This window comes from Amia ocellicauda (assembly GCF_036373705.1).
Source record: "Amia ocellicauda isolate fAmiCal2 chromosome 11 unlocalized genomic scaffold, fAmiCal2.hap1 SUPER_11_unloc_1, whole genome shotgun sequence".
NCBI lineage: Eukaryota > Metazoa > Chordata > Actinopteri > Amiiformes > Amiidae > Amia > Amia ocellicauda.
In genome coordinates this window covers 167,983-240,071 of record NW_027102659.1, presented here as the reverse complement: position 1 = coordinate 240,071, position 72,089 = coordinate 167,983, and the positions used below count along the sequence as shown (strand labels likewise).

Sequence of the window (72,089 nt, the reverse complement as noted above, 5' to 3'; positions counted from 1 at the left end):
GGTGATGCTCACTGGCTTGTTCAAACAGCTGCTGCTCGTCTTGTGCCACCATCAGACAATCACAGAGCTATTGTGCCTTCTACACCTTACGGTAGCTTTACTTTAACAATAATAATGACGGCGACCTCGACGACAAAAAGAAAAACAAGAACAACAACAACAACAAGAACAATAACATCATCATCAGATTTTTATTAAAAGTGGCTACACCAGCGTTTACAATTTCAACCTGTCGACGGACGGACGCTCTGAGTGCACCGATTTCGGGATACTTCGGAAACTCTTTCAAAGGCAGGACGCCCTGCGATCAGACAGTGCGTGCACTTAGCCCAACAAGGTGATGCTGAATGGCTTGTTCAAACGGCTGGTGGTCTTCCTTCACCACCAGACTATCAGAGCTATTGTGCCTTCTACACCTTACGGTAGCAACAAATCTAACTACTGCTTTACTTTAACAATGATAATGACGGCGACCACGACGACAACAAGAACAACAACAACAACAACAACAACAACAACATCATCATCATCATCATCATCAGATTTTAATTAAAAGTGGCTACACCAGCGTTTACAATTTCATCCTGTCGACGGACGGACGCTCTGAGTGCACCGATTTCGGGATACTTCGGAAACTCTTTCAAAGGCAGGACGCCCTGCGATCAGACAGTGCCTGCACTTAGCCCAACAAGGTGATGCTGAATGGCTTGTTCAAACGGCTGGTGGTCTTCCGTCACCACCAGACTATCAGAGCTATTTTGCGCCTTCAACTACATAAGAGTAACAGCAATGTCGCCGATCCTGCTACGGTCGTATTGTAACAGCAACAACATGTATCGATTTTAAAAGTGTCAGTTCCAGCGCCTCGCAAAGCTACCCTTCTTACATCGTTTGTTCTCAAGGTCAGGATTTCTTGCCACTCCGAGGAAGAGAAAACGACAGCCACCCTTGGGGCAGAGAGATGGGGGACGGGTTGTTTCCGCCCGGTTTCGAACCGGGGACCTTTCGCGTGTGAGGCAAACGTGATAGCCACTACACTACGGAAACCGACCCGTCCTGGTGTTTCAAATAACTCCTATCGAAGCCGGCTGGTAAAACGCACACAGGCGTTTCCCGTGGGCCAGCCTGTGAGATAAAGGTTTCTATTTTCACTGACCTATTTTGCATTGCTCAAGGGCACATCAGGACACTTTGGAAACTCTTTCAAAGGAAGAACGCCCTGAGCTATGACAAGACTTACACTTACCCCAACAAGGTGATGCTCAATGGCTTGTTCAAACAGCTGCTGCTTGTCTTGTGCCACCATCAGACAATCACAGAGCTATTGTGCCTTCTACACCTTACGGTAGCTTTACTTTAACAATAATAATGACGGCGACCACGACGACAACAAGAACAACAACAACAACAACAATAACATCATCATCAGATTTTAATTAAAAGTGACTACACCAGCATTTACAATTTCAACCTGTCGATTGACGGACGCTCTGAGTGCACCAATTTCGGGCACTCCAATGAAGAAAAGCCACCTACCGCCTCCGGGGAACCACGAGGGCAAGCAGGACGAAAAGGGCCGGCCCACAGCAGGCTGTTTCCGCCCGGTTTCAAACCGGGGACCTTTCGTGCGTTAGGCGAACATGATAACCGCTACACTTCGGAAACTGACACCGTCACCTCTTGCTTAGAACGGTTACCGTTGGAGACTGCTGGTAAAACCGACCCGTCCTGGCGTTTCGAATGGCTCCCATCGAAGCCGGCTGGTAAAACGCGCACAGGGGTTTCCCGTGGGCCAGCCTGTGAGATAAAGGTTTCTATTTTCACTGACCTATTTTGCATTGCTCAAGGGCACATCAGGACACTTTGGAAACTCTTTCAAAGGAAGAACGCCCTGAGCTATGACAAGACTTACACTTACCCCAACAAGGTGATGCTCAATGGCTTGTTCAAACAGCTGCTGCTCGTCTTGTGCCACCATCAGACAATCACTGAGCTATTGTACCTTCTACACCTGACGGTAGCAACAAATCTAACTACTGCTTTACTTTAACAATAATAATGACGGCGACCACGACGACAACAAGAAAAACAAGAACAACAACAACAACAAGAACAAGAACAACAACATCATCATCATATTTTAATTAAAAGTGGCTACACCAGCGTTTACAATTTCAACCTGTCGACGGACGGACGCTCTGAGTGCACCGATTTCGGGACACTTAGGAAACTCTATCAAAGGCAGGTCGCCCTGCGCTCTGACAGTGCCTGCACTTAGCCCAACAAGGTGATGCTGAATGGCTTGTTCAAACGGCTGGAGGTCCTCCGTCACCACCAGACTATCAGAGCTATACTGCGCCTTCGACTACATAAGAGTAACAGCAATGTCGCTGATCCTGCTACGGTCGTATTGTAACAGCTACAACATGTATCGATTTTAAAAGTGTGAGTTCCAGCGCCTCGCAAAGCTACCCTTCTGCGACCGTTTGTTCTCAAGGTCAGGATTTCTTGCCACTCCGAGGAAGAGAAAACGACGGCCGGCCTTGGGGCAGAGAGATGGCGACGGGTAACATGGCACTGGCACGAGTGCACCGCAGGTTGATTCCGCCCGGTTTCGAACCGGGGACTTTTCGCGTGTGAGGCAAACGTGATAGCCACTACACTACGGAAAACGACCCGTCCTGGCGTTTCGAATGGCTCCCATCGAAGCAGGCTGATAAAACACGCACAGGCGTTTCCCGTGGGCCAGCCTGTGAGATAAAGGTTTCTATTTTCACTGACCTATTTTGCATTGCTAAAGGGCACATCAGGACACTTTGGAAACTCTTTCAAAGGCAGGACGCCCTGCGCTCTGACAGTGCCTGCACTTAGCCCAACAAGGTGATGCTGAATGGCTTGTTCAAACGTCTGGTGGTCTTCCTTCACCACCAGACTATCAGAGCTATTGTGCCTTCTACACCTTACGGTAGCAACAAATCTAACTACTGCTTTACTTTAACAATAATAATGACGGCGACTACGACGACAACAAGAACAACAAGAACAACAACAACAACATCATCATCATCATCATCAGATTTTAATTAAAAGTGGCTACACCAGCGTTTACAATTTCAACCTGTCGACGGACGGACGCTCTGAGAGCACCGATTTCGGGCACTCCAATGAAGAAAAGCCACCCACCGCCTGCAGGGAACCACGAGGGCAAGCAGGACGAAAAGGGCCGGCCCAAAGCAGGCTGTTTCCGCCCGGTTTCGAACCGGGGACCTTTCGCGCGTTAGGCAAATGTGATAACCGCTACACTACAGAAACTGACAACGCCGCCTCTTGCTTCAAACGGTTACCGTTGGAACCTGCTGGTAAAACGGGCTCAGGCGTTTCAGGTCGGCTAGACTGTGAGATGGCGTCTGAAGTGCCGCGAAAGGATGCCATTTTCACAGACCTGTTTGGCATTGCTAAAGGGCACATCAGGACACTTCGGAAACTCTTTCGAAGGCAGGACGCCCTGCGCTCTGACAGTGCCTGCACTTAACCCAACAAGGTGATGCTGAATGGCTTGTTCAAACGGCTGGTGGTCTTCCGTCACCACCAGACTATGAGAGCTATACTGCGCCTTCAACTACATAAGAGTAGATAGTAGGGTTTTTTGGGCGCGGCCTATTTTGTTATGACGTATGCCCTAAGCTTATTAATATTCCTACGTCATAATTGGGGGGCGTGATTTTAGGTAGAGTTATTTCCTTAATTATTCCTACGTCATATCCGTCAGAAAGTGTGCACCCATAAAACCCTGAACAACAAGGCCACCCATAAATACCCCCACCCCTCTGAAGGCAACGCCCCGAAACTCTCCTCTCTATTTAAGAACCCGCGCTTCTTTTAGGCAATACCTCTTTAATTCTCAGCTTCTGAAACATCCCGCTTCTTCAACATGTCCAGCGACATCAACATGAAACCCCGCAAGAAACAATCCCGGGCAAGGGTTCCTGTACTCACCAATTTGAAGATTGAACGCTCCTGGGTGTTGTTCTGGGGGGCTCGACGGGGTTACCGCTTTAAAAGGGATCCCAGCTATGTTGGAGTGGAGCTTCTTGCTTTGGGAGAGAAGGAGGGTACGTTGGAACCTTTTGAGACGGTAATTGAATACTCTTATGAGGACTGGTTGAAGGTGATGGCCTGGAGAGATCTGGGGCTTGTGGATAAGACTCTAGAAGGCTTGCAAGAGGGTCCAAGAGAATGCGAAATGGAGTCTCCGACTCAGGGTTTTGAAAGGTGTGAATGGGAAAGCTTGCAGAACTACGACAGACGACGTGTGGGGTTTTGGAGGGGGGTCTGACGGCTCAGGGGCTACTCTCTTCTAAGAGGGCGGTGTGTCGTGACGTAGTGAAGAGATAGGATAAAAGGTGCAACAATTCATTCATGGTTTAAAATTAAAGAGAATGTCTTACCCGAAAGCTGCGGACGTCGACAGGCTCTACAGGCCTCTTCAAACCCGGGATCACCCCTGGTTCTATTCCCCAGATTTTGTATACACTCTGGAACCCTTTGACTGTGGTTACTCTCCAAGACCTCAGACCCCGGTCCCTCAGGACGAAACAACATGCGGTGCGATGGATGTCCAAATGAGTCTCGGGGATCCCCAGCCTCTGGAGCTCATGGAGGGCCTCGATTTTGCCGAACTGTCTACCGTCTGTGCGTCTCAGGAGGGGGTCAGTCCAATGGATGGAGAAACACCCCACAAACCACCAGGCGACCCAATGAGCATCGGACTGTCCCGGGGGCGTGATGAAGACGCAGGATTTATGCCCGGGGTATGTGACCAAGTAAGCAGAGTGGTTAAAAGCACCCTGGTGTATATTCTGAGTGCTCTCATCGACCGAGCTCTGAAAGAAGTCTGTCGGGGGTGTGAAGTGAATCACCCCAGTCAGTTGAGACACAGTTGTTTGTTTGAACCAGACCGTTACTATTTCCTGTTCTATTTCAACGTGTTTTACAGAAGACTGAACAAACCGTGGCTGAAACCGGCACTAATCAAGGCGCTCTCTTACTCCCACATACATGTCACTGTGGGACAAGTCCAGAAAATCATAGATGAGATTTTGCTGGAGCTGAAAAAGGAGCCGTTTATAATAGAGAAACTTGGGCAGCTGCTCAATGACCTGGATGAGCCGAGTAGAAAAACCGCTGGCAAGCTAAAAGCTTATTTCTTCCGTAAAGAAGTTAAAGCTGGGGGCAGCGACGAAGAATTCGACATCTACGCCACTGATTCAGACTCTGACCTGAACTAAGGGACTTTGAACATGGGGAATGTTCTGGACTGCTTCTGCAACTGGTTCTGTCATCAACACTCTGCAGCTAACCTGAGAGCGCTATTACACCATGTGCTTGACAGAAAAGTAGCCAACGCGAGCCTTTTCTCTACAGATTTAACCATCGATGAGGATCAACTTTCAAACCTGGAAAAGTGAATGGCTGCTGTAACAAAGACCGGGGGGTACGAACACTGGGATGAAGGGCTCAAGGGGGCCAAGAATGATATTAGGCCATTTCATCAACATCTGTATGACCTTTTACTGAGCCTGTTTAATACACCTCTGTTTAATTTTAAAATAGGTCATAATGTTGTTTTATTTACATATGTAACTGAGGTGTGTGCCTACAAGATAAAGAAACAGGTATATTTGTTGATATAGATCAAGTAACCAATCATCTGATTTCATTTTGTCTGGACCGTAGAAAAAATTGTTGTGTATGTTATACTTTTCTCAAATGTCTTAAAAGGGGTATCTGCTCTCCTGAAGTTGAATAAAAAACCTTGTATAAAAACTTTGCGCATAGTGTGGGTCTGTGTGGTTATTTGACAGAATGACTCGGCAAGCTCCCCAAATGCAGGAACTATACTACAACCCAGCCAAGATTGGGGGTTTGGCGGGTAAGAAGGGTTTTCAAAGAGGACTCGCTGAGGCCGGAGTGAAGGTTAATGATGTGGTTGTTTCAGAATGGTTACGGGAACAAGACGCCTATACCTTACATAAACCTCTCAGGATTAACTTTAAAAGAAACCGCGTATATGCAACTGACATAGACTCACAATGGCAAATGGATCTAGTCGATATGTCAAATTTATCAAAACATAACAATGGTCACAAATTGATGTTGATGTGTATCGATGTGTTATCAAAATATGCCTGGGCTCGCATTCTACATAATAAAACAGGTCGGGCGGTGACAAGGGCCTTTGAGGATATATTGTCCCAGGGTCGATGTCCTAAAAAACTGCAGACTGATAAAGGAAAAGAGTTTCTCAACAGAGAATTTCAGAATCTACTGAAGAGACACAAAATACATCATTTCACCACCGGTAATGAGCTTAGGGCATCGGTAGTGGAGAGGTTTAACCGCACCATAAAGACCAAAATGTGGAGATATTTTACAGCGGTCAACACGTTCAAGTATTTTGATAAAGTTCAGGATTTTATCGATGCTTACAACCAAGGGTATCACACCAGTATTAAAATGAAGCCTATAGATGTTGATCAAAGTAATTCTTTTAAGGTCTATAAAAAATTATACGGACCATTTATTAAGAAGGGAAAAACTACTTATAAGTTCAACATCGGTGATGTGGTTCGCGTTTCAAAGCTAAGGAGTACTTTTGCCAAAGGTTATGAAGAAACATTTTCTGACGAATATTTTACAGTTACCGAACAGTTGGCTAGAGACCCACCCGTGTACCGGTTAAAAGACTATGACGGGGAGGATATAGAAGGAACGTTTTACGAAGCCGAGTTACAAAAAATTATTGTGGGTAAAGACAGTGTATACAGAGTTGAAAAGATATTAGCTGAAAAAACCCAGAACCGGAAAAAATATGTGTTGATGAAATGGCTTGGATGGCCTGAAAAGTTCAATAGTTGGGTCCCGGAACAACAGGTTTGCGATATTCAATCCTTATAACAACTTGCCCGCGGGTGTGTTGTGGGCATTACTTTCGATACTCAAGATGGAATCAGGAGGCTTCTACGTGACTCTACCCAGTAACGCCTCTCTCGATATATACCCTAAAAATGAAATATCCAGTTACACGGTACAATTTGGAAAATCTATAGATCTAAGGGGGTCGTGGGAAGTGGGGTTGGCGGAAATACAGTATCCTTACACTTGGGCTGTATTACAAGATAAGGATGCCACCTTCGCCATTTTTGATGATGTTAAAAAGAGTCAATGGACATTCACGATACAAGGAGGTTATTATGACAATGTGGATAAAATATTAGATGAGATGCATAAACAGTTCTCAGAAGGCACCCCCAACATCAAGCTATATTACAACCCTATTAAAAACAGAGTGTACAAGGTGTCAAAACCAGGTATTAGCATTCAAACCAGCGGCCAACTGGGGCGTATATTTGGGATCTATTCTGACACAGAGAGCAGGTTCTCAGAAGTGGTGGGGCGGCTTTTACACTCTTTATGTGTATACGGATATCATAACCCACCAGAGGGTCGGGGATAGTTATGTCCCCCTTTTGAGAAATGTACTTATTAAAGGTAAAAGCAATGACATGGTCACAATTACTTATGACAAGCCACACTACGTACCAGTCTCAAAGACCCAATTTGACAACATCACGATCGAAGTAAAATCGGATCAGAATATCAACGTACCCTTCCGCTTCAGTAAAGTTATTGTCAAACTACATTTTCGACCCCTGAAACAGTTTGTACATTATTAAAATGGCTACCTCGAGGGGTTATGTAGATCCTAGCGCCTATGTGGATTATTACAAGATGCAAGCCGGGAACGGCTTGCCCGGTTTTGTAGGAGCCCCCACAATGTATGGCGCCGGTCTAGGAGGACTCTTTCATGGTCTCTTTAGAATGGCCGTACCCCTGCTTAAGAGAGGCTTTGCTATAGCCAGACCCCACTTGAAATCAGCGGCTAAAAATATTGTTAGTGACGTGTTCACCAATGTTATGAACCGGGCAGCTAGCCATGAGCATCAGGAGGGTTCGGGTCTCATGGTAATGGCGAGGAGGGGGGGTAAAAGAAGAAACAGCATGTGTCCACCAGGGCGACGAAGATCCGTGGCTAACAAAAAACGAAGAATCTCTCATTCTCCAACATATCGTGGAAACACTCGGAGAAGGAAGCAGCACAAGAAAAAACCTGCAAAAAGAAAGTCTCAAAGAAAGAAAAATAGAGCCTCAGGATACATCTTTTAAACATGTCTTTTGTCCACAGTCTATCGGAAGAATGCGTCAAATCAGAACTGGATCTGTTTACAGTTCCATACACTCAAACGAGTATAGATAAGATCATATATGTAGAGATTCCCCCTCTTTCTGCAATTTCAGACACGGCCCCTCTGGAGTTTTTTATAGCTGGCAATGGCGAGGATTATATTGATTTGAATAACACATTTATTTTAATGAACTGTAAAGTGACTGATTAGGATGGCGATGCAGTCGAGAAGACGGCCAACGCTGGGGTCATCAATTTTCACAGGTGGATGTGACCCTGGGAGATCGGCTCATTAGTCAAAGCAGCAATACTTACCCCTATAGAGCCATGATGGAGTGTATCCTTAATTATAATGAGGAGACCCTAAGCAAACAGTTCAGCCTTTCGTCAAAGACATCCCGGAAGCTATGGACGACAAGGATCCAGAGGGACTCAATAAGGGTTTGCAAAAAAGAACGGCCTCTTCAACAGAAGGGAGGACCTTTGAGCTAATGGGGCATATCCATGCAGACATATTTTTCCAAGAAAAACTCATGCTCAACGGGGTAGACATTAAAATTAAAATGATCCGTAGTAAAAGTGCTTTTTGTCTGATGACCCCTGATACTGAACAATATAAACTGACCATATTATCGGCCTCGCTGTTTGTGAAAAAAGTGTCCGTCTCCCCGGCGGTTAAACTAGGATACGCGCAGGCGTTAATGACGGCAAACGCCAAGTACCCGATCGAAAGAGTCTATATGAAAGTCCACAGTATCCCCGCAGTGACACGGGTGATGAACCAGGAAAATCTGTTTCTAGGACAGCTCCCAAAACAGGTTATTATAGGTCTCGTGGATAATGATGCATTTACCGGGGTTTACAACAAGAACCCCTTTAACTTTAAACATTATAACGCGGAATTTATAGCGTTGTACGTCGATGGTGTGCAGGTTCCATCCAGACCTTTTCAACCTGACTTTGAAAACGGCAATGCGGTTCGTGAATATTACAGTCTAGTACTGGCTACGGGTCGCCATCTCAAGGATCAAACTCTGCTGATCGATCGCCGGGAATACTGCAGCGGTTACACCCTGTACGGTTTCAACCTGACCCCTGACGAAGAGTGTGGACAACATATTTCACTGATGATGACGGGCAATATGCGTTTGGAGATGCGTTTCAAGCAGCCTCTACCACACACTGTAAATATGGTCGTGTATGCTGTGTTTGACAACATTATTGAGGTGAATCAGAGGAGAAACGTTCCGTATGATTATTATTAAAATGAACACCAGAGAGCTCAACCACATCATGAATGCCCTGGCCGGCTCACGGAAACTGTTTCAAGGAGTCTACGCCTGCGATCAGCTGCCTAAATTTAAGATCAAGAATTTACCTGCAATGTACATAATCAACACACACCCTAAAAATATGCCCGGAGAACATTGGCTGGCTATTTATCTAAGGGAGGACCACCGTGGTGAATTTTTTGATTCCTATGCAAACCCCCCGGATTTCAGACCTTTCCCTCGGAAGATCAATAACTTTCTGCTCAACAACTGTCAAGAAACCATTTACAGCGGTCGTCAAGTACAAAGTCTTCAGACCTTCACTTGTGGTCAGCACTGTGTGTTTTTCTTATATCATAGATCTAAAGGAAGGTCATACCCCGATATTATGGCCTTGTACAGTGAGGATTTAGGCCAAAATGATAAAAAAGTGGCAGAGTTTGTCAGGACACTGTGGACCCCCCCTTATAACACAATGACTTACAACCCTAGCCAGCCATGTATACAGATGGGGTGTTCTTGTGAGGATTTTAAAAGATGTCATGCATGTTAAGGTGAAAAAATAATGAAAACAGCCTTTGAATCATTAGTTTTGTTTTTATTCAACACAATTCTTATACAAAGCAGAGGTTATGTTATAAATAAATGTACAACATTTGAAAATAAAAAAAATAAAAAATAAAATTGTTTGTCGGGTCATTATTTACAGGGGAGACAAATAAAAACATGAGATTAATAAGCTTCCCAACGATGGATAGATCCTGAGGATGGTCGCTCAGCACGGTCAGAGTAATGAGATATCGGAGTCAGATCAGGCTCCACCTCTTTACACAGACAGATTTTTTGTCGCGTTACCTGGTTAGGAACTGTGGATTGGGGCATGTTCAGACAGGCCATCGCCTGTAGGAAAGCATTCCAGCCTACAGGTCGGCGACTATCGGGTACCTTATTAGTGCTAGTGACACTCTTCAACAAATCAAACATGTGTGAACCTTTGATCAGTTGTCCTTTAAAAACAAATTCACCCTGTTCATTCCAAGCCGTTACCCGCGGTTTCTGAACCATTTTGTGCAGGATATATTGTGCATGTCTTTTGCTTCTGGCCGGCATGTTTCTCAAAACATCCGTTACAACATCTCCCTCTGAACTCTCAACAGGTTCGGTCACCGCAACATCTTTATCAACCGTACCCCCCGCATCAGCCCCAGAACCATTTTCTTGAGAGGCCATGGTTAAAGTTAAAATGTTTTGATCTTTTTCACCCTGTCTAACCAGACGGAGGTAGCGCTGTAACGTGTTGGTATACAACTGGGCTTTGGAATACTGATTTAAATCGGCCCTGGCCTGTATAGCTTTCATTTCAGAGTCCAGGTTGTTTTCGGCCGTTTGTCTAATGGGCTCTGGCCCGACAACATTTTTTCTCAGTTTCTCAAGCTGCTCCTGAGGGATCAAGAACATTTTCTGAGCATATTCCATTATTAACCCACTCTGGAAGCTAGAAGACTGGTTAGGAAAGGCACGGATTGGCTCAACAGCGGTCCTATAAAACCCCCGGTTTGATTAATCTTCTTTCTTTTTCTTTTAATAGAATACTTCTTATTAGCGATGATCTTGATAACCACTTTTTGTTTTTTGAGTTTAGAATGTTGAGAAGGGGTTAGGGGTATATAACCGCGTAAGATGTTAAAAGCTATTTCACACAGGGTCTCGATCAAATCCGAGGGGGCCCCTGCCAGCACAGCTTTCCTATGGCGCGGGCTCCCCTCAAATAACATTTGCAAAAGCGGCAGATTTCTTTTAATCCGAACAGACATTCTTATTTATTTCCTTTTCTTTAGCACATACACTGCCGGCGAATCGGGCGGGCACAAACCTGTTCTGAGGCGAAAGTCTTCTGGGGTTTGTGCTTTTAAGTCCGCAATCAAGTACCCGTAGGGTTTTTTGGTGGCATCCTCAAATGCCTCCAAAAAGAACTTGGTCTGGTTAGGGTACATTTGACGAGCCAAGACGGTGACCTGTAGTTTATCTCTGGGGTTTTTAAAAAGAATTATATAATTGGCATTTAAATTAATAGTGCGGCTTTTTTTACCTTGAAAAAATAGATTTTGAACTAAATAAATAATACTTAAATTCCTATGATGAGTGTACTTTGTGAAAGCTTTTTCCACTTCACTGTTGTCACCGGCCTGCTCCATCAGGTCATCAAGGATCACTAGATTAGTTTGACCGGGCGGGAACAAGTCATCGTCACACAACGAGGCGGGGAGACCTTGCACAAATTTCAGATTATTTTTTTTCGAAGCCAAATCATCGTAGAGAGGTTGCCAGCAAGTGAAACACCACACTATGTTGTCAAGAGCTTGGGACACGGTTGCGTCCACATCTTCTATGATGTTCTTTATAAGATAGCTCTTCCCCGAATTGGAGGGACCGGCTATAATACAGGAGAAAGGGTGTTGAAGTTTGTTTTCAAAACCACCGCTAATATCCATAAGGCAGAGTGGTATAATCAGTCTTCAACACTCTTTTATTGTACACCACCCTGAACCGTTTGTTTAGTGATCTATTTTCCAACGTGTACCCCTTTTTATTGCGATAGATCTGATTTCCGGCTGTAATAATCTCACGAGGAGGCGCGTCTTTCTCGGTTACAAAACTTTCTACCAGGGTCGTCAGAGACTTGATGTTAATGAGCTTGTTGTTACAATGGTTCAGAGTGAAACCCTTAACTTTCATACAGGTCTTACCCGCAGCCGTTCTGTATGCGTAAGTCTTAGGACCCCCTGAAACAAACTCCACTATGTGGTCCTGAGGATCTAGTTCGCTCGTTAACTCCCCAAGGTAGTCCCCGAGGGGAGGGACCCAATCCCCTGGCCTGGTGACAAAGATTACAGAGTCAGTATCATGATAGAGCGTGCGTTCCTGCAACTGATCCATTAAGTTGTACAGTTCAAGCCGGGCGTAAGCCGTGGTAAAAACCGCTATGAAAACATTAACGTTCCCCTGTTTGGTGGGGAAATCTTTAGGGGCCCTCCACTGGACCTGTGCCACATGGTCATTTAAGAATTGAAAGTGTGATACTGCATGTTGTTTGGAAAACATAAATTCTATAAACTGTTCAGGGGTTTTAATCAAGGTTGTGTTTAGACGGTAATTTCTTTCCCCAAACTTACCCCACAGACTGTTTAAAATCAGTTTGGACATTTGTCTCTTGGCGGGGTTTACAGTTATGTTCCCCAGCTCTAGACGGATCCCTTCCTTTTCAAAATATTGCTAAACGTATCGCTCTTTGGCCGCGGAGACAACACACCATGAGGGATAGCCCGATGCCTCCTGTTTCCCTTTCAGATGGGTCATAATGTAATCAGCAAAAAGAGTATCAGATTTTTCAGAAAAATGCCAAACCTCATACACCTTACCGACTCTGTAACCTTTCTCCACCGCCTTGTCAAGCTCAATGCTACACCAGACACCCGTCAGCGCTCTCTCTTCATCACTGTGCAGACAAGAGGTAGTTTTATTTTCAGTTTCCACACACGTTCTACACAGAGGGAACATCAATTTTCCCGAACACCTGTAAGGCAACACGGGTAAGAACAGCTCGCGAGGAGGGTACATGGTGACTTTGATCAAACCAAAGTAATGTCCGATTTCGAGAAAGTCACGATAAACAATGGTTGGACGCCCCACCGGGTACATTTTGGTCTTGTTGACATAAGGGTACAGACTGGTGAAATCATAGTAATCTACTCTCTCACCCTCCTTTACCTCATAATGTAAACAGAGGGCGTTGGTACGACCCCCAAATAACGCATCCCGGGGCTCAAGACGTTCAGGAAAGTCCAAGGTTTCCATAAACCGTTGTACCCCCGCATCCTGTTGCTTCAGGGTCGTCCACTCGTGTTCCCAAATCACCAGCACGTTCAAACCATAGGTGTTTTTTAAAGTTTCAATTCGTTCCTGGAAATCATAGTACATATCACTGCAGAGTTTTTGTGTTACGGGGTTAAAGGTGTTTGGGTCGAAGCACTGAGGACAGCCATGCTAAATACAACCTGCAAACTCATAAGCGGTACGCCGCCCGGACACGTCGCTAAAACCGTCTAAGTAGTAAGGCCCCATTTTGACTTCCCCTTGATTTAAAGCATGTCTGATGAAGATGTTATCCCGGGCACTCAGGTATTCCAGCCACTGTATGGAGACAGTCGAAAAGTTCTTTTGTCTAGCACGATAGTTGTCAGAAGTGGTGACCGCTATAGTGTTTTTCTGCAAGAAATTGGACCGATACATTTTCATGCAGAGAGACGCTATGGTCACACTTTGCAAAGGGTCGAGACCCGATGTGTTGATAACCTCGGCGCGGAAACGCACACAGGCTTCTTTAAGGATCACCACATCATTTTTACAATAAGCAGCCATCTCTTCTCGGTCATCAAAAACACCTCCCTTAACCGTATTGTACCATTTAAAGAATTCCTCCCTCTCATGAGACATCATAGTATCAACCCCATAATAAGTGGCGGGCAGGTAGGACCCTCGATAATTTTGAGTGTCCATAGTATTAAAAAAATGGCAGAACCAACCTTTCTTCTGAGCCTCAAAACCCAGAGCCTTAGGCAAAGCGCTCAATTTCATGGGGATGAAATTTAACAAGTCTATGTAACGTTAGTTGAAAGCTTCGTCGGTGAAACACATGATCTTGCTACCCTGAGCTATTATTTTTGGGGTCACCCCATTTTCCACCAGATACTTCATCAAAATGTAAGAATCATAACCCTTAGCATTGTGGGCAATAAATGTGTAATTGAGGTATTTTGGACCGCGATACCGCGTAAAGAAATCCCTGACACAACTCTCACCGCTAGCTGACCACTCACGATCCAACATGTCAATACAGAGTATATAATTAGCAACGTGGACCCCGTTTTCTTGCCTGCATTCAAAAGCAAAAAAGACATAACGGTTGTGCGGCGGCTCCTTTTTAACCGGCTGAATAAAGCACTGGTGTTCGGACCCCGGGGTTAAATCAGCATTACAGATCCTGCATCTCGGCTCCAGACATTTGTGTGGTTTAACCTCATGAAAACGGTACTGGAGGCAACACTGCGGGCAATATTTAGTTTGATCACAATAACTCAGTTTTTTAACCCCCTCAGTAGCGGCCCTCTGTACCTTATGCTCGGAAAAACAGAACGCTGAGAGACAAATCCTTAAGCAATCTTTACATCGGATGGTAGGGGCCAAACCCTTACGACATTGCGGATTGAAACAGACGTTACAGTAACCGTCACATCGGTGCTTAAGCTTATCATTGAAGGCCTTATAACACCAATGACAAACATACGAACAACCCAAAAAAGCCGTCAAACTCTTTATTCCAAAGTAATGACTATCACTTAGGAAGAGAAACAGTGTCTGTGTATGGGTTTCAGGATGTGTCTGAAATTTCACAAATACTTCCTTTACCTCACAACGGTACCACACAACAATTTTTAAAGACAACAACTCCTCAAACTTGGTGATGTCTGAAAAGGCAACCATCTGTTGAGAGTTTAAGCCGGCCCTCTGATGAAGCATTAAAGCTTCTTGCAGAGCTTGGGGTTCAGGCATGTCGGGGGTGAGTAGTTTTATTAAACTGTAAGCAAAACAGAGCTTATTGTCCCCACTGGAACTCACCACTAATTGCCTGAGCTTGGTCCTAATTATGTCGTTCTTCAAGCATTTCGACAGTCTTCTAAGCGCCCCACCCTCAGGGTTACGAACCACATTCATTACCAGAGACAGACTTTCATCAGCTATGATGGCTGCGTTACTTTGCAATAACGCTTCGATTTTAGCCAGACGTCTAAATTATCTCCACTCAGCATTACAGATAGGTTGCTAAACAAATCATCCCCTCTGAGTTCTAACTGTACAACATCTCGAGGTCTGACCCTTTCAGCAACCTGTTCAAGCATTTTCTGCAAGGCCTCGTGTATGTTGACAAATATTTCTGCATAATTGTCACAATTTAAAAGTTCTGCAAAATTAAAACGTTGAATCATTTCAAAATTGTTATAGGCCGGTCTATCTATAATCACGGGATCACTGGTACTCTTGGACACATCATCATTTTGAACAAAGCCTTCACCCCCTACATTCTCACAGAGCATGACCTCCACAGCCTTATCAGTCTCAGAACCCTCCACATTCCGAACACCCCCACTGCTGACATCTACAAAACCCCCTTTTTGAGGAGGCTCATTTAAAGCCTGTAAAAGTCCTTCAAAGATATCCAACCGGTTAATGTCAAGACCCTCCTCTATAGTGATGGCTGCTTCTGCCGCCATCCTGTGTTCTAATTGTCTCAAATCATTTATAATAGGGGCAGAATTTGGTCGGGGTAGCTCCTCCAAAGCCTCCACCATTTCAAACAAATCGGGGTGAACTAGGGGGTGAACCTCTATAAGCGCTACCGGTGGGAGGTGGTTATTTAGATCATTGACCATCTGTAACAGGTCGGGGTTCACCGGTAAGTCTGTTAATTCACATTCTATCGGTGGTAATTGGGGGTTATTTAAATCATTTATCATTTGTAATAGTTCCAGGTTCATTGGGACATCAGAGGAGTTCACAACAGGGCCGGGGATGTTCTCTCGGGAAGGTCTTTTTGGGGCCCTAGCTTGTTCATAATCCTTTAGTTTGTGAGTTCTTTTACCAAGTCAGGACATTTTTTAATTTATTTTTTATTTTTCCAACAACCCACAATAGTAAGGCGTTTTGTGTCTATTAAAACATTAAATACAGTACAATTCGTTAGTAAGGGTATTAATAAGGGTGTTTTGGCTCTCTATCACCAGGTTTTGCCCCACTAACACAAGTCTTTGATTTTGTAACAAAGTATGTAGCAACTCATGCCGACCTTCAGGATGTAGCTCCGGGGGCTGGTGGCCTGGCTCAGCTTCAAAGGATGGTCGCTCCGGTAAATCTCGGTCGAAGGAGGCAGGGAGCGAGCGTATACTCATGGACGGAGACCAAGAAGGCCTTTGCGGTGACACCCTGGCCAAGCGCGGGGTACTGTTCCGCGTTTCTGTAGCCAAGAAACGGGTCTGGGGGGACGATGTTGAAACCAGGCCGTCGTTGGGTGGTGTGTCAGCCCTGACTGACGGCGACCCCTGAGGTTGTTGGATGCCTGTATTTGTTCCGCCCGACAATGCGGCGGGCTGAATCTGGGGTGTTGAATTACCCCCAGAAGGCTGTGGCCTGAGTAGATGTTGGGGGGTCTCCAAGACCACCGTGGGGGATCCTCTCGGTGATCTCACCGGGGAAGATGTTTGATCCCACTTAGACGGGGTAATTGTCCTCAATAGCTCATCCACAGAATGACTATCCCAAGAGTCTTGGGAAGAATAAAAATATACATTACATTTACATCTTTAAACGGCGACAGAAATCACACTTAAAACAACATGTCCAGGACATTCAAAACCTTTAGCTTTTTTAGACCTTTGAAAATAGCCTTAGACATTCACTACAACGCCTTATTATTTACAGACAATATGTTTATTAGGACTTGATAATAAATGTAAAACAGAGAAGCCGCTGTAAATAAACTGTTTCTTAAATGTTTCTTTAAAAACTGTAATATTGTTAATAAAACACACACACACACAACAACATTTCATTTTTAAACGAACCTTCCAAGTGTAAACGCTTCCTGATCCCGGGACTTCCTGTTTCACAAACGTTTTCACGATCTGTTTAAATATTAAATACAATGAACACCTTCAAGCCTTTTCCTACAACCACTTTAAAACAGAAGTATAATAGCGGGAGATAAGCCAAACAACTTACTAAACCCTTTCAGACGGCTTTACTTCCTAACCAGACGGTACGGCAATCGGTCATTTCTAAACACGTTCCCCAGAAACAAGCCTAGACCTGTCCGGACTTCTAAAGATCTTTCCCAGAACCCCCCGCCCTACAGGAAACGGTCACCCATCGCTTAAATATTAGCCCTCAACGGGCAAACAAAGCCCTTTTAAAAACATTAAAGTTTGAAAGATCTTACTTACCTCCACAGAATAATCGTTTCTTATGTTTTTCGGCTGGTTTAGCTTTTTGCACCGCTGTGAAGGTAAGAGACATGTTTAACCTTTAACCACACCGCTTTATAAAAAGCTTTAACCTCTTACAGGCTGCAGATATATACTCACAGCTATCAGATACCGGGGCTGACGGCCTTTCAGATTCTTGAAAGGTTACGGTTCTCGAAGGTAAAACGAAACAAGCCCTCGATGTGGAAGGCCTTTCGTTGTCTCGAACCACGTTTCTTAATACTGTTAGACAGGATAATTTTTTTAAATTAACAAAACTGGACTCAAACATCTTACAGAAACGTTATACAAACAAACAGGGGTTTAGTTCTTACCCGGTCGGCAGACAGCCTGTCTAGGGACAACCACTTCTCTTGGTCGATCCTCGGAGACATTAATCACAGGCCTTTCGATAGTTTCTGTGTAATTAAAGAGACCGGCATTAATATATATTAAAACGTTTTCATAACTCTAATGAGCCGCTTCAAAACCACACACACCCATACATAAGAACCCATGAGCGCAAACACAAAAATCTTACCGTCGTTGTTCCAGATGATCTCCTCAGCGTTGGGAATTAACTCCTGTTGACTGGCTGAAAAATAATTTTACAGAACTTAAAACAGATGTTATAGCCTTATTTACAATACATGCACACAACACGCTCTGAGTCAATGAAAATAATCTGAAGACTTGCCTAAAAACTCGTTTAAATCGAAGTCGCTGATGTTGTTTCCGGACATTGTTGATCTTTAGTCTTAAATCGAAAGGTCAGTATGAGTCTGTCGAGCTGAAGACCAGACCTTCATACTTATACTGATGGCCACATGCCGGATCTGCTTGTAAGGCATTGTTCTGGTCTGGCCTTTGTGCCGCCCTGTTACCAATTAACATATCAAAACCAACCAATAAAATGACACTGCATCAAATTTCAAATAGAAACCAAGATGGAGACGATCTCTCTCCTCTCTACTCTAAACTTTTATTAGAACCTTTTGGTCTCTCAAAAAAACATTTTTAAGCATCAAGACCTATAGTCAACATCCACTAAGAATATTTCAGGCCTTTATAAGCGCTAAAAAACAACCTGAGCCAAGAAAATAACTATAAAGATCTAAAATAACAAGCGCTTATACAGTGATTCTTTTTTTTTTTTTTTATAGCGATGCTTTGTTTGGTATTAAACAAGTTACAAACTACTCAGAACAGCGTTTATCCCCGCAAAAGAGATATTTGGGTTTATTTTACAATGCTTATATTTTTTATAGGTTAAAAGAATTCTGAATGTTTTGATATCACACGCCATACCTACTGTTGTCTTCTACACCTTACGGTAGCAACAAATCTAACTACTGCTTTACTTTAACAATAATAATGACGGCGACCACGATGACAACAAGAACAACAACAAGAACAACAACATCAACATCATCAGATTTTAATTAAAAGTGGCTACACCAGCGTTTACAATTTCAACCTGTCGACGGACGGACGCTCTGAAAGCACCGATTTCGGGCACTCCAATGAAGAAAAGCCACCCACCGCCTCCGGGGAACCACGAGGGCAAGCAGGACGAAAAGGGCCAGCCCACAGCAGGCTGTTTCCGCCCGGTTTCGAACCCGGGGACCTTTCGCGCGTTAGGCGAACGTGATAACCGCTACACTACGGAAACTGACACCGCCGCCTCTTGCTTCAAACGGTTACCGTTGAAGCCTGCTGGTAAAACGGGCTCAGGCGTTTCAGGTCGGCTAGGCTGTAAGATGGCGTCTGAAGTGCCGCGAAAGGATGCCATTTTCACAGACCTGTTTGGCATTGCTAAAGGGCACATCAGGACACTACGGAAACTCTTTCAAAGGCAGGACGCCCTGCGCTCTGACAGTGCCTGCACTTAGCCCAACAAGGTGATGCTGAATGGCTTGTTCAAACGGCTGGTGGTCTTCCGTCACCACCAGACTATCAGAGCTATACTGCGCCTTCAACTACATAAGAGTAGATAGTAGGGTTTTTTGGGCGCGGCCTATTTTGTTATGACGTATGCCCTAAGCTTATTAATATTCCTACGTCATAATTGGAGGGCGTGATTTTAGGTAGAGTTATTTCCTTAATTATTCCTACGTCATATCCGTCAGAAAGTGTACACCCATAAAACCCTGAACAACAAGGCCACCCATAAATACCCCCACCCCTCTGAAGGCAACGCCCCGAAACTCTCCTCTCTATTTAAGAACCCGCGCTGCTTTTAGGCAATACCTCTTTAATTCTCAGCTTCTGAAACATCCCGCTTCTTCAACATGTCCAGCGACATCAACATGAAACCCCGCAAGAAACAATCCCGGGCAAGGGTTCCTGTACTCACCAATTTGAAGATTGAACGCTCCTGGGTGTTGTTCTGGGGGGCTCGACGGGGTTACCGCTTTAAAAGGGATCCCAGCTATGTTGGAGTGGAGCTTTTTGCTTTGGGAGAGAAGGAGGGTACGTTGGAACCTTTTGAGACGGTAATTGAATACTCTTATGAGGACTGGTTGAAGGTGATGGCCTGGAGAGATCTGGGGCTTGGGGATAAGACTCTAGAAGGCTTGCAAGAGGGTCCAAGAGAATGCGAAATGGAGTCTCCGACTCAGGGTTTTGAAAGGTGGTGAATGGGAAAGCTTGCAGAACTACGGTAGAGTGGTGAAGAGTCTATCTCTAACTACAGATCGTAAGGTTTTGCTTAGCAGTACCCTGATTACAAACCCTATTGAAGGGGGTGTGGAGGATCCAGAAAAACAGGTTACTGAAATTATGTTTGACGCCGTCTGACGGCTCAGGGGCTACTCTCTTCTAAGAGGGCGGTGTGTCGTGACGTAGTGAAGAGATAGGATAAAAGGCGCAACAATTCATTCATGGTTTAAAATTAAAGAGAATGTCTTACCCGAAAGCTGCGGACGTCGACAGGCTCTACAGGCCTCTTCAAACCCGGGATCACCCCTGGTTCTATTCCCCAGATTTTGTATACACTCCGGAACCCTCTGACTGCGGTTACCCTCCAAGACCTCAGACCCCGGTCCCTCAGGACGAAACAACATGAGGTGCGATGGATGACCAAATGAGTCTCGGGGATCCCCAGCCTCTGGAGCTCATGGAGGGCCTCGATTTTGCCGAACTGTCTACCTTCTGTGCGTCTCAGGAGGGGGTCAGTCCAATGGATGTAGAAACACCCCACAAACCACCAGGCGACCCAATGAGCATCGGACTGTCCCGGGGGCGTGATGAAGACGCAGGATTTATGCCCGGGGTATGTGACCAAGTAAGCAGAGTAGTTAAAAGCACCCTGGTGTATATTCTGAGTGCTCTCATCGACCGAGCTCTGAAAGAAGTCTGTCGGGGGTGTGAAGTGAATCACCCCAGTCAGTTGAGACACAGTTGTTTGTTTGAACCAGACCGTTACTATTTCCTGTTCTATTTCAACGTGTTTTACAGAAGACTGAACAAACCGTGGCTGAAACCGGCACTAATCAAGGCGCTGTCTTACTCCCACATACATGTCACTGCGGGACAAGTCCAGAAAATCATAGATGAGATTTTGCTGGAGCTGAAAAAGGAGCCGTTTATAATAGAGAAACTTGGGCAGCTGCTCAATGACCTGGATGAGCCGAGTAGAAAAACCGCTGGCAAGCTAAAAGCTTATTTCTTCCGTAAAGAAGTTAAAGCTGGGGGCAGCGACGAAGAATTCGACATCTACGCCACTGATTCAGACTCTGACCTGAACTAAGGGACTTTGAACATGGGGAATGTTCTGGACTGCTTCTGCAACTGGTTCTGTCATCAACACTCTGTAGCTAACCTGAGAGCGCTATTACACCATGTGCTTGACAGAAAAGTAGCCAACGCGAGCCTTTTCTCTACAGATTTAACCATCGATGAGGATCAACTTTCAAACCTGGAAAAGTGAATGGCTGCTGTAACAAAGACCGGGGGGTACGAACACTGGGATGAAGCGCTCAAGGGGGCCAAGAATGATATTAGGCCATATCATCAACATCTGTATGACCTTTTGCTGAGCATGTTTAATACACCTCTGTTTACTTTTAAAATAGGTCATATTGTTGTTTTATTTACATATGTAACTGAGGTGTGTGCCTACAAGATAAAGAAACAGGTATATTTGTTGATATAGATCAAGTAACCAATCATCTGATTTCTTTTTGTCTGGACCGTAGAAAAAATTGTTGTGTATGTTATACTTTTCTCAAATGTCTAAAAAGGGGTATCTGCTCTCCTGAAGTTGAATAAAAAACCTTGTATAAAAACTTTGCGCATAGTGTGGGTCTGTTTGGTTATTTGACAGAATGACTCGGCAAGCTCCCCAAATGCAGGAACTATACTACAACCCAGCCAAGATTGGGGGTTTGGCGGGTAAGAAGGGTTTTCAAAGAGGACTCGCTGAGGCCGGAGTGAAGGTTAATGATGTGGTTGTTTCAGAATGGTTACGGGAACAAGACGCCTATACCTTACATAAACCTCTCAGGATTAACTTTAAAAGAAACCGCGTATATGCAACTGACATAGACTCACAATGGCAAATGGATCTAGTCGATATGTCAAATTTATCAAAACATAACAATGGTCACAAATTGATGTTGATGTGTATCGATGTGTTATCAAAATATGCCTGGGCTCGCATTCTACATAAAAAAACAGGTCGGGCGGTGACAAGGGCCTTTGAGGATATATTGTCCCAGGGTCGATGTCCTAAAAAACTGCAGACTGATAAAGGAAAAGAGTTTCTCAACAGAGAATTTCAGAATCTACTGAAGAGACACAAAATACATCATTTCACCACCGGTAATGAGCTTAAGGCATTGGTAGTGGAGAGGTTTAACCGCACCATGAAGACCAAAATCTGGAGATATTTTACAGCGGTCAACACGTTCAAGTATTTTGATAAAGTTCAGGATTTTATCGATGCTTACAACCAAGGGTATCACACCAGTATTAAAATGAAGCCTATAGATGTTGATCAAAGTAATTCTTTTAAGGTCTATAAAGAATTATACGGACCATTTATTAAGAAGGGAAAAACTACTTATAAGTTCAACATCGGTGATGTGGTTCGCGTTTCAAAGCTAAGGAGTACTTTTGCCAAAGGTTATGAACAAACATTTTCTGACGAATATTTTACAGTTACCGAACAGTTGGCTTGAGACCCCCCCGTGTACCGGTTAAAAGACTATGACGGGGAGGATATAGAAGGAACGTTTTACGAAGCCGAGTTACAAAAAATGATTGTGGGTAAAGACAGTGTATACAGAGTTGAAAAGATATTAGCTGAAAAAACCCAGAACCGGAAAAAATACGTGTTGGTGAAATGGCTTGGATGGCCTGAAAAGTTCAATAGTTGGGTCCCGGAACAACAGGTTTGCGATATTCAATCCTTATAACAACATGCCCGTGGGTGTGTTGGGGGCATTACTTTCGGTACTCAAGATGGAATCAGGAGGCTTCTACGTGACTCTACCCAGTAACGCCTCTCTCGATATATACCCTAAAAATGAAATATCCAGTTACACGGTACAATTTGGAAAATCTATAGATCTAAGGGGGTCGTGGGAAGTGGGGTTGGCGGAAATACAGTATCCTTACACTTGGGCTGTTTTACAAGATAAGGATGCCACCTTCGCCATTTTTGATGATGTTAAAATCAATGGATATTCACGATACAAGGAGGTTATTATGACAATGTGGATAAAATATTAGATGAGATTCATAAACAGTTCTCAGAAGGCACCCCCAACATCAAGCTATATTACAACCCTATTAAAAACAGAGTGTACAAGGTGTCAAAACCAGGTATTAGCATTCAAACCAGCGGCCAACTGGGGCGTATATTAGGGTTCTATTCTGACACAGAGAGCAGGTTCTCAGAAGTGGTGGGGCGGCTTTTACACTCTTTATGTGTATACGGATATCATAACCCACCAGAGGGTCGGGGATAGTTATGTCCCCCTTTTGAGAAATGTACTTATTAAAGGTAAAAGCAATGACATGGTCACAATTACTTATGACAAGCCACACTACGTACCAGTCTCAAAGACCCACTTTGACAACATCACGATCGAAGTCAAATCGGATCAGAATATCAACGTACCCTTCCGCTTCGGTAAAGTTATTGTCAAACTACATTTTCGACCCCTGAAACAGTGTGTACATTATTAAAATGGCTACCTCGAGGGGTTATGTAGATCCTAGAGCCTATGTGGATTATTACAAGATGCAAGCCGGGAACGGCTTGCCCGGTATTGTAGGAGCCCCCACAATGTATGGCGCCGGTCTAGGAGGACTCTTTCGTGGTCTCTTTAGAATGGCCGTACCCCTGCTTAAGAGAGGCTTTGCTATAGCCAGACCCCACTTGAAATCAGCGGCTAAAAATATTGTTAGTGACGTGTTCACCAATGTTATGAACCGGGCAGCTAGCCATGAGCATCAGGAGGGTTCGGGTCTCATGGTAATGGCGAGGAGGGGGGGTAAAAGAAGAAACAGCATGTGTCCACCAGGGCGACGAAGATCCGTGGCTAACAAAAAACGAAGAATCTCTCATTCTCCAACATATCGTGGAAATTTCAGACACGGCCCCTCTGGAGTTTTTTATAGCTGGCAATGGCGAGGATTATATTGATTTGAATAACACATTTATTTTAATGAACTGTAAAGTGACTGATGAGGATGGCGATGCAATCGAGAAGACGGCCAACGCTGGGGTCATCAATTACCCGGTGGCCACCATGTTTTCACAGGTGGATGTGACCCTGGGAGATCGGCTCATTAGTCAAAGCAGCAATACTTACCCCTATAGAGCCATGATGGAGTGTATCCTTAATTATAGTGAGGAGACCCTGAGCAAACAGTTCAGCCCCGGCCTTTTCTTCAAAGACATCCCGGAAGCTATGGACGACAAGGATCCAGAGGGACTCAATAAGGGTTTTCAAAAAAGAACGGCCTCTTCAACAGAAGGGAGGACCTTTGAGCTAATGGGGCATATCCATGCAGACATATTTTTCCAAGAAAAACTCATGCTCAACGGGGTAGACATTAAAATTAAAATGATCCGTAGTAAAAGTGCTTTTTGTCTGATGACCCCTGATACTGAAAAATATAAACTGACCATATTATTGGCCTCGCTGTTTGTGAAGAAAGTGTCCGTCTCCCCGGCGGTTAAACTAGGACACACGCAGGCGTTAATGACGGCAAACGCCAAGTACCCGATCGAAAGAGTCTATATGAAAGTCCACAGTATCCCCGCAGGGACACGGGTGATGAACCAGGAAAATCTGTTTCTAGGACAGCTCCCAAAACAGGTTATTATAGGTCTCGTGGATAATGATGCATTTACCGGGGTTTACAACAAGAACCCCTTTAACTTTAAACATTTTAACGCGGAATTTATAGCGTTGTACGTCGATGGTGTGCAGGTTCCATCCAGACCTTTTCAACCTGACTTTGAAAACGGCAATGCGGTTCGTGAATATTACAGTCTAGTACTGGCTACGGGTCGTCATCTCAAGGATCAAACTCTGCTGATCGATCGCCGGGAATACTGCAGCGGTTACACCCTGAACGGTTTCAACCTGACCCCTGATGAAGAGTGTGGACAACATTTTTCACTGATGAAGACGGGCAATATGCGTTTGGAGATGCGTTTCAAGCAGCCTCTACCACGCACTGTAAATATGGTCGTGTATGCTGTGTTTGACAACATTATTGAGGTGAATCAGAGGAGAAACGTTCTGTATGATTATTATTAAAATGAACACCAGAGAGCTCAACCACATCATGAATGCCCTGGCCGGCTCACGGAAACTGTTTCAAGGAGTCTACGCCTGCGATCAGCTGCCTAAATTTAAGATCAAGAATTTACCTGCAATGTACATAATCAACACACACCCTAAAAATATGCCCGGAGAACATTGGCTGGCTATTTATCTAAGGGAGGACCACCGTGGTGAATTTTTTGATTCCTATGGAAACCCCCCGGATTTCAGACCTTTCCCTCGGAAGATCAATAACTTTCTGCTCAACAACTGTCAAGAAACCATTTACAGCGGTCGTCAAGTACAAAGTCTTCAGACCTTCACTTGTGGTCAACACTGTGTGTTTTTCTTATATCATAGATCTAAAGGAAGGTCATACCCCGATATTATGGCCTTGTACAGTGATGATTTAGGCCAAAATGATAAAAAAGTGGCAGAGTTTGTCAGTACACTGTGGACCCCCCCTTATAACACAATGACTTACGACCCTAGCCAGCCATGTATACAGATGGGGTGTTCTTGTGAGGATTTTAAAAGATGATGAAAAAATAATGAAAACAGCCTTTGAATCATTAGTTTTGTTTTTATTCAAAACAATTCTAATACAAAGCAGGGGTTATGTTATAAATAAATGTACAACATTTGAAAATAAAAAAAATTAAATAAAAAATTGTTTGTCGGGTCATTATTTACAGGGGAGACAAATAAAAACATGAGATTAATAAGCTTCCCAACGATGGATTGATCCTGAGGATGGTCGCTCAGCACGGTCAGAGTAATGAGATATCGGAGTCAGATCAGGCTCCACCTCTTTACACAGATGGAATTTTTGTCGCGTTTCCTGGTTAGGAACTGTGGATTGGGGCATGTTCAGACAGGCCATCGCCTGTAGGAAAGCATTCCAGCCTACAGGTCGGCGACTATCGGGTACCTTATTAGTGCTAGTGACACTCTTCAACAAATCAAACATGTGTGAACCTTTGATCAGTTGTCCTTTAAAAACAAATTCACCCTGTTCATTCCAAGCCGTTACCCGCGGTTTCTGAACCATTTTGTGCAGGATATATTCTGCATTTCTCAAGCTGCTCCTGAGGGATCAAAAACATTTTCTGAGCATATTCCATTATTAACCCACTCTGGAAGCTAGAAGACTGGTTAGGAAAGGCACGGCTATGCTCAACAGCGGTCCTATAAAACCCCCGGTTTGATTAATCTTCTTTCTTTTTCTTTTAATAGAATACTTCTTATTAGCGATGATCTTGATAACCGCTTTTTGTTTTTTGAGTTTAGAATGTTGAGAAGGGGTTAGGGGTATATTACCACGTAAGATGTTAAAAGCTATTTCACACAGGGTCTCGATCAAATCCGAGGGGGCCCCTGCCAGCACAGCTTTCCTATGGCGCGGGCTCCCCTCAAATAACATTTGCAAAAGTGGCAGATTTCTTTTAATCCGAACAGACATTCTTATTTATTTCCTTTTCTTTAGCACATACACTGCCGGCCAATCGGGCGGGCACAAACCTGTTCTGAGGCGAAAGTCTTCTGGGGTTTGTGCTTTTAAGTCTGCAATCAAGTACCCGTAGGGTTTTTTGGTGGCATCCTCAAATGCCTCCAAAAAGAACTTGGTCTGGTTAGGGTACATTTGACGAGCCAAGACGGTGACCTGTAGTTTATCTCTGGGGTTTTTAAAAAGAATTATATAATTGGCATTTAAATTAATAGTGCGGCTTTTTTTACCTTGAAAAAATAGATTTTGAACTAAATAAATAATACTTAAATTCCTATGATGAGTGTACTTTGTGAAAGCTTTTTCCACTTCACTGTTGTCACCGGCCTGCTCCATCAGGTCATCAAGGATCACTAGATTAGTTTGACCGGGCGGGAACAAGTCATCGTCACACAACAAGGCGGGGAGACCTTGCACAAATTTCAGATTATTTTTTTTCGAAGCCAAATCATCGTAGAGAGGTTGCCAGCAAGTGAAACACCACACTATGTTGTCAAGAGCTTGGGACACGGTTGCGTCCACATCTTCTATGATGTTCTTTATAAGATAGCTCTTCCCCGAATTGGAGGGACCGGCTATAATACAGGAGAAAGGGTGTTGAAGTTTGTTTTCAAAACCACCGCTAATATCCATAAGGCAGAGTGGTATAATCAGTCTTCAACACTCTTTTATTGTACACCACCCTGAACCGTTTGTTTAGTGATCTATTTTCCAACGTGTACCCCTTTTTATTGCGATAGATCTGATTTCCGGCTGTAATAATCTCACGAGGAGGCGCGTCTTTCTCGGTTACAAAACTTTCTACCAGGGTCGTCAGAGACTTGATGTTAATGAGCTTGTTGTTACAATGGTTCAGAGTGAAACCCTTAACTTTCATACAGGTCTTACCCGCAGCCGTTCTGTATGCGTAAGTCTTAGGACCCCCTGAAACAAACTCCACTATGTGGTCCTGAGGATCTAGTTCGCTCGTTAACTCCCCAAGGTAGTCCCCGAGGGGAGGGACCCAATCCCCTGGCCTGGTGACAAAGATTACAGAGTCAGTATCATGATAGAGCGTGCGTTCCTGCAACTGATCCATTAAGTTGTACAGTTCAAGCCGGGCGTAAGCCGTGGTAACACCCGTCAGCGCTCTCTCTTCATCACTGTGCAGACAAGAGGTAGTTTGATTTTCAGTTTCCACACACGTTCTACACAGAGGGAACATCAATTTTCCCGAACACCAGTAAGGCAACACGGGTAAGAACAGCTCGCGAGGAGGGTACATGGTGACTTTGATCAAACCAAAGTAATGTCCGATTTCGAGAAAGTCACGATAAACAATGGTTGGACGCCCCACCGGGTACATTTTGGTCTTGTTGACATAAGGGTACAGACTGGTGAAATCATAGTAATCTTTAGGGGCCCTCCACTGGACCTGTGCCACGTGGTCATTTAAGAATTGAAAGTGTGATACTGCATGTTGTTTGGAAAACATAAATTCTATAAACTGTTCAGGGGTTTTAATCAAGGTTGTGTTTAGACGGTAATTTCTTTCCCCAAACTTACCCCACAGACTGTTTAAAATCTGTTTGGACATTTGTCTCTTGGCGGGGTTTACAGTTATGTTCCCCGGCTCTAGACGGATCCCTTCCTTTTCAAAATATTGCTGAACGTATCGCTCTTTGGCCGCGGAGTCAACACACCATGAGGGATAGCCCGATGCCTCCTGTTTCCCTTTCAGATGGGTCATAATGTAATCAGCAAAAAGAGTATCAGATTTTTCAGAAAAATGCCAAACCTCATTCACCTTACCGACTCTGTAACCTTTCTCCACCGCCTTGTCAAGCTCAATGCTACACCAGACACCCGTCAGCGCTCTCTCTTCATCACTGTGCAGACAAGACGTAGTTTGATTTTCAGTTTCCACACACGTTCTACACAGAGGGAACATCAATTTTCCCGAACACCTGTAAGGCAACATGGGTAAGAACAGCTCGCGAGGAGGGTACATGGTGACTTTGATCAAACCAAAGTAATGTCCGATTTCGAGAAAGTCACGATAAACAATGGTTGGACGCCCCACCGGGTACATTTTGGTCTTGTTGACATAAGGGTACAGACTGGTGAAATCATAGTAATCTACTCTCTCACCCTCCTTTACCTCATAATGTAAACAGAGGGCGTTGGTACGACCCCCAAATAACGCATCCCGGGGCTCTAGACGTTCAGGAAAGTCCAAGGTTTCCATAAACCGTTGTACCCCCGCTTCCTGTTGCTTCAGGGTCGTCCACTCGTGTTTCCAAATCACCAGCACGTTCAAACCATAGGTGTTTTTTAAAGTTTCAATTCGTTCCTGGAAATCATAGTACATATCACCGCAGAGTTTTTGTGTTACGGGGTTAAAGGTGTTTGGGTCGAAGCACTGAGGACAGCCATGGTAAATACAACCTGCAAACTCATAAGCGGTACGCCGCCCGGACACGTCGCTAAAACCGTCTAAGTAGTAAGGCCCCATTTTGACTTCCCCTTGATTTAAAGCATGTCTGATGAAGATGTTATCCCGGGCACTCAGGTATTCCAGCCACTGTATGGAGACAGTCGAAAAGTTCTTTTGTCTAGCACGATAGTTGTCAGAAGTGGTGACCGCTATAGTGTTTTTCTGCAAGAAATTGGACCGATACATTTTCATGCAGAGAGACGCTATGGTCACACTTTGCAAAGGGTCGAGACCCGATGTGTTGATAACCTCGGCGCAGAAACGCACACAGGCTTCTTTAAGGATCACCACATCATTTTTACAATAAGCGGCCATCTCTTCTCGGAAATCAAAAACACCTCCCTTAACCGTATTGTACCATTTAAAGAATTCCTCCCTCTCATGAGACATCATAGTATCAACCCCATAATAAGAGGCGGGCGGGTAGGACCCTCGATAATTTTGAGTGTCCTTAGTATTAAAAAAATGGCAGAACCAACCTTTCTTCTGAGCCTCAAAACCCAGAGCCTTAGGCAAAGCGCTCAATTTCATGGGGAGGAAATTTAACGAGTCTATGTAACGTTAGTTGAAAGCTTCGTCGGTGAAACACATGATCTTGCTACCCTGAGCTATTATTTTTGGGGTCACCCCATTTTCCACCAGATACTTCATCAAAATGTAAGAATCATAACCCTTAGCATTGTGGGCAATAAATGTGTAATTGAGGTATTTTGGACCGCGATACCGCGTAAAGAAATCCCTGACACAACTCTCACCGCTAGCTGACCACTCACGATCCAACATGTCAATACAGTGTATATAATTAGCAACGTGGACCCCGTTTTCTTGCCGGCATTCAAAAGCAAAAAAGACATACCGGTTGTGCGGCGGCTCCTTTTTAACCGGCTGAATAAAGCACTGGTGTTCGGACCCCGGGGTTAAATCAGCATTACAGATCCTGCATCTCGGCTCCAGACATTTGTGTGGTTTAACCTCATGAAAACGGTACTGGAGGCAACACTGCGGGCAATATTTAGTTTGATCACAATAACTCCGTTTTTTAACCCCCTCAGCAGCGGCCCTCTGTACCTTATGCTCGGAAAAACAGAACGCTGAGAGACAAATCCTTAAGCAATCTTTACATCGGATGGTAGGGGCCAAACCCTTACGACATTGCGGATTGAAACAGACGTTACAGTAACCGTCACAGCGGTGCTTAAGCTTATCATTGAAGGCCTTATAACACCAATGACAAACATACGAACAACCCAAAAAAGCCGTCAAACTCTTTATTCCAAAGTAATGACTATCACTTAGGAAGAGAAACAGTGTCTGTGTATGGGTTTCAGGATGTATCTGAAATTTCACAAATACTTCCTTTACCTCACAACGGTACCACACAACAATTTTTAAAGACAACAACTCCTCAAACTTGGTGATGTCTGAAAAGGTAACCATCTGTTGAGAGTTTAAGCCGGCCCTCTGATGAAGCATTAAAGCCTCTTGCAGAGCTTGGGGTTCAGGCATGTCGGGGGTGAGTAGTTTTATTAAACTGTAAGCAAAACAGAGCTTATTGTCCCCACTGGAACTCACCACTAATTGCCTGAGCTTGGTCCTAATTATGTCGTTCTTCAAGCATTTCGACAGTCTTCTAAGCGCCCCACCCTCAGGGTTACGAACCACATTCATTACCAGAGACAGACTTTCATCAGCTAAGATGGCTGCGTTACTTTGCAATAACGCTTCGATTTTAGCCAGACATCTAAATTATCTCCACTCAGCATTACAGATAGGTTGCTAAACAAATCATCCCCTCTGAGTTCTAACTGTACAACATCTCGAGGTCTGACCCTTTCAGCAACCTGTTCAAGCATTTTCTGCAAGGCCTCGTGTATGTTGACAAATATTTCTGCATAATTGTCACAATTTAAAAGTTCTGCAAAATTAAAACGCTGAATCATTTCAAAATTGTTATAGGCCGGTCTATCTATAATCACGGGATCACTGGTACTCTTGGACACATCATCATTTTGAACAAAGCCTTCACCCCCTACATTCTCACAGAGCATGTCCTCCACAGCCTTATCAGTCTCAGAACCCTCCACATTCCGAACACCCCCACTGCTGACATCTACAAAACCCCCTTTTTGAGGAGGCTCATTTAAAGCCTGTAAAAGTCCTTCAAAGATATCCAACCGGTTAATGTCAAGACCCTCCTCTATAGTGATGGCTGCTTCTGCCGCCATCCTGTGTTCTAATTGTCTCAAATCATTTATAATAGGGGCAGAATTTGGTCGGGGTAGCTCCTCCAAAGCCTCCACCATTTCAAACAAATCGGGGTGAACTAGGGGGTGAACCTCTATAAGCGCTACCGGTGGGAGGTGGTTATTTAGATCATTGACCATCTGTAACAGGTCGGGGTTCACCGGTAAGTCTGTTAATTCACATTCTATCGGTGGTAATTGGGGGTTATTTAAATTATTTATCATTTGTAATAGTTCCAGGTTCATTGGGACATCAGAGGAGTTCACAACAGGGCCGGGGATGTTCTCTCGGGAAGGTCTTTTTGGGGCCCTAGCATGTTCATAATCCTTTAGTTTGTGAGTTCTTTTACCAAGTCAGGACATTTTTTAATTTATTTTTTATTTTTCCAACAACCCACAATAGTAAGGCGTTTTGTGTCTATTAATACATTAAATACGGTACAATTCGTTAGTAAGGGTATTAATAAGGGTGTTTTGGCTCTCTATCACCAGGTTTTGCCCCACTAACACAAGTCTTTGATTTTGTAACTAAGTATGTAGCAACTCATGCCGACCTTCAGGAAGTAGCTCCGGGGGCTGGTGGCCTGGCTCAGCTTCAAAGGATGGTCGCTCCGGTAAATCTCGGTCGAAGGAGGCAGGGAGCGAGCGTATACTCATGGACGGAGACCAAGAAGGCGTTTGCGGTAACACCCTGGCCAAGCGCGGGGTACTGTTCCGCGTTTCTGTAGCCAAGAAACGGGTCTGGGGGGACGATGTTGAAACCAGGCCGTCGTTGGGTGGTGTGTCAGCCCTGACTGACGGCGACCCCTGAGGTTGTTGGATGCCTGTATTTGTTCCGCCCGACAATGCGGCGGGCTGAATCTGGGGTGTTGAATTACCCCCAGAAGGCTGTGGCCTGAGTAGATGTTGGGGGGTCTCCAAGACCACCGTGGGGGATCCTCTCGGTGATCTCACCGGGGAAGATGTTTGATCCCACTTAGACGGGGTAATTGTCCTCAATAGCTCATCCACAGAATGACTATCCCAAGAGTCTTGGGAAGAATAAAAATATACATTACATTTACATCTTTAAACGGCGACAGAAATCAAACTTAAAACAACATGTCCAGCACATTCAAAACCTTTAGCTTTTTTAGACCTTTGAAAATAGCCTTAGACATTCACTACAACGCCTTATTATTTACAGACAATATATTTATTAGGACTTGATAATAAATGTAAAACAGAGAAGCCGCTGTAAATAAACTGTTTCTTAAATGTTTCTTTAAAAACTGTAATATTGTTAATAAAACACACACACACACAACAACATTTCATTTTTAAACGAACCTTCCAAGTGTAAACGCTTCCTGATCCCGGGACTTCCTGTTTCACAAACGTTTTCACGATCTGTTTAAATATTAAATACAATGAACACCTTCAAGCCTTTTCCTACAACCACTTTAAAACAGAAGTATAATAGCGGGAGATAAGCCAAACAACTTACTAAACCCTTTCGGACGGCTTTACTTCCTAACCAGACGGTACGGCAATCGGTCATTTCTAAACACGTTCCCCAGAAACAAGCCTAGATCTGTCCGGACTTCTAAAGATCTTTCCCAGAACCCCCCGCCCTACAGGAAACGGTCACCCATCGCTTAAATATTAGCCCTCAACGGGCAAACAAAGCCCTTTTAAAAACATTAAAGTTTGAAAGATCTTACTTACCTCCACAGAATAATCGTTTCTTATGTTTTTCGGCTGGTTTAGCTTTTTGCACCGCTGTGAAGGTAAGAGACATGTTTAACCTTTAACCACACCGCTTTATAAAAAGCTTTAACCTCTTACAGGCTGCAGACATATACTCACAGCTATCAGATACCGGGGCTGACGGCCTTTCAGATTCTTGAAAGGTTACGGTTCTCGAAGGTAAAACGAAACAAGCCCTCGATGTGGAAGGCCTTTCGTTGTCTCGAACCACGTTTCTTAATACTGTTAGACAGGATAATTTTTTTAAAATTAACAAAACTGGACTCAAACATCTTACAGAAACGTTATACAAACAAACAGGGGTTTAGTTCTTACCCGGTCGGCAGACAGCCTGTCTAGGGACAACCACTTCTCTTGGTCGAGACATTAATCACAGGCCTTTCGATAGTTTCTGTGTAATTAAAGAGACCGGCATTAATATATATTAAAACGTTTTCATAACTCTAATGAGCCGCTTCAAAACCACACACACCCATGCATAAGAACCCATGAGCGCAAACACAAAAATCTTACCGTCGTTGTTCCAGATGATCTCCTCAGCGTTGGGAATTAACTCCTGTTGACTGACTGAAAAATAATTTTACAGAACTTAAAACAGATGTTATAGCCTTATTTACAATACATGCACACAACACGCTCTGAGTCAATGAAAAGAATCTGAAGACTTGCCTAAAAACTCGTTTAAATCGAATCGCTGATGTTGTTTCCGGACATTGTTGATCTTTAGTCTTAAATCGAAAGGTCAGTGTGAGTCTGTCGAGCTGAAGACCAGACCTTCATACTTATACTGATGGCCACATGCCGGATCTGCTTGTAAGGCATTGTTCTGGTCTGGCCTTTGTGCCACCCTGTTACCAATTAACATATCAAAACCAACCAATAAAATGACACTGCATCAAATTTCAAATAGAAACCAAGATGGAGACGATCTCTCTCCTCTCTACTCTAAACTTTTATTAGAACCTTTTGGTCTCTCAAAAAAACATTTTTAAGCATCAAGACCTATAGTCAACAACCACTAAGAATATTTCAGGCCTTTATAAGCGCTAAAAAACAACCTGAGCCTAGAAAATAACTATAAAGATCAAAAATAACTAGCGCTTTTACAGTGATTTTTTTATTTATTTTTTATAGCGATGCTTTGTTTGGTATTAAACAAGTCACAAACTACTCAGAACAGCGTTTATCCCCGCAAAAGAGATATTTGGGTTTATTTTACAAAGCTTATAAATTATATAGGTTAAAAGTATTCTGAATGTTTTGATATCACACGCCATACCTACTGTTGTCTTCTACACCTTACGGTAGCAACAAATCTAACTACTGCTTTACTTTAACAATAATAATGACGGCGACCACGATGACAACAAGAACAAAACAACAACATCATCATCATCATCATCATCAGATTTTAATTAAAAGTGGCTACACCAGCGTTTACAATTTCAACCTGTCGACGGACGGACGCTCTGAGTGCATCGATTGCGGGCACTCCAATGAAGAAAAGACACCCACCGCCTCCGGGGAACCACGAGGGCAAGCATGACGAAAAGGGCACAGTAGGCTGTTTCCGCCCGGTTTCGAACCGGGGACCTTTCGCGCGTTGGGCGAACGTGATAACCGCTACACTACGGAAACTGACACCGCTGCCTCTTGCTTCAAATGGTTACCGTTAAAGCCTGCTGGTAAAACGGGCTCAGGTGTTTCAGGTCGGCTAGGCTGTGAGATGTCGTCTGAAGTGCGGCGAAAGGATGCCATTTTCACTGACCTGTTTGGCATTGCTAAAGGGCACATCAGGACACTTTGGAAACTCTTTCAAAGGAAGAACGCCCTGAGCTATGACAAGACTTACACTTACCCCAACAAGGTGATGCTCAATGGCTTGTTCAAACAGCTGCTGCTTGTCTTGTGCCACCATCAGACAATCACAGAGCTATTGTGCCTTCTGCACCTTACGGTAGCAACAAATCTAACTACTGCTTTACTTTAACAATAATAATGACGGCGACCACGATGACAACAAGAACAACAACAAGAACAACAACAACAACATCATCATCATCATCATCATCAGATTTTAATTAAAAGTGGCTACACCAGCGTTTACAATTTCAACCTGTCGACGGACGGACGCTCTGAGAGCACCGATTTCGGGCACTCCAATGAAGAAAAGCTACCCACCGCCTCCGGGGAACCACGAGGGCAAACAGGATGAAATGGACCGGCCCACAGCAGGCTGTTTCCGCCCGGTTTCGAACCGGGGACCTTTCGCGTGTTAGGCGAACGTGATAACCGCTACACTACGGAAACTGACACCGCCACGTCTTGCTTCAAACGGTTACCGTTGAAGCCTGCTGGTAAAACGGGCTCACGCATTTCAGGTCGGCTAGACTGTGAGATGGCGTCTGAAGTGCCGCGAAAGGATGCCATTTTCACAGACCTGTTTGGCATTGCTAAAGGGCACATCAGGACACTTTGGAAACTCTTTCCAAGGCAGGTCGCCCTGCGCTTTAAAAGGGATCCCAGCTATGTTGGAGTGGAGCTTTTTGCTTTGGGAGAGAAGGAGGGTACGTTGGAACCTTTTGAGACGGTAATTGAATACTCTTATGAGGACTGGTTGAAGGTGATGGCCTGGAGAGATCTGGGGCTTGTGGATAAGACTCTAGAAGGCTTGCAAGAGGGTCCAAGAGAATGCGAAATGGAGTCTCCGACTCAGGGTTTTGAAAGGTGTGAATGGGAAAGCTTGCAGAACTACGGTAGAGTGGTGAAGAGTCTATCTCAAACTACAGATCGTAAGGTTTTGTTTAGCAGTACCCTGAATACAAACCCTATTGAAGGGGGTGTGGAGGATCCAGAAAAACAGGTTACTGAAATTATGTTTGACGCCGTGGACTGGCCGTTCTTGAAAGAGGTCATAAACTGTATAAATGATGGTTTTGACATCTTGACCAAATGTTCGCAACTGGATTTGGTTAGAAGGAGAATATGCTGGATTATGGATTATATATCCCCCTTGAATGACGACGACGATGATAAAACCGACGACGTGTGGGGTTTTGGAGGGGGGTCTGACGGCTCAGGGGCTACTCTCTTCTAAGAGGGCGGTGTGTCGTGACGTAGTGAAGAGATAGGATAAAAGGCGCAACAATTCATTCATGGTTTAAAATTAAAGAGAATGTCTTACCCGAAAGCTGCGGACGTCGACAGGCTCTACAGGCCTCTTCAAACCCGGGATCACCCCTGGTTCTATTCCCCAGATTTTGTATACACTCTGGAACCCTCTGACTGCGGTTACCCTCCAAGACCTCAGACCCCGGTCCCTCAGGACGAAACAACATGCGGTGCGATGGATGTCCAAATGAGTCTCGGGGATCCCCAGCCTCTGGAGCTCATGGAGGGCCTCGATTTTGCCGAACTGTCTACCGTCTGTGCGTCTCAGGAGGGGGTCAGTCCAATGGATGTAGAAACACCCCACAAACCACCAGGCGACCCAATGAGCATCGGACTGTCCCAGGGGCGTGATGAAGACGCAGGATTTATGCCCGGGGTATGTGACCAAGTAAGCAGAGTGGTTAAAAGCACCCTGGTGTATATTCTGAGTGCTCTCATCGACCGAGCTCTGAAAGAAGTCTGTCGGGGGTGTGAAGTGAATCACCCCAGTCAGTTGAGACACAGTTGTTTGTTTGAACCAGACCGTTACTATTTCCTGTTCTATTTCAACGTGTTTTACAGAAGACTGAACAAACCGTGGCTGAAACCGGCACTAATCAAGGCGCTGTCTTACTCCCACATACATGTCACTGCGGGACAAGTCCAGAAAATCATAGATGAGATTTTGCTGGAGCTGAAAAAGGAGCCGTTTATAATAGAGAAACTTGGGCAGCTGGTCAATGACCTGGATGAGCCGAGTAGAAAAACCGCTGGCAAGCTAAAAGCTTATTTCTTCAGTAAAGAAGTTAAAGCTGGGGGCAGCGACGAGGAATTCGACATCTACGCCACTGATTCAGACTCTGACCTGAACTAAGGGACTTTGAACATGGGGAATGTTCTGGACTGCTTCTGCAACTGGTTCTGTCATCAACACTCTGTAGCTAACCTGAGAGCGCTATTACACCATGTGCTTGACAGAAAAGTAGCCAACGCGAGCCTTTTCTCTACAGATTTAACCATCGATGAGGATCAACTTTCAAACCTGGAAAAGTGAATGGCTGCTGTAACAAAGACCGGGGGGTACGAACACTGGGATGAAGCGCTCAAGGGGGCCAAGAATGATATTAGGCCATATCATCAACATCTGTATGACCTTTTGCTGAGCATGTTTAATACACCTCTGTTTACTTTTAAAATAGGTCATATTGTTGTTTTATTTACATATGTAACTGAGGTGTGTGCCTACAAGATAAAGAAACAGGTATATTTGTTGATATAGATCAAGTAACCAATCATCTGATTTCTTTTTGTCTGGACCGTAGAAAAAATTGTTGTGTATGTTATACTTTTCTCAAATGTGTAAAAAGGGGTATCTGCTCTCCTGAAGTTGAATAAAAAACCTTGTATAAAAACTTTGCGCATAGTGTGGGTCTGTTTGGTTATTTGACAGAATGACTCGGCAAGCTCCCCAAATGCAGGAACTATACTACAACCCAGCCAAGATTGGGGGTTTGGCGGGTAAGAAGGGTTTTCAAAGAGGACTCGCTGAGGCCGGAGTGAAGGTTAATGATGTGGTTGTTTCAGAATGGTTACGGGAACAAGACGCCTATACCTTACATAAACCTCTCAGGATTAACTTTAAAAGAAACCGCGTATATGCAACTGACATAGACTCACAATGGCAAATGGATCTAGTCGATATGTCAAATTTATCAAAACATAACAATGGTCACAAATTGATGTTGATGTGTATCGATGTGTTATCAAAATATGCCTGGGCTCGCATTCTACATAATAAAACAGGTCGGGCGGTGACAAGGGCCTTTGAGGATATATTGTCCCAGGGTCGATGTCCTAAAAAACTGCAGACTGATAAAGGAAAAGAGTTTCTCAACAGAGAATTTCAGAATCTACTGAAGAGACACAAAATACATCATTTCACCACCGGTAATGAGCTTAGGGCATCGGTAGTGGAGAGGTTTAACCGCACCATAAAGACCAAAATGTGGAGATATTTTACAGCGGTCAACACGTTCAAGTATTTTGATAAAGTTCAAGATTTTATCGATGCTTACAACCAAGGGTATCACACCAGTATTAAAATGAAGCCTTTAGATGTTGATCAAAGTAATTCTTTTAAGGTCTATAAAAAATTATACCGACCATTTATTAAGAAGGGAAAAACTACTTATTAGTTCAACATCGGTGATGTGGTTCGCGTTTCAAAGCTAAGGAGTACTTTTGCCAAAGGTTATGAACAAACATTTTCTGACGAATATTTTACAGTTACCGAACAGTTGGCTAGAGACCCCCCCGTGTACCGGTTAAAAGACTATGACAGGGAGGATATAGAAGGAACGTTTTACGAAGCCGAGTTACAAAAAATTATTGTGGGTAAAGACAGTGTATACAGAGTTGAAAAGATATTAGCTGAAAAAACCCAGAACCGGAAAAAATATGTGTTGATGAAATGGCTTGGATGGCCTGAAAAGTTCAATAGTTGGGTCCCGGAACAACAGGTTTGCGATATTCAATCCTTATAACAACATGCCCGCGGGTGTGTTGGGGGCATTACTTTCGATTCTCAAGATGGAATCAGGAGGCTTCTACGTGACTCTACCCAGTAATGCCTCTCTCGATATATATCCTAAAAATGAAATATCCAGTTACACGGTACAATTTGGAAAATCTATAGATCTAAGGGGGTCGTGGGAAGTGGGGTTGGCGGAAATACAGTATCCTTACACTTGGGCTGTTTTACAAGATAAGGATGCCACCTTCGCCATTTTTGATGATGTTAAAAAGAGTCAATGGACATTCACGATACAAGGAGGTTATTATGACAATGTGGATAAAATATTAGATGAGATGCATAAACAGTTCTCAGAAGGCACCCCCAACATCAAGCTATATTACAACCCTATTAAAAACAGAGTGTACAAGGTGTCAAAACCAGGTATTAGCATTCAAACCAGCGGCCAACTGGGGCGTATATTTGGGTTCTATTCTGACACAGAGAGCAGGTTCTCAGAAGTGGTGGGGCGGCTTTTACACTCTTTATGTGTATACGGATATCATAACCCACCAGAGGGTCGGGGATAGTTATGTCCCCCTTTTGAGAAATGTACTTAATAAAGGTAAAAGCAATGACATGGTCACAATTACTTATGACAAACCACACTACGTACCAGTCTCAAAGACCCACTTTGACAACATCACGATCGAAGTAAAATCGGATCAGAATATCAACGTACCCTTCCGCTTCGGTAAAGTTAATGTCAAACTACATTTTCGACCCCTGAAACAGTTTGTACATTATTAAAATGGCTACCTCGAGGGGTTATGTAGATCCTAGCGCCTATGTGGATTATTACAAGATGCAAGATGGAACGGCTTGCCCGGTATTGTAGGAGCCCCCACAATGTATGGCGCCGGTCTAGGAGGACTCTTTCGTGGTCTCTTTAGAATGGCCATACCCCTGCTTAAGAGAGGCTTTGCTATAGCCAGACCCCACTTGAAATCAGCGGCTAAAAATATTGTTAGTGACGTGTTCACCAATGTTATGAACCGGGCAGCTAGCCATGTGCATCAGGAGGGTTCGGGTCTCATGGTAATGGCGAGGAGGGGGGTAAAAGAAGAAACAGCATGTGTCCACCAGGGGGCGACAAAGATCCGTGGCTAACAAAAAACGAAGAATCTCTCATTCTCCAACATATCGTGGAAACACTCGGAGAAGGAAGCAGCACAAGAAAAAACCTGCAAAAAGAAAGTCTCAAAGAAAGAAAAATAGAGCCTCAGGATACATCTTTTAAACATGTCTTTTGTCCACAGTCTATCGGAAGAATGCGTCAAATCAGAACTGGATCTGTTTACAGTTCCATACACTCAAACGAGTATAGATAAGATCATATATGTAGAGATTCCCCCTCTTTCTGCAATTTCAGACACGGCCCCTCTGGAGTTTTTTATAGCTGGCAATGGCGAGGATTATATTGATTTGAATAACACATTTATTTTAATGAACTGTAAAGTGACTGATGAGGATGGCGATGCAATCGAGAAGACGACCAACGCTGGGGTCATCAATTACCCGGTGGCCACCATGTTTTCACAGGTGGATGTGACCCTGGGAGATCGGCTCATTAGTCAAAGCAGCAATACTTACCCCTATAGAGCCATGATGGAGTGTATACTTAATTATAGTGAGGAGACCCTAAGCAAACAGTTCAACCCCGGCCTTTTCTTCAAAGACATCCCGGAAGCTATGGACGACAAGGATCCAGAGGGACTCAATAAGGGTTTGCAAAAAAGAACGGCCTCTTCAACAGAAGGGAGGACCTTTGAGCTAATGGGGCATATCCATGCAGACATATTTTTCCAAGAAAAACTCATGCTCAACGGGGTAGACATTAAAATTAAAATGATCCGTAGTAAAAGTGCTTTTTGTCTGATGACCCCTGATACTGAAAAATATAAACTGACCATATTATCGGCCTCGCTGTTTGTGAAAAAAGTGTCCGTCTCCCCGGCGGTTAAACTAGGACACGCGCAGGCGTTAATGACGGCAAACGCCAAGTACCCGATCGAAAGAGTCTATATGAAAGTCCACAGTATCCCCGCAGGGACACGGGTGATGAACCAGGAAAATCTGTTTCTAGGACAGCTCCCAAAACAGGTTATTATAGGTCTCGTGGATAATGATGCATTTACCGGGGTTTACAACAAGAACCCCTTTAACTTTAAACATTATAACGCGGAATTTATAGCGTTGTACTTCGATGGTGTGCAGGTTCCATCCAGACCTTTTCAACCTGACTTTGAAAACGGCAATGTGGTTCGTGAATATGACAGTCTAGTACTGGCTACGGGTCGCCATCTCAAGGATCAAACTCCCGGCTGATCGATCGCCGGGAATACTGCAGCGGTTACACCCTGTACGGTTTCAACCTGACCCCTGACGAAGAGTGTGGACAACATTTTTCACTGATGAAGATGGGCAATATGCGTTTGGAGATGCGTTTCAAGCAGCCTCTACCACGCACTGTAAATATGGTCGTGTATGCAGTGTTTGACAACATTATTGAGGTGAATCAGAGGAGAAACGTTATGTATGATTATTATTAAAATGAACACCAGAGAGCTCAACCACATCATGAATGCCCTGGCCAGCTCACGGAAACTGTTTCTAGGAGTCTACACCTGCGATCAGCTGCCTAAATTTAAGATCAAGAATTTACCTGCAATGTACATAATCAACACACACCCTAAAAATATGCCCGGAGAACATTGGCTGGCTATTTATCTAAGGGAGGACCACCGTGGTGAATTTTTTGATTCCTATGCAAACCCCCCGGATTTCAGACCTTTCCCTTGGAAGATCAATAACTTTCTGCTCAACAACTGTCAAGAAACCATTTACAGCGGTCGTCAAGTACAAAGTCTTCAGACCTTCACTTGTGGTCAACACTGTGTGTTTTTCTTATTTCATAGATCTAAAGGAAGGTCATACCCCGATATTATGGCCTTGTACAGTGAGGATTTAGGCCAAAATGATAAAAAAGTGGCAGAGTTTGTCAGGACACTGTGGACCCCCCCTTATAACACAATGACTTACGACCCTAGCCAGCCGTGTATACAGATGGGGTGTTCTTGTGAGGATTTTAAAAGATGTCATGCGTGTTAAGGTGAAAAAATAATGAAAACAGCCTTTGAATCATTAGTTTTGTTTTTATTCAACACAATTCTTATACAAAGCAGGGGTTATGGTATAAATAAATGTACAACATTTGAAAAATAAAAAATAAAAATAAAAAATTGTTTGTCGGGTCATTATTTACAGGGGAGACAAATAAAAACATGAGATTAATAAGCTTCCCAACAATGGATAGATCCTGAGGATGGTCGCTCAGCATGGTCAGAGTAATGAGATATCGGAGTCAGATCAGGCTCCACCTCTTTACACAGACGGATTTTTTGTCGCGTTTCCTGGTTAGGAACTGTTGATTGGGGCATGTTCAGACAGGCCATCGCCTGTAGGAAAGCATTCCAGCCTACAGGTCGGCGACTATCGGGTACCTTATTAGTGCTAGTGACACTCTTCAACAAATCGAACATGTGTGAACCTTTGATCAGTAGTCCTTTAAAAACAAATTCACCCTGTTCATTCCAAGCCGTTACCCGCAGTTTCTGAACCATTTTGTGCAGGATATATTGTGCATGTCTTTTGCTTCTGGCCGGCATGTTTCTCAAAACATCCGTTACAACATCTCCCTCTGAACTCTCTACAGGTTCGGTCACCGCAACATCTTTATCAACCGTTCCCCCCGCATCAGCCCCAGAACCATTTTCTTGAGAGGCCATGGTTAAAGTTAAAATGTTTTGATCTTTTTCACCCTGTCTAACCAGACGGAGGTAGCGCTGTAACGTGTTGGTATACAACTGGGCTTTGGAATACTGATTTAAATCGGCCCTGGCCTGTATAGCTTTCATTTCAGAGTCCAGGTTGTTTTCGGCCGTTTGTCTAATGGGCTCTGGCCCGACAACATTTTTTCTCAGTTTCTCAAGCTGCTCCTGAGGGATCAAAAACATTTTCTGAGCATATTCCATTATTAACCCACTCTGGAAGCTAGAAGACTGGTTAGGAAAGGCACGGCTATGCTCAACAGCGGTCCTATAAAACCCCCGGTTTGATTAATCTTCTTTCTTTTTCTTTTAATAGAATACTTCTTATTAGCGATGATCTTGATAACCGCTTTTTGTTTTTTGAGTTTAGAATGTTGAGAAGGGGTTAGGGGTATATTACCGCGTAAGATGTTAAAAGCTATTTCACACAGGGTCTCGATCAAATCCGAGGGGGCCCCTGCCAGCACAGCTTTCCTATGGCGCGGGCTCCTCTCAAATAACATTTGCAAAAGCGGCAGATTTCTTTTAATCCGAACAGACATTCTTATTTATTTCCTTTTCTTTAGCACATAGACTGCCGGCCAATCGTGCGGGCACAAACCTGTTCTTAGGCGAAAGTCTTCTGGGGTTTGTGCATTTAATTCCGCAATCAAGTACCCGTAGGGTTTTTTGGTGGCATCCTCAAATGCCTCCAAAAAGAACTTGGTCTGGTTAGGGTACATTTGACGAGCCAAGACGGTGACCTGTAGTTTATCTCTGGGGTTTTTAAAAAGAATTATATAATTGGCATATAAATTAATAGTGCGGCTTTTTTTACCTTGAAAAAATAGATTTTGAACTAAATAAATAATACTTAAATTCCTATGATGAGTGTACTTTGTGAAAGCTTTTTCCACTTCACTGTTGTCACCGGCCTGCTCCATCAGGTCATCAAGGATCACTAGGTTAGTATTACCGGGCGGGAACAAGTCATCGCCACACAACGAGGCGGGGAGACCTTGCACAAATTTCAGATTATTTTTTTTCGAAGCCAAATCATCGTAGAGAGGTTGCCAGCAAGAGAAACACCACACTATGTTGTCAAGAGCTTGGGACACGGTTGCGTCCACATCTTCTATGATGTTCTTTATAAGATAGCTCTTCCCCGAATTGGAGGGACCGGCTATAATACAGGAGAAAGGGTGTTGAAGTCTGTTTTCAAAACCACCGCTAATATCCATAAGGCAGAGTGGTATAATCAGTCTTCAACACTCTTTTATTGTACACCACCCTGAACCGTTTGTTTAGTGATCTATTTTCCAACGTGTACCCCTTTTTATTGCGATAGATCTGATTTCCGGCTGTAATAATCTCACGAGGAGGCGCGTCTTTCTCGGTTACAAAACTTTCTACCAGGGTCGTCAGAGACTTGATGTTAATGAGCTTGTTGTTACAATGGTTCAGAGTGAAACCCTTAACTTTCATACAGGTCTTACCCGCAGCCGTTCTGTATGCGTAAGTCTTAGGACCCCCTGAAACAAACTCCACTATGTGGTCCTGAGGATCTAGTTCGCTCGTTAACTCCCCAAGGTAGTCCCCGAGGGGAGGGACCCAATCCCCTGGCCTGGTGACAAAGATTACAGAGTCAGTATCATGATAGAGCGTGCGTTCCTGCAACTGATCCATTAAGTTGTACAGTTCAAGCCGGGCGTAAGCCGAGGTAAAAACCGCTATGAAAACATTAACGTTCCCCTGTTTGGTGGGGAAATCTTTAGGGGCCCTCCACTGGACCTGTGCCACGTGGTCATTTAAGAATTGAAAGTGTGATACTGCATGTTGTTTGGAAAACATAAATTCTATAAACTGTTCAGGGGTTTTAATCAAGGTTGTGTTTAGACGGTAATTTCTTTCCCCAAACTTACCCCACAGACTGTTTAAAATCAGTTTGGACATTTGTCTCTTGGCGGGGTTTACAGTTATGTTCCCCAGCTCTAGACGGATCCCTTCCTTTTCAAAATATTGCTAAACGTATCGCTCTTTGGCCGCGGAGTCAACACACCATGAGGGATAGCCCGATGCCTCCTGTTTCCCTTTCAGATGGGTCATAATGTAATCAGCAAAAAGAGTATCAGATTTTTCAGAAAAATGCCAAACCTCATACACCTTACCGACTCTGTAACCTTTCTCCACCGCCTTGTCAAGCTCAATGCTACACCAGACACCCGTCAGCGCTCTCTCTTCATCACTGTGCAGACAAGAGGTAGTTTGATTTTCAGTTTCCACACACGTTCTACACAGAGGGAACATCAATTTTCCCGAACACCTGTAAGGCAACACGGGTAAGAACAGCTCGCGAGGAGGGTACATGGTGACTTTGATCAAACCAAAGTAATGTCCGATTTCGAGTAAGTCACGTTAAACAATGGTTGGACGCCCCACCGGGTACATTTTGGTCTTGTTGACATAAGGGTACAGACTGGTGAAATCATAGTAATCTACTCTCTCACCCTCCTTTACCTCATAATGTAAACAGAGGGCGTTGGTACGACCCCCAAATAACGCATCCCGGGGCTCAAGACGTTCAGGAAAGTCCAAGGTTTCCATAAACCGTTGTACCCCCGCTTCCTGTTGCTTCAGGGTCGTCCACTCGTGTTCCCAAATCACCAGCACGTTCAAACCATAGGTGTTTTTTAAAGTTTCAATTCGTTCCTGGAAATCATAGTACATATCACTGCAGAGTTTTTGTGTTACGGGGTTAAAGGTGTTTGGGTCGAAGCACTGAGGACAGCCATGGTAAATACAACCTGCAAACTCATAAGCGGTACGCCGCCCGGACACGTCGCTAAAACCGTCTAAGTAGTAAGGCCCCATTTTGACTTCCCCTTGATTTAAAGCATGTCTGATGAAGATGTTATCCCGGGCACTCAGGTATTCCAGCCACTGTATGGAGACAGTCGAAAAGTTCTTTTGTCTAGCACGATAGTTGTCAGAAGTGGTGACCGCTATAGTGTTTTTCTGCAAGAAATCGGACCGATACATTTTCATGCAGAGAGACGCTATGGTCACACTTTGCAAAGGGTCGAGACCCGATGTGTTGATAACCTCGGCGCGGAAACGCACACAGGCTTCTTTAAGGATCACCACATCATTTTTACAATAAGCAGCCATCTCTTCTCGGTCATCAAAAACACCTCCCTTAACCGTATTGTACCATTTAAAGAATTCCTCCCTCTCATGAGACATCATAGTATCAACCCCATAATAAGTGGCGGGCAGGTAGGACCCTCGATAATTTTGAGTGTCCATAGTATTAAAAAAATGGCAGAACCAACCTTTCTTCTGAGCCTCAAAACCCAGAGCCTTAGGCAAAGCGCTCAATTTCATGGGGATGAAATTTAACGAGTCTATGTAACGTTAGTTGAAAGCTTCGTCGGTGAAACACATGATCTTGCTACCCTGAGCTATTATTTTTGGGGTCACCCCATTTTCCACCAGATACTTCATCAAAATGTAAGAATCATAACCCTTAGCATTGTGGGCAATAAATGTGTAATTGAGGTATTTTGGACCGCGATACCGCGTAAAGAAATCCCTGACACAACTCTCACCGCTAGCTGACCACTCACGATCCAACATGTCAATACAGAGTATATAATTAGCAACGTGGACCCCGTTTTCTTGCCGGCATTCAAAAGCAAAAAAGACATACCGGTTGTGCGGCGGCTCCTTTTTAACCGGCTGAATAAAGCACTGGTGTTCGGACCCCGGGGTTAAATCAGCATTACAGATCCTGCATCTCGGCTCCAGACATTTGTGTGGTTTAACCTCATGAAAACGGTACTGGAGGCAACACTGCGGGCAATATTTAGTTTGATCACAATAACTCCGTTTTTTAACCCCCTCAGCAGCGGCCCTCTGTACCTTATGCTCGGAAAAACAGAACGCTGAGAGACAAATCCTTAAGCAATCTTTACATCGGATGGTAGGGGCCAAACCCTTACGACATTGCGGATTGAAACAGACGTTACAGTAACCGTCACATCGGTGCTTAAGCTTATCATTGAAGGCCTTATAACACCAATGACAAACATACGAACAACCCAAAAAAGCCGTCAAACTCTTTATTCCAAAGTAATGACTATCACTTAGGAAGAGAAACAGTGTCTGTGTATGGGTTTCAGGATGTGTCTGAAATTTCACAAATACTTCCTTTACCTCACAACGGTACCACACAACAATTTTTAAAGACAACAACTCCTCAAACTTGGTGATGTCTGAAAAGGCAACCATCTGTTGAGAGTTTAAGCCGGCCCTCTGATGAAGCATTAAAGCTTCTTGCAGAGCTTGGGGTTCAGGCATGTCGGGGGTGAGTAGTTTTATTAAACTGTAAGCAAAACAGAGCTTATTGTCCCCACTGGAACTCACCACTAATTGCCTGAGCTTGGTCCTAATTATGTCGTTCTTCAAGCATTTCGACAGTCTTCTAAGCGCCCCACCCTCAGGGTTACGAACCACATTCATTACCAGAGACAGACTTTCATCAGCTATGATGGCTGCGTTACTTTGCAATATCGCTTCGATTTTAGCCAGACGTCTAAATTATCTCCACTCAGCATTACAGATAGGTTGCTAAACAAATCATCCCCTCTGAGTTCTAACTGTACAACATCTCGAGGTCTGACCCTTTCAGCAACCTGTTCAAGCATTTTCTGCAAGGCCTCGTGTATGTTGACAAATATTTCTGCATAATTGTCACAATTTAAAAGTTCTGCAAAATTAAAACGCTGAATCATTTCAAAATTGTTATAGGCCGGTCTATCTATAATCACGGGATCACTGGTACTCTTGGACACATCATCATTTTGAACAAAGCCTTCACCCCCTACATTCTCACAGAGCATGTCCTCCACAGCCTTATCAGTCTCAGAACCCTCCACATTCCGAACACCCCCACTGCTGACATCTACAAAACCCCCTTTTTGAGGAGGCTCATTTAAAGCCTGTAAAAGTCCTTCAAAGATATCCAACCGGTTAATGTCAAGACCCTCCTCTATAGTGATGGCTGCTTCTGCCGCCATCCTGTGTTCTAATTGTCTCAAATCATTTATAATAGGGGCAGAATTTGGTCGGGGTAGCTCCTCCAAAGCCTCCACCATTTCAAACAAATCGGGGTGAACTAGGGGGTGAACCTCTATAAGCGCTACCGGTGGGAGGTGGTTATTTAGATCATTGAACATCTGTAACAGGTCGGGGTTCACCGGTAAGTCTGTTAATTCACATTCTATCGGTGGTAATTGGGGGTTATTTAAATAATTTATCATTTGTAATAGTTCCAGGTTCATTGGGACATCAGAGGAGTTCACAACAGGGCTGGGGATGTTCTCTCGGGAAGGTCTTTTTGGGGCCCTAGCTTGTTCATAATCCTTTAGTTTGTGAGTTCTTTTACCAAGTCAGGACATTTTTTAATTTATTTTTTATTTTTCCAACAACCCACAATAGTAAGGCGTTTTGTGTCTATTAAAACATTAAATACGGTACAATTCGTTAGTAAGGGTATTAATAAGGATGTTTTGGCTCTCTATCACCAGGTTTTGCCCCACTAACACAAGTCTTTGATTTTGTAACAAAGTATGTAGCAACTCATGCCGACCTTCAGGATGTAGCTCCGGGGGCTGGTGGCCTGGCTCAGCTTCAAAGGATGGTCGCTCCGGTAAATCTCGGTCGAAGGAGGCAGGGAGCGAGCGTACACTCATGGACGGAGACCAAGAAGGCCTTTGCGGTGACACCCTGGCCAAGCGCGGGGTACTGTTCCGCGTTTCTGTAGCCAAGAAACGGGTCTGGGGGGACGATGTTGAAACCAGGCCGTCGTTGGGTGGTGTGTCAGCCCTGACTGACGGCGACCCCTGAGGTTGTTGGATGCCTGTATTTGTTCCGCCCGACAATGCGGCGGGCTGAATCTGGGGTGTTGAATTACCCCCAGAAGGCTGTGGCCTGAGTAGATGTTGGGGGGTCTCCAAGACCACCGTGGGGGATCCTCTCGGTGATCTCACCGGGAAAGATGTTTGATCCCACTTAGACGGGGTAATTGTCCTCAATAGCTCATTCACAGAATGACTATCCCAAGAGTCTTGGGAAGAATAAAAATATACATTACATTTACATCTTTAAACGGCGACAGAAATCAAACTTAAAACAACATGTCCAGGACATTCAAAACCTTTAGCTTTTTTAGACCTTTGAAAATAGCCTTAGACATTCACTACAACGCCTTATTATTTACAGACAATATATTTATTAGGACTTGATAATAAATTTAAAACAGAGAAGCCGCTGTAAATAAACTGTTTCTTAAATGTTTCTTTAAAAACTGTAATATTGTTAATAAAACACACACACACACAACAACATTTCATTTTTAAACGAACCTTCCAAGTGTAAACGCTTCCTGATCCCGGGACTTCCTGTTTCACAAACGTTTTCACGATCTGTTTAAATATTAAATACAATGAACACCTTCAAGCCTTTTCCTACAACCACTTTAAAACAGAAGTATAATAGCGGGAGATAAGCCAAACAACTTACTAAACCCTTTCGGACGGCTTTACTTCCTAACCAGACGGTACGGCAATCGGTCATTTCTAAACACGTTCCCCAGAAACAAGCCTAGACCTGTCCGGACTTCTAAAGATCTTTCCCAGAACCCCCCGCCCTACAGGAAACGGTCACCCATCGCTTAAATATTAGCCCTCAACGGGCAAACAAAGCCCTTTTAAAAACATTAAAGTTTGAAAGATCTTACTTACCTCCACAGAATAATCGTTTCTTATGTTTTTCGGCTGGTTTAGCTTTTTGCACCGCTGTGAAGGTAAGAGACATGTTTAACCTTTAACCACACCGCTTTATAAAAAGCTTTAACCTCTTACAGGCTGCAGATATATACTCACAGCTATCAGATACCGGGGCTGACGGCCTTTCAGATTCTTGAAAGGTTACGGTTCTCGAAGGTAAAACGAAACAAGCCCTCGATGTGGAAGGCCTTTCGTTGTCTCGAACCACGTTTCTTAATACTGTTAGACAGGATAATTTTTTTAAATTAACAAAACTGGACTCAAACATCTTACAGAAACGTTATACAAACAAACAGGGGTTTAGTTCTTACCCGGTCGGCAGACAGCCTGTCTAGGGACAACCACTTCTCTTGGTCGATCCTCGGAGACATTAATCACAGGCCTTTCGATAGTTTCTGTGTAATTAAAGAGACCGGCATTAATATATATTAAAACGTTTTCATAACTCTAATGAGCCGCTTCAAAACCACACACACCCATGCATAAGAACCCATGAGCGCAAACACAAAAATCTTACCGTCGTTGTTCCAGATGATCTCCTCAGCGTTGGGAATTAACTCCTGTTGACTGGCTGAAAAATAATTTTACAGAACTTAAAACAGATGTTATAGCCTTATTTACAATACATGCACACAACACGCTCTGAGTCAATGAAAATAATCTGAAGACTTGCCTAAAAACTCGTTTAAATCGAATCGCTGATGTTGTTTCCGGACATTGTTGATCTTTAGTCTTAAATCGAAAGGTCAGTGTGAGTCTGTCGAGCTGAAGACCAGACCTTCATACTTATACTGATGGCCACATGCCGGATCTGCTTGTAAGGCATTGTTCTGGTCTGGCCTTTGTGCCACCCTGTTACCAATTAACATATCAAAACCAACCAATAAAATGACACTGCATCAAATTTCAAATAGAAACCAAGATGGAGACGATCTCTCTCCTCTCTACTCTAAACTTTTATTAGAACCTTTTGGTCTCTCAAAAAAACATTTTTAAGCATCAAGACCTATAGTCAACAACCACTAAGAATATTTCAGGCCTTTATAAGCGCTAAAAAACAACCTGAGCCTAGAAAATAACTATAAAGATCAAAAATAACTAGCGCTTTTACAGTGATTTTTTTATTTATTTTTTATAGCGATGCTTTGTTTGGTATTAAACAAGTCACAAACTACTCAGAACAGCGTTTATCCCCGCAAAAGAGATATTTGGGTTTATTTTACAAAGCTTATAAATTATATAGGTTAAAAGTATTCTGAATGTTTTGATATCACACGCCATACCTACTGTTGTCTTCTACACCTTACGGTAGCAACAAATCTAACTACTGCTTTACTTTAACAATAATAATGACGGCGACCACGATGACAACAAGAACAAAACAACAACATCATCATCATCATCATCATCAGATTTTAATTAAAAGTGGCTACACCAGCGTTTACAATTTCAACCTGTCGACGGACGGACGCTCTGAGTGCATCGATTGCGGGCACTCCAATGAAGAAAAGACACCCACCGCCTCCGGGGAACCACGAGGGCAAGCATGACGAAAAGGGCACAGTAGGCTGTTTCCGCCCGGTTTCGAACCGGGGACCTTTCGCGCGTTGGGCGAACGTGATAACCGCTACACTACGGAAACTGACACCGCTGCCTCTTGCTTCAAATGGTTACCGTTAAAGCCTGCTGGTAAAACGGGCTCAGGTGTTTCAGGTCGGCTAGGCTGTGAGATGTCGTCTGAAGTGCGGCGAAAGGATGCCATTTTCACTGACCTGTTTGGCATTGCTAAAGGGCACATCAGGACACTTTGGAAACTCTTTCAAAGGAAGAACGCCCTGAGCTATGACAAGACTTACACTTACCCCAACAAGGTGATGCTCAATGGCTTGTTCAAACAGCTGCTGCTTGTCTTGTGCCACCATCAGACAATCACAGAGCTATTGTGCCTTCTGCACCTTACGGTAGCAACAAATCTAACTACTGCTTTACTTTAACAATAATAATGACGGCGACCACGATGACAACAAGAACAACAACAAGAACAACAACAACAACATCATCATCATCATCATCATCAGATTTTAATTAAAAGTGGCTACACCAGCGTTTACAATTTCAACCTGTCGACGGACGGACGCTCTGAGAGCACCGATTTCGGGCACTCCAATGAAGAAAAGCTACCCACCGCCTCCGGGGAACCACAAGGGCAAACAGGATGAAATGGACCGGCTCACAGCAGGCTGTTTCCGCCCGGTTTCGAACCGGGGACCTTTCGCGTGTTAGGCGAACGTGATAACCGCTACACTACGGAAACTGACACCGCCACGTCTTGCTTCAAACGGTTACCGTTGAAGCCTGCTGGTAAAACGGGCTCACGCATTTCAGGTCGGCTAGACTGTGAGATGGCGTCTGAAGTGCCGCGAAAGGATGCCATTTTCACAGACCTGTTTGGCATTGCTAAAGGGCACATCAGGACACTTTGGAAACTCTTTCAAAGGCAGGTCGCCCTGCGCTTTAAAAGGGATCCCAGCTATGTTGGAGTGGAGCTTTTTGCTTTAAGAGAGAAGGAGGGTACGTTGGAACCTTTTGAGACGGTAATTGAATACTCTTATGAGGACTGGTTGAAGGTGATGGCCTGGAGAGATCTGGGGCTTGTGGATAAGACTCTAGAAGGCTTGCAAGAGGGTCCAAGAGAATGCGAAATGGAGTCTCCGACTCAGGGTTTTGAAAGGTGTGAATGGGAAAGCTTGCAGAACTACGGTAGAGTGGTGAAGAGTCTATCTCAAACTACAGATCGTAAGGTTTTGTTTAGCAGTACCCTGATTACAAACCCTATTGAAGGGGGTGTGGAGGATCCAGAAAAACAGGTTACTGAAATTATGTTTGACGCCGTGGACTGGCCGTTCTTGAAAGAGGTCATAAACTGTATAAATGATGGTTTTGACATCTTGACCAAATGTTCGCAACTGGATTTGGTTAGAAGGAGAATATGCTGGATTATGGATTATATATCCCCCTTGAATGACGACGACGATGATAAAACCGACGACGTGTGGGGTTTTGGAGGGGGGTCTGACGGCTCAGGGGCTACTCTCTTCTAAGAGGGCGGTGTGTCGTGACGTAGTGAAGAGATAGGATAAAAGGCGCAACAATTCATTCATGGTTTAAAATTAAAGAGAATGTCTTACCCGAAAGCTGCGGACGTCGACAGGCTCTACAGGCCTCTTCAAACCCGGGATCACCCCTGGTTCTATTCCCCAGATTTTATATACACTCTGGAACCCTCTGACTGCGGTTACCCTCCAAGACCTCAGACCCCGGTCCCTCAGGACGAAACAACATGCGGTGCGATGGATGTCCAAATGAGTCTCGGGGATCCCCAGCCTCTGGAGCTCATGGAGGGCCTCGATTTTGCCGAACTGTCTACCGTCTGTGCGTCTCAGGAGGGGGTCAGTCCAATGGATGTAGAAACACCCCACAAACCACCAGGCGACCCAATGAGCATCGGACTGTCCCAGGGGCGTGATGAAGACGCAGGATTTATGCCCGGGGTATGTGACCAAGTAAGCAGAGTGGTTAAAAGCACCCTGGTGTATATTCTGAGTGCTCTCATCGACCGAGCTCTGAAAGAAGTCTGTCGGGGGTGTGAAGTGAATCACCCCAGTCAGTTGAGACACAGTTGTTTGTTTGAACCAGACCGTTACTATTTCCTGTTCTATTTCAACGTGTTTTACAGAAGACTGAACAAACCGTGGCTGAAACCGGCACTAATCAAGGCGCTGTCTTACTCCCACATACATGTCACTGCGGGACAAGTCCAGAAAATCATAGATGAGATTTTGCTGGAGCTGAAAAAGGAGCCGTTTATAATAGAGAAACTTGGGCAGCTGGTCAATGACCTGGATGAGCCGAGTAGAAAAACCGCTGGCAAGCTAAAAGCTTATTTCTTCCGTAAAGAAGTTAAAGCTGGGGGCAGCGACGAAGAATTCGACATCTACGCCACTGATTCAGACTCTGACCTGAACTAAGGGACTTTGAACATGGGGAATGTTCTGGACTGCTTCTGCAACTGGTTCTGTCATCAACACTCTGTAGCTAACCTGAGAGCGCTATTACACCATGTGCTTGACAGAAAAGTAGCCAACGCGAGCCTTTTCTCTACAGATTTAACCATCGATGAGGATCAACTTTCAAACCTGGAAAAGTGAATGGCTGCTGTAACAAAGACCGGGGGGTACGAACACTGGGATGAAGCGCTCAAGGGGGCCAAGAATGATATTAGGCCATATCATCAACATCTGTATGACCTTTTGCTGAGCATGTTTAATACACCTCTGTTTACTTTTAAAATAGGTCATATTGTTGTTTTATTTACATATGTAACTGAGGTGTGTGCCTACAAGATAAAGAAACAGGTATATTTGTTGATATAGATCAAGTAACCAATCATCTGATTTCTTTTTGTCTGGACCGTAGAAAAAATTGTTGTGTATGTTATACTTTTCTCAAATGTCTAAAAAGGGGTATCTGCTATCCTGAAGTTGAATAAAAAACCTTGTATAAAAACTTTGCGCATAGTGTGGGTCTGTTTGGTTATTTGACAGAATGACTCGGCAAGCTCCCCAAATGCAGGAACTATACTACAACCCAGCCAAGATTGGGGGTTTGGCGGGTAAGAAGGGTTTTCAAAGAGGACTCGCTGAGGCCGGAGTGAAGGTTAATGATGTGGTTGTTTCAGAATGGTTACGGGAACAAGACGCCTATACCTTACATAAACCTCTCAGGATTAACTTTAAAAGAAACCGTGTATATGCAACTGACATAGACTCACAATGGCAAATGGATCTAGTCGATATGTCAAATTTATCAAAACATAACAATGGTCACAAATTGATGTTGATGTGTATCGATGTGTTATCAAAATATGCCTGGGCTCGCATTCTACATAAAAAAACAGGTCGGGCGGTGACAAGGGCCTTTGAGGATATATTGTCCCAGGGTCGATGTCCTAAAAAACTGCAGACTGATAAAGGAAAAGAGTTTCTCAACAGAGAATTTCAGAATCTACTGAAGAGACACAAAATACATCATTTCACCACCGGTAATGAGCTTAAGGCATTGGTAGTGGAGAGGTTTAACCGCACCATGAAGACCAAAATCTGGAGATATTTTACAGCGGTCAACACGTTCAAGTATTTTGATAAAGTTCAGGATTTTATCGATGCTTACAACCAAGGGTATCACACCAGTATTAAAATGAAGCCTATAGATGTTGATCAAAGTAATTCTTTTAAGGTCTATAAAGAATTATACGGACCATTTATTAAGAAGGGAAAAACTACTTATAAGTTCAACATCGGTGATGTGGTTCGCGTTTCAAAGCTAAGGAGTACTTTTGCCAAAGGTTATGAACAAACATTTTCTGACGAATATTTTACAGTTACCGAACAGTTGGCTTGAGACCCCCCCGTGTACCGGTTGAAAGACTATGACGGGGAGGATATAGAAGGAACGTTTTACGAAGCCGAGTTACAAAAAATGATTGTGGGTAAAGACAGTGTATACAGAGTTGAAAAGATATTAGCTGAAAAAACCCAGAACCTGAAAAAATACGTGTTGGTGAAATGGCTTGGATGGCCTGAAAAGTTCAATAGTTGGGTCCCGGAACAACAGGTTTGCGATATTCAATCCTTATAACAACATGCCCGTGGGTAGGTTGGGGGCATTACTTTCGGTACTCAAGATGGAATCAGGAGGCTTCTACGTGACTCTACCCAGTAACGCCTCTCTCGATATATACCCTAAAAATGAAATATCCAGTTACACGGTACAATTTGGAAAATCTATAGATCTAAGGGGGTCGTGGGAAGTGGGGTTGGCGGAAATACAGTATCCTTACACTTGGGCTGTTTTACAAGATAAGGATGCCACCTTCGCCATTTTTGATGATGTTAAAATCAATGGATATTCACGATACAAGGAGGTTATTATGACAATGTGGATAAAATATTAGATGAGATGCATAAACAGTTCTCAGAAGGCACCCCCAACATCAAGCTATATTACAACCCTATTAAAAACAGAGTGTACAAGGTGTCAAAACCAGGTATTAGCATTCAAACCAGCGGCCAACTGGGGCGTATATTAGGGTTCTATTCTGACACAGAGAGCAGGTTCTCAGAAGTGGTGGGGCGGCTTTTACACTCTTTATGTGTATACGGATATCATAACCCACCAGAGGGTCGGGGATAGTTATGTCCCCCTTTTGAGAAATGTACTTATTAAAGGTAAAAGCAATGACATGGTCACAATTACTTATGACAAGCCACACTACGTACCAGTCTCAAAGACCCACTTTGACAACATCACGATCGAAGTCAAATCGGATCAGAATATCAACGTACCCTTCCGCTTCGGTAAAGTTATTGTCAAACTACATTTTCGACCCCTGAAACAGTGTGTACATTATTAAAATGGCTACCTCGAGGGGTTATGTAGATCCTAGCGCCTATGTGGATTATTACAAGATGCAAGCCGGGAACGGCTTGCCCGGTATTGTAGGAGCCCCCACAATGTATGGCGCCGGTCTAGGAGGACTCTTTCGTGGTCTCTTTAGAATGGCCGTACCCCTGCTTAAGAGAGGCTTTGCTATAGCCAGACCCCACTTGAAATCAGCGGCTAAAAATATTGTTAGTGACGTGTTCACCAATGTTATGAACCGGGCAGCTAGCCATGAGCATCAGGAGGGTTCGGGTCTCATGGTAATGGCGAGGAGGGGGGGTAAAAGAAGAAACAGCATGTGTCCACCAGGGGGCGACGAAGATCCGTGGCTAACAAAAAACGAAGAATCTCTCATTCTCCAACATATCGTGGAAATTTCAGACACGGCCCCTCTGGAGTTTTTTATAGCTGGCAATGGCGAGGATTATATTGATTTGAATAACACATTTATTTTAATGAACTGTAAAGTGACTGATGAGGATGGCGATGCAATCGAGAAGACGGCCAACGCTGGGGTCATCAATTACCCGGTGGCCACCATGTTTTCACAGGTGGATGTGACCCTGGGAGATCGGCTCATTAGTCAAAGCAGCAATACTTACCCCTATAGAGCCATGATGGAGTGTATCCTTAATTATAGTGAGGAGACCCTGAGCAAACAGTTCAGCCCCGGCCTTTTCTTCAAAGACATCCCGGAAGCTATGGACGACAAGGATCCAGAGGGACTCAATAAGGGTTTTCAAAAAAGAACGGCCTCTTCAACAGAAGGGAGGACCTTTGAGCTAATGGGGCATATCCATGCAGACATATTTTTCCAAGAAAAACTCATGCTCAACGGGGTAGACATTAAAATTAAAATGATCCGTAGTAAAAGTGCTTTTTGTCTGATGACCCCTGATACTGAAAAATATAAACTGACCATATTATTGGCCTCGCTGTTTGTGAAGAAAGTGTCCGTCTCCCCGGCGGTTAAATTAGGACACACGCAGGCGTTAATGACGGCAAACGCCAAGTACCCGATCGAAAGAGTCTATATGAAAGTCCACAGTATCCCCGCAGGGACACGGGTGATGAACCAGGAAAATCTGTTTCTAGGACAGCTCCCAAAACAGGTTATTATAGGTCTCGTGGATAATGATGCATTTACCGGGGTTTACAACAAGAACCCCTTTAACTTTAAACATTTTAACGCGGAATTTATAGCGTTGTACGTCGATGGTGTGCAGGTTCCATCCAGACCTTTTCAACCTGACTTTGAAAACGGCAATGCGGTTCGTGAATATTACAGTCTAGTACTGGCTACGGGTCGTCATCTCAAGGATCAAACTCTGCTGATCGATCGCCGGGAATACTGCAGCGGTTACACCCTGAACGGTTTCAACCTGACCCCTGATGAAGAGTGTGGACAACATTTTTCACTGATGAAGACGGGCAATATGCGTTTGGAGATGCGTTTCAAGCAGCCTCTACCACGCACTGTAAATATGGTCGTGTATGCTGTGTTTGACAACATTATTGAGGTGAATCAGAGGAGAAACGTTCTGTATGATTATTATTAAAATGAACACCAGAGAGCTCAACCACATCATGAATGCCCTGGCCGGCTCACGGAAACTGTTTCAAGGAGTCTACGCCTGCGATCAGCTGCCTAAATTTAAGATCAAGAATTTACCTGCAATGTACATAATCAACACACACCCTAAAAATATGCCCGGAGAACATTGGCTGGCTATTTATCTAAGGGAGGACCACCGTGGTGAATTTTTTGATTCCTATGGAAACCCCCCGGATTTCAGACCTTTCCCTCGGAAGATCAATAACTTTCTGCTCAACAACTGTCAAGAAACCATTTACAGCGGTCGTCAAGTACAAAGTATTCAGACCTTCACTTGTGGTCAACACTGTGTGTTTTTCTTATATCATAGATCTAAAGGAAGGTCATACCCCGATATTATGGCCTTGTACAGTGAGGATTTAGGCCAAAATGATAAAAAAGTGGCAGAGTTTGTCAGTACACTGTGGACCCCCCCTTATAACACAATGACTTACGACCCTAGCCAGCCATGTATACAGATGGGGTGTTCTTGTGAGGATTTTAAAAGATGTCATGCGTGTTAAGGTGAAAAAATAATGAAAACAGCCTTTGAATCATTAGTTTTGTTTTTATTCAAAACAATTCTAATACAAAGCAGGGGTTATGTTATAAATAAATGTACAACATTTGAAAATAAAAAAAATTAAATAAAAAATTGTTTGTCGGGTCATTATTTACAGGGGAGACAAATAAAAACATGAGATTAATAAGCTTCCCAACGATGGATTGATCCTGAGGATGGTCGCTCAGCACGGTCAGAGTAATGAGATATCGGAGTCAGATCAGGCTCCACCTCTTTACACAGATGGAATTTTTGTCGCGTTTCCTGGTTAGGAACTGTGGATTGGGGCATGTTCAGACAGGCCATCGCCTGTAGGAAAGCATTCCAGCCTACAGGTCGGCGACTATCGGGTACCTTATTAGTGCTAGTGACACTCTTCAACAAATCAAACATGTGTGAACCTTTGATCAGTTGTCCTTTAAAAACAAATTCACCCTGTTCATTCCAAGCCGTTACCCGCGGTTTCTGAACCATTTTGTGCAGGATATATTCTGCATGTCTTTTGCTTCTGGCCGGCATGTTTCTCAAAACATCCGTTACAACATCTCCCTCTGAACTCTCAACAGGTTCGGTCACCGCAACATCTTTATCAACCGTACCCCCCGCATCAGCCCCAGAACCATTTTCTTGAGAGGCCATGGTTAAAGTTAAAATGTTTTGATCTTTTTCACCCTGTCTAACCAAATGGAGGTAGCGCTGTAACGTGTTGGTATACAACTGGGCTTTGGAATACTGATTTAAATCGGCCCTGGCCTGTATAGCTTTCATTTCAGAGTCCAGGTTGTTTTCGGCCGTTTGTCTAATGGGCTCTGGCCCGACAACATTTTTTCTCAGTTTCTCAAGCTGCTCCTGAGGGATCAAAAACATTTTCTGAGCATATTCCATTATTAACCCACTCTGGAAGCTAGAAGACTGGTTAGGAAAGGCACGGCTATGCTCAACAGCGGTCCTATAAAACCCCCGGTTTGATTAATCTTCTTTCTTTTTCTTTTAATAGAATACTTCTTATTAGCGATGATCTTGATAACCGCTTTTTGTTTTTTGAGTTTAGAATGTTGAGAAGGGGTTAGGGGTATATTACCACGTAAGATGTTAAAAGCTATTTCACACAGGGTCTCGATCAAATCCGAGGGGGCCCCTGCCAGCACAGCTTTCCTATGGCGCGGGCTCCCCTCAAATAACATTTGCAAAAGTGGCAGATTTCTTTTAATCCGAACAGACATTCTTATTTATTTCCTTTTCTTTAGCACATACACTGCCGGCCAATCGGGCGGGCACAAACCTGTTCTGAGGCGAAAGTCTTCTGGGGTTTGTGCTTTTAAGTCTGCAATCAAGTACCCGTAGGGTTTTTTGGTGGCATCCTCAAATGCCTCCAAAAAGAACTTGGTCTGGTTAGGGTACATTTGACGAGCCAAGACGGTGACCTGTAGTTTATCTCTGGGGTTTTTAAAAAGAATTATATAATTGGCATTTAAATTAATAGTGCGGCTTTTTTTACCTTGAAAAAATAGATTTTGAACTAAATAAATAATACTTAAATTCCTATGATGAGTGTAGCTTTTTCCACTTCACTGTTGTCACCGGCCTGCTCCATCAGGTCATCAAGGATCACTAGATTAGTTTGACCGGGCGGGAACAAGTCATCGTCACACAACAAGGCGGGGAGACCTTGCACAAATTTCAGATTATTTTTTTTCGAAGCCAAATCATCGTAGAGAGGTTGCCAGCAAGAGTAACACCACACTATGTTGTCAAGAGCTTGGGACTTGGTTGCGTCCACATCTTCTATGATGTTCTTTATAAGATAGCTCTTCCCCGAATTGGAGGGACCAGCTATAATACAGGAGAAAGGGTGTTGAAGTCTGTTATCAAAACCACCGCTAATATCCATAAGGCAGAGTGGTATAATCAGTCTTCAACACTCTTTTATTGTACACCACCCTGAATCGTTTGTTTAGTGATCTATTTTCCAACGTGTACCCCTTTTTATTGCGATAGATCTGATTTCCGGCTGTAATAATCTCACGAGGAGGCGCGTCTTTCTCGGTTACAAAACTTTCTACCAGGGTCGTCAGAGACTTGATGTTAATGAGCTTGTTGTTACAATGGTTCAGAGTGAAACCCTTAACTTTCATACAGGTCTTACCCGCAGCCGTTCTGTATGCGTAAGTCTTAGGACCCCCTGAAACAAACTCCACTATGTGGTCCTGAGGATCTAGTTCGCTCGTTAACTCCCCAAGGTAGTCCCCGAGGGGAGGGACCCAATCCCCTGGCCTGGTGACAAAGATTACAGAGTCAGTATCATGATAGAGCGTGCGTTCCTGCAACTGATCCATTAAGTTGTACAGTTCAAGCCGGGCGTAAGCCGTGGTAACACCCGTCAGCGCTCTCTCTTCATCACTGTGCAGACAAGAGGTAGTTTGATTTTCAGTTTCCACACACGTTCTACACAGAGGGAACATCAATTTTCCCGAACACCAGTAAGGCAACACGGGTAAGAACAGCTCGCGAGGAGGGTACATGGTGACTTTGATCAAACCAAAGTAATGTCCGATTTCGAGAAAGTCACGATAAACAATGGTTGGACGCCCCACCGGGTACATTTTGGTCTTGTTGACATAAGGGTACAGACTGGTGAAATCATAGTAATCTACTCTCTCACCCTCCTTTACCTCATAATGTAAACAGAGGGCGTTGGTACGACCCCCAAATAACGCATCCCGGGGCTCTAGACGTTCAGGAAAGTCCAAGGTTTCCATAAACCGTTGTCCACCCGCTTCCTGTTGCTTCAGGGTCGTCCACTCGTGTTTCCAAATCACCAGCACGTTCAAACCATAGGTGTTTTTTAAAGTTTCAATTCGTTCCTGGAAATCATAGTACATATCACCGCAGAGTTTTTGTGTTACGGGGTTAAAGGTGTTTGGGTCGAAGCACTGAGGACAGCCATGGTAAATACAACCTGCAAACTCATAAGCGGTACGCCGCCCGGACACGTCGCTAAAACCGTCTAAGTAATAAGGCCCCATTTTGACTTCCCCTTGATTTAAAGCATGTCTGATGAAGATGTTATCCCGGGCACTCAGGTATTCCAGCCACTGTATGGAGACAGTCGAAAAGTTCTTTTGTCTAGCACGATAGTTGTCAGAAGTGGTGACCGCTATAGTGTTTTTCTGCAAGAAATTGGACCGATACATTTTCATGCAGAGAGACGCTATGGTCACACTTTGCAAAGGGTCGAGACCCGATGTGTTGATAACCTCGGCGCGGAAACGCACACAGGCTTCTTTAAGGATCACCACATCATTTTTACAATAAGCGGCCATCTCTTCTCGGAAATCAAAAACACCTCCCTTAACCGTATTGTACCATTTAAAGAATTCCTCCCTCTCATGAGACATCATAGTATCAACCCCATAATAAGAGGCGGGCGGGTAGGACCCTCGATAATTTTGAGTGTCCTTAGTATTAAAAAAATGGCAGAACCAACCTTTCTTCTGAGCCTCAAAACCCAGAGCCTTAGGCAAAGCGCTCAATTTCATGGGGAGGAAATTTAACGAGTCTATGTAACGTTAGTTGAAAGCTTCGTCGGTGAAACACATGATCTTGCTACCCTGAGCTATTATTTTTGGGGTCACCCCATTTTCCACCAGATACTTCATCAAAATGTAAGAATCATAACCCTTAGCATTGTGGGCAATAAATGTGTAATTGAGGTATTTTGGACCGCGATACCGCGTAAAGAAATCCCTGACACAACTCTCACCGCTAGCTGACCACTCACGATCCAACATGTCAATACAGTGTATATAATTAGCAACGTGGACCCCGTTTTCTTGCCGGCATTCAAAAGCAAAAAAGACATACCGGTTGTGCGGCGGCTCCTTTTTAACCGGCTGAATAAAGCACTGGTGTTCGGACCCCGGGGTTAAATCAGCATTACAGATCCTGCATCTCGGCTCCAGACATTTGTGTGGTTTAACCTCATGAAAACGGTACTGGAGGCAACACTGCGGGCAATATTTAGTTTGATCACAATAACTCCGTTTTTTAACCCCCTCAGCAGCGGCCCTCTGTACCTTATGCTCGGAAAAACAGAACGCTGAGAGACAAATCCTTAAGCAATCTTTACATCGGATGGTAGGGGCCAAACCCTTACGACATTGCGGATTGAAACAGACGTTACAGTAACCGTCACAGCGGTGCTTAAGCTTATCATTGAAGGCCTTATAACACCAATGACAAACATACGAACAACCCAAAAAAGCCGTCAAACTCTTTATTCCAAAGTAATGACTATCACTTAGGAAGAGAAACAGTGTCTGTGTATGGGTTTCAGGATGTGTCTGAAATTTCACAAATACTTCCTTTACCTCACAACGGTACCACACAACAATTTTTAAAGACAACAACTCCTCAAACTTGGTGATGTCTGAAAAGGCAACCATCTGTTGAGAGTTTAAGCCGGCCCTCTGATGAAGCATTAAAGCCTCTTGCAGAGCTTGGGGTTCAGGCATGTCGGGGCTGAGTAGTTTTATTAAACTGTAAGCAAAACAGAGCTTATTGTCCCCACTGGAACTCACCACTAATTGCCTGAGCTTGGTCCTAATTATGTCGTTCTTCAAGCATTTCGACAGTCTTCTAAGCGCCCCACCCTCAGGGTTACGAACCACATTCATTACCAGAGACAGACTTTCATCAGCTAAGATGGCTGCGTTACTTTGCAATAACGCTTCGATTTTAGCCAGACATCTAAATTATCTCCACTCAGCATTACAGATAGGTTGCTAAACAAATCATCCCCTCTGAGTTCTAACTGTACAACATCTCGAGGTCTGACCCTTTCAGCAACCTGTTCAAGCATTTTCTGCAAGGCCTCGTGTATGTTGACAAATATTTCTGCATAATTGTCACAATTTAAAAGTTCTGCAAAATTAAAACGCTGAATCATTTCAAAATTGTTATAGGCCGGTCTATCTATAATCACGGGATCACTGGTACTCTTGGACACATCATCATTTTGAACAAAGCCTTCACCCCCTACATTCTCACAGAGCATGACCTCCACAGCCTTATCAGTCTCAGAACCCTCCACATTCCGAACACCCCCACTGCTGACATCTACAAAACCCCCTTTTTGAGGAGGCTCATTTAAAGCCTGTAAAAGTCCTTCAAAGATATCCAACCGGTTAATGTCAAGACCCTCCTCTATAGTGATGGCTGCTTCTGCCGCCATCCTGTGTTCTAATTGTCTCAAATCATTTATAATAGGGGCAGAATTTGGTCGGGGTAGCTCCTCCAAAGCCTCCACCATTTCAAACAAATCGGGGTGAACTAGGGGGTGAACCTCTATAAGCGCTACCGGTGGGAGGTGGTTATTTAGATCATTGACCATCTGTAACAGGTCGGGGTTCACCGGTAAGTCTGTTAATTCACATTCTATCGGTGGTAATTGGGGGTTATTTAAATTATTTATCATTTGTAATAGTTCCAGGTTCATTGGGACATCAGAGGAGTTCACAACAGGGCCGGGGATGTTCTCTCGGGAAGGTCTTTTTGGGGCCCTAGCTTGTTCATAATCCTTTAGTTTGTGAGTTCTTTTACCAAGTCAGGACATTTTTTAATTTATTTTTTATTTTTCCAACAACCCACAATAGTAAGGCGTTTTGTGTCTATTAAAACATTAAATACGGTACAATTCGTTAGTAAGGGTATTAATAAGGGTGTTTTGGCTCTCTATCACCAGGTTTTGCCCCACTAACACAAGTCTTTGATTTTGTAACAAAGTATGTAGCAACTCATGCCAACCTTCAGGAAGTAGCTCCGGGGGCTGGTGGCCTGGCTCAGCTTCAAAGGATGGTCGCTCCGGTAAATCTCAGTCGAAGGAGGCAGGGAGCGAGCGTATACTCATGGACGGAGACCAAGAAGGCCTTTGCGGTAACACCCTGGCCAAGCGCAGGGTACTGTTCCGCGTTTCTGTAGCCAAGAAACGGGTCTGGGGGGACGATGTTGAAACCAGGCCGTCGTTGGGTGGTGTGTCAGCCCTGACTGACGGCGACCCCTGAGGTTGTTGGATGCCTGTATTTGTTCCGCCCGACAATGCGGCGGGCTGAATCTGGGGTGTTGAATTACCCCCAGAAGGCTGTGGCCTGAGTAGATGTTGGGGGGTCTCCAAGACCACCGTGGGGGATCCTCTCGGTGATCTCACCGGGGAAGATGTTTGATCCCACTTAGACGGGGTAATTGTCCTCAATAGCTCATCCACAGAATGACTATCCCAAGAGTCTTGGGAAGAATAAAAATATACATTACATTTACATCTTTAAACGGCGACAGAAATCAAACTTAAAACAACATGTCCAGGACATTCAAAACCTTTAGCTTTTTTAGACCTTTGAAAATAGCCTTAGACATTCACTACAACGCCTTATTATTTACAGACAATATATTTATTAGGACTTGATAATAAATGTAAAACAGAGAAGCCGCTGTAAATAAACTGTTTTATTAAATGTTTCTTTAAAAACTGTAATATTGTTAATAAAACACACACACACACAACAACATTTCATTTTTAAACGAACCTTCCAAGTGTAAACGCTTCCTGATCCCGGGACTTCCTGTTTCACAAACGTTTTCACGATCTGTTTAAATATTAAATACAATGAACACCTTCAAGCCTTTTCCTACAACCACTTTAAAACAGAAGTATAATAGCGGGAGATAAGCCAAACAACTTACTAAACCCTTTCGGACGGCTTTACTTCCTAACCAGACGATATGGCAATCGGTCATTTCTAAACACGTTCCCCAGAAACAAGCCTAGACCTGTCCGGACTTCTAAAGATCTTTCCCAGAACCCCCCGCCCTACAGGAAACGGTCACCCATCGCTTAAATATTAGCCCTCAACGGGCAAACAAAGCCCTTTTAAAAACATTAAAGTTTGAAAGATCTTACTTACCTCCACAGAATAATCATTTCTTATGTTTTTCGGCTGGTTTAGCTTTTTGCACCGCTGTGAAGGTAAGAGACATGTTTAACCTTTAACCACACCGCTTTATAAAAAGCTTTAACCTCTTACAGGCTGCAGACATATACTCACAGCTATCAGATACCGGGGCTGAGGGCCATTGAGATTCTTGAAAGGTTACGGTTCTCGAAGGTAAAACGAAACAAGCCCTCGATGTGGAAGGCCTTTCGTTGTCTCGAACCACGTTTCTTAATACTGTTAGACAGGATAATTTTTTTTAAATTAACAAAACTGGACTCAAACATCTTACAGAAACGTTATACAAACAAACAGGGGTTTAGTTCTTACCCGGTCGGCAGACAGCCTGTCTAGGGACAACCACTTCTCTTGGTCGAGACATTAATCATAGGCCTTTCGATAGTTTCTGTGTAATTAAAGAGACCGGCATTAATATATATTAAAACGTTTTCATAACTCTAATGAGCCGCTTCAAAACCACACACACCCATACATAAGAACCCATGAGCGCAAACACAAAAATCTTACCGTCGTTGTTCCAGATGATCTCCTCAGCGTTGGGAATTAACTCCTGTTGACTGGCTGAAAAATAATTTCACAGAACTTAAAACAGATGTTATAGCCTTATTTACAATACATGCACACAACACGCTCTGAGTCAATGAAAATAATCTGAAGACTTGCCTAAAAACTCGTTTAAATCGAAGTCGCTGATGTTGTTTCCGGACATTGTTGATCTTTAGTCTTAAATCGAAAGGTCAGTATGAGTCTGTCGAGCTGAAGACCAGACCTTCATACTTATACTGATGGCCACATGCCGGATCTGCTTGTAAGGCATTGTTCTGGTCTGGCCTTTGTGCATCAAGACCTATAGTCAACAAACCACTAAGAATATTGCAGGCCTTTATAAGCGCTAAAAAACAACCTGAGCCAAGAAACTAACTATAAAGATCTAAAATAACTAGCGCTTTTACAGTGATTTTTTTTTTTTTTTTAATAGCGATGCTTTGTTTGGTATTAAACAAGTCACAAACTACTCAGAACAGCGTTTATCCCCGCAAAAGAGATATTTGGGTTTATTTTACAAAGCTTATAAATTATATAGGTTAAAAGTATTCTGAATGTTTTGATACCACATGCCATACGTACTGTTGTCTGAGCCCACCCCCGCCACCCATGGTGTGAGTGATTTAGCCTTGAGTGTTGTGATCTATTTAGCATTGAGTGATCAGTTGTTTTTATTTTTTAAACGATTCCTTATCATCAGGGATTGAGACTGCTAAAATACCTTAAAAGCATATCCTTATCTTAAGTCTAACTCTTATGAGCTTTAAGACCCTAGAATGTATTTAAGTAAAACGACTGAACACATTATGTGAGAGATAAAATATAACCACAGCTTTTTTTTTTTTTTTTTACAAAAACAATTAACCTATACACACAAACACCCACACACACACCCTCTTTTTTAATTTTATTTTTAATTAAATTTGAGGGGAGAGACAGAGCCAGATACAGTGTGGATAACATAAGTACCCTATGCAAAACAGGCATTGTTAGGACCTGGGATCATAACAGACAACAGAACTTGTTGATCTTATAAAATGATTGGGCGAGAGAGAGAGAGAGACAGACAGAGACAGTGTGAATATGATAAACGCACTATTCAAAACTGGCATTGTTAAGACCTGGGACCATTACAGACAACAGAACTTGTTGATCTTATAACGGTTTAGATTTACTAAACCATTACATGTATATTTAAAAAAGACCCCCAAACACTACAGGAAGAGCCGACCCATTCACACTCTACAGTTGACCAACAAGAAAAACAAGAACAACAGGTTATGGGCGGCCTTGTTGTTCAGGGTTTTATGGGTGTACACTTTCTGACGGATATGACGTAGGAATAATTAAGGAAATAACTCTACCTAAAATCACGCCTCCCAATTATGACGTAGGAATATTAATAAGCGTAGGGCATACGTCATAACAAAATAGGCCGCGCCCATAAAACCCTACTATCTACTCATAAGAGTAACAGCAATGTCGCCGATCCTGCTACGGTCGTATTGTAACAGCAACAACATGTATCGATTTTAAAACTGTCAGTTCCAGCGCCTCGCAAAGCTACCCTTCTGTGATTGTTTGTTCTCAAGGTCAGGATTTCTTGACACTCCGAGGGATGGCCGGCCGCGTTACAGGGACAGATAACACGGCACTAGCACGCGTGCACCGCGGGTTGTTTCCGCCCGGTTTCGAACCAGGGACCTTTCGCGTGTGAGGCGAACGTGATAGCCACTACACTACGGAAACCGACCTGTCCTGGTGTTTCGAATGGCTCCCATCGAAGCCGGCTGGTAAAACGCGCACAGGCGTTTCCCGTGGGCCAGCCTGTGAGATAAAGGTTTCTATTTTCACTGACCTATTTTGCATTGCTCAAGGGCACATCAGGACACTTTGGAAACTCTTTTAAAGGAAGAATGCCCTGAGCTATGACAAGACTTACACTTACCCCAACAAGGTGATGCTCAATGGCTTGTTCAAACAGCTGCTGCTCGTCTTGTGCCACCATCAGACAATCACAGAGCTATTGTGCCTTCTACACCTTACGGTAGCTTTACTTTAACAATAATAATGACGGCGACCACGACGACAAAAAGAAAAACAAGAACAACAACAACAACAACAACAACAATAACATCATCATCAGATTTTAATTAAAAGTGGCTACACCAGCGTTTACAATTTCAACCTGTCGACGGACGGACGCTCTGAGTCCAACAATTTCGGGAACTCCAATGAAGGAAAGCCACCTACCACCTCCGGGGAACCACGAGGGCAAGCAGGACGAAAAGGGCCGGCCCACAGCAGGCTCTTTCCGCCCGGTTTCAAACCGGGGACCTTTCGTGCGTTAGGCGAACGTGATAGCCACTACACTACGGAAACCAACCCGTCCTGGTGTTTCGAATAACTCCTATCGAAGCCGGCTGGTAAAATGCACACAGGCGTTTCCCGTGGGCCAGCCTGTGAGATAAAGGTTTCTATTTTCACTGACCTATTTTGCATTGCTCAAGGGCACATCAGGACACTTTGGAAACTCTTTCAAAGGAAGAACGCCCTGAGCAATGACAAGACTTACACTTACCCCAACAAGGTGATGCTCAATGGCTTGTTCAAACAGCTGCTGCTCGTCTTGTGCCACCATCAGACAATCACAGAGCTATTGTGCCTTCTACACCTTACGGTAGCAACAAATCTAACTACTGCTTTACTTTAACATTAATAATGACGGCGACTACGACGACAACAAGAACAACAACAACAACAACAACATCAACAAGAACAACAACAACATCATCATCATCATCAGATTTTAATTAAAAGTGGCTACACCAGCGTTTACAATTTCAACCTGTCGACGGACGGACGCTCTGAGTGCACCGATTTCGGGATACTTCGGAAACTCTTTCAAAGGCAGGACGCCCTGCGATCAGACAGTGCCTGCACTTAGCCCAACAAGGTGATGCTGAATGGCTTGTTCAAACGGCTGGTGGTCTTCCGTCACCACCAGACTATCAGAGCTATTTTGTGCCTTCAACTACATAAGAGTAACAGCAATGTCACCGATCCTGCTACGGTCGTATTGCAACAGCAACGACATGTATCGATTTTAAAAGTGTCAGTTCCAGCGCCTCGCAAAGCTACCCTTCTGCGATCATTTGTTCTCAAGGTCAGGATTTCTTGCCACTCCGAGGAAGAGAAAACGACGGCCGGCCATGGGGCAGAGAGATGAGGACGGGTAACACGGCACTGGCACGCGTGCACCGCGGGTTGTTTCCGCCAAGTTTCGAACCAGGGACTTTTCGCGTGTGAGGCGAACATGATAGCCACTACACTACAGAAACCAACCTGTCCTGGGGTTTCGATTGGCTCCCATCGAAGCAGGCTGGTAAAACGCGCACAGGCGTTTCCCGTGGGCCTGCCTGTGAGATAAAGGTTTCTATTTTCACTGACCTATATTGCATTGCTCAAGGGCACATCAGGACACTTTGGAAACTCTTTTAAAGGAAGAATGCCCTGAGCTATGACAAGACTTACACTTACCCCAACAAGGTGATGCTCAATGGCTTGTTCAAACAGCTGCTGCTCGTCTTGTGCCACCATCAGACAATCACAGAGCTATTGTGCCTTCTACACCTTACGGTAGCAACAAATCTAACTACTGCTTTACTTTAACAATAATAATGACGGCGATCACGATGACAACAAGAACAACAACAACAACATCATCATCATCATCATCATCAGATTTTAATTAAAAGTGGCTACACCAGCGTTTACAATTTCAACCTGTCGACGGACGGACGCTCTGAGAGCACCGATTTCGGGCACTCCAATGAAGAAAAGCTACCCACCGCCTCCGGGGAACCACGAGGGCAAACAGGACGAAAAGGGCCGGCCCACAGCAGGCTGTTTCCGCCCGGTTTCGAACCGGGGACCTTTCGCGTGTTAGGCGAACGTGATAACCGCTACACTACGGAAACTGACACCGCCACGTCTTGCTTCAAACGGTTACCGTTGAAGCCTGCTGGTAAAACGGGCTCAGGCATTTCAGGTCGGCTAGACTGTGAGATGGCGTCTGAAGTGCCGCGAAAGGATGCCATTTTCACAGACCTGTTTGGCATTGCTAAAGGGCACATCAGGACACTTCGGAAACTCTTTCAAAGGCAGGACGCCCTGCGCTCTGACAGTGCCTGCACTTAGCCCAACAAGGTGATGCTGAATGGCTTGTTCAAACGGCTGGTGGTCTTCCGTCACCACCAGACTATCAGAGCTATACTGCGCCTTCAACTACATAAGAGTAGATAGTAGGGTTTTTTGGGCGCGGCCTATTTTGTTATGACGTATGCCCTAAGCTTATTAATATTCCTACGTCATAATTGGGGGGCGTGATTTTAGGTAGAGTTATTTCCTTAATTATTCCTACGTCATATCCGTCAGAAAGTGTACACCCATAAAACCCTGAACATCAAGGCCACCCATAAATACCCCCACCCCTCTGAAGGCAACGCCCCGAAACTCTCCTCTCTATTTAAGAACCCGCGCTGCTTTTAGGCAATACCTCTTTAATTCTCAGCATCAGAAACATCCCGCTTCTTCAACATGTCCAGCGACATCAACATGAAACCCCGCAAGAAACAATCCCGGGCAAGGGTTCCTGTACTCACCAATTTGAAGATTGAATGCTCCTGGGTGTTGTTCTGGGGGGCTCGACGGGGTTACCGCTTTAAAAGGGATCCCAGCTATGTTGGAGTGGAGCTTTTTGCTTTGGGAGAGAAGGAGGGTACGTTGGAACCTTTTGAGACGGTAATTGAATACTCTTATGAGGACTGGTTGAAGGTGATGGCCTGGAGAGATCTGGGGCTTGTGGATAAGACTCTAGAAGGCTTGCAAGAGGGTCCAAGAGAATGCGAAATGGAGTCTCCGACTCAGGGTTTTGAAAGGTGTGAATGGGAAAGCTTGCAGAACTACGGTAGAGTGGTGAAGAGTCTATCTCTAACTACAGATCGTAAGGTTTTGTTTAGCAGTACCCTGATTACAAACCCTATTGAAGGGGGTGTGGAGGATCCAGAAAAACAGGTTACTGAAATTATGTTTAACGCCGTGGACTGGCCGTTCTTGAAAGAGGTCATAAACTGTATAAATGATGGTTTTGACATCTTGACCAAATGTTCGCAACTGGATTTGGTTAGAAGGAGAATATGCTGGATTATGGATTATATATCCCCCTTGAATGACGACGACGATGATAAAACAGACGACGTGTGGGGTTTTGGAGGGGGGTCTGACGGCTCAGGGGCTACTCTCTTCTAAGAGGGCGGTGTGTCGTGACGTAGTGAAGAGATAGGATAAAAGGCGCAACAATTCAATCATGGTTGAAAATTAAAGAGAATGTCTTACCTGAAAGCTGCGGACGTCGACAGGCTCTACAGGCCTCTTCAAACCCGGGATCACCCCTGGTTCTATTCCCCAGATTTTGTATACACTCTGGAACCCTTTGACTGCGGTTACTCTCCAAGACCTCAGACCCTGGACTGCTTCTGCAACTGGTTCTGTCATCAACACTCTGCAGCTAACCTGAGAGCGCTATTACACCATGTGCTTGACAGAAAAGTAGCCAACGCGAGCCTTTTCTCTACAGATTTAACCATCGATGAGGATCAACTTTCAAACCTGGAAAAGTTAATGGCTGCTGTAACAAAGACCGGGGGGTACGAACACTGGGATGAAGCGCTCAAGGGGGCCAAGAATGATATTAGGCCATTTCATCAACATCTGTATGACCTTTTACTGAGCATGTTTAATACACCTCTGTTTACTTTTAAAATAGGTCATATTGTTGTTTTATTTACATATGTAACTGAGGTGTGTGCCTAAAAGATAAAGAAACAGGTATATTTGTTGATATAGATCAAGTAACCAATCATCTGATTTCTTTTTGTCTGGACCGTAGAAAAAATTGTTGTGTATGTTATACTTTTCTCAAATGTCTAAAAAGGGGTATCTGCTCTCCTGAAGTTGAATAAAAAACCTTGTATAAAAACTTTGCGCATAGTGTGGGTCTGTGTGGTTATTTGACAGAATGACTCGGCAAGCTCCCCAAATGCAGGAACTATACTACAACCCAGCCAAGATTGGGGGTTTGGCGGG

At 44.0% G+C, this 72,089-nt stretch overlaps 9 non-coding genes across 9 annotated transcripts; all 9 read right to left on the bottom strand.

The window, feature by feature from the left end:
- Positions 1–974: 974 nt before the first annotated feature.
- Positions 975–1,047, bottom strand: trnav-cac (transfer RNA valine (anticodon CAC)). Its single transcript has one exon. It is a non-coding gene; the product is annotated as a tRNA-Val (tRNA).
- Positions 1,048–3,239: 2,192 nt separating this feature from the next.
- trnav-aac (transfer RNA valine (anticodon AAC)) lies at positions 3,240–3,312 on the bottom strand. Its single transcript has one exon. It is a non-coding gene; the product is annotated as a tRNA-Val (tRNA).
- A 15,877-nt stretch (positions 3,313–19,189) lies between these two features.
- trnav-aac (transfer RNA valine (anticodon AAC)) lies at positions 19,190–19,263 on the bottom strand. Its single transcript has one exon. It is a non-coding gene; the product is annotated as a tRNA-Val (tRNA).
- A 15,655-nt stretch (positions 19,264–34,918) lies between these two features.
- On the bottom strand, positions 34,919–34,991 carry trnav-aac (transfer RNA valine (anticodon AAC)). Its single transcript has one exon. It is a non-coding gene; the product is annotated as a tRNA-Val (tRNA).
- A 599-nt stretch (positions 34,992–35,590) lies between these two features.
- Positions 35,591–35,663, bottom strand: trnav-aac (transfer RNA valine (anticodon AAC)). The gene has a single exon. It is a non-coding gene; the product is annotated as a tRNA-Val (tRNA).
- Positions 35,664–51,301: 15,638 nt separating this feature from the next.
- On the bottom strand, positions 51,302–51,374 carry trnav-aac (transfer RNA valine (anticodon AAC)). The gene has a single exon. It is a non-coding gene; the product is annotated as a tRNA-Val (tRNA).
- Positions 51,375–51,973: 599 nt separating this feature from the next.
- On the bottom strand, positions 51,974–52,046 carry trnav-aac (transfer RNA valine (anticodon AAC)). The gene has a single exon. It is a non-coding gene; the product is annotated as a tRNA-Val (tRNA).
- Positions 52,047–67,618: 15,572 nt separating this feature from the next.
- On the bottom strand, positions 67,619–67,691 carry trnav-cac (transfer RNA valine (anticodon CAC)). Its single transcript has one exon. It is a non-coding gene; the product is annotated as a tRNA-Val (tRNA).
- A 2,158-nt stretch (positions 67,692–69,849) lies between these two features.
- On the bottom strand, positions 69,850–69,922 carry trnav-aac (transfer RNA valine (anticodon AAC)). Its single transcript has one exon. It is a non-coding gene; the product is annotated as a tRNA-Val (tRNA).
- Between the last annotated feature and the right edge of the window lie 2,167 nt (positions 69,923–72,089).